This window comes from Gavia stellata, chromosome 19 (genome assembly GCF_030936135.1).
Source record: "Gavia stellata isolate bGavSte3 chromosome 19, bGavSte3.hap2, whole genome shotgun sequence".
Taxonomy (NCBI): domain Eukaryota; kingdom Metazoa; phylum Chordata; class Aves; order Gaviiformes; family Gaviidae; genus Gavia; species Gavia stellata.
The window spans coordinates 2,384,386-2,444,594 of NC_082612.1; the positions used below are offsets into that span (position 1 = coordinate 2,384,386).

Sequence of the window (60,209 nt, forward strand, 5' to 3'; positions counted from 1 at the left end):
TATTACAGTACCTAGGTAGGCAATCTCTGCTATTCTTATACAATTAGGAAAGGTGCTGAAATGATTCCTATTCATATAGCTGACTTGAAATTTGAAACAGTAAGACAGAAATCCTCATCTCAGATTGTCTAGAAGACAACAAAGTAGCTGGAAAAACCTGGTAGTGGAAGATGTACTTGGGCACGAGATCAGCCATCTGCTCGTTGATCTTAATAAGTGTTAATATATTTAATTATAGATTCTCGGCACTGTGGGACATGTTGCAGCTGTTTTGATTCTGACCAAATGGTCTTTCCTGCATCCCTTTTGTGGTTTTGGTGATACTGGGCCAGTCTGCAACGTTCTGGGAGCACTGGTTGGAGAACATGGGATCTGGTAGTTCTGTAAATGCCAACTACAAGTACTCTCTGCAGAAGTCTGAAAATGGTGAGTGATTCTTTGAAAAGTAATCTTTTCCTGTCTGGTCCTGCACATGCTGTTGGGAGATTGCAGTGGATGTATTTTTCTGAGACACCTGGTTTTCTTGATAGTATTGAGGTGAGGTTATGTCTTTCAGTGTTTGTGACAAGGAGTCTCAGCTGTCAGGCAGAAAACCAACAGGCTAGAGAAAATAACAGCTATTTAGACCAGGATTAGATTAAAATCAATCAAAACCTGACCAGAAATGAAGCAGCAAAAAGCAATTGTGTTAGAACTGACATCTGATAGATAAATCAATTGCTGGCTAATGCATGTGTTGTCATGTGGTGACAGCGAGATAGATGGTATTAGCCTGCTGTTTCTGGTGGACTCCCTTTTTAAAGGCTGTGTTAGTGGCGCGGGACTGATAAAGCAGAAGCATTAGCAAAGCCAGAATAAATCTGGTTCGAAAGAAGGTAAGATGGTGTGGCTAAGAAAAGCTGAAAAGCAAAAAGTGAGCTTTTTTCTAATTACGCAGTGCAATGCTCTTAATTTCTGGTAATAGTCTAGACTTGTTTATGGCTCTTGAAGCTGTAATGATTTATTTTTAAGAAACCCTCTGATAGTATCAATTTTCTGGGTGTGTGCTTAGGTCTGCTGTGGAAGAAAGGGAGTTTAGGAGTGAGACTTTACACATAAGGAAGTGTAAAAAAGTAAACAGAACACTTTATTCGTTGTTTGAATCATTCAGTCATCAGCATTGGCAGAACAGCAGTATGGTGCAAACTGTTTGCAAGTGCTTTGAAAAGAAAAATAGTGAAATGAAGAAAGTGGGGATACTGTTGTGACTCAATCTTTTTGTTTGTAGTTTTTCTTTGTTGAAAAACTCCACCTTTTATTTAAGGAAGTTAGACTTGTCTATTGCCTATAGCACCAGAGAACCATGGACTTTCCCCGCAAGTTCAGGGCTATTTTATGATAGTGGCTTGTCTATAACAAACAAAGTGTAACATAAAACTAGTTACTTATTTGAAACTCTGCATTAGATCTAATACCTCACCAACAATTTTCCATGGCAGTAAAACCTCTCTGAATTTCTTGCATCTGGTTCTCAAAATCCTTCACATCTGGTGATCTGCACATGTGGAGCTGCTTAGGACTTTCCACCCAAGAATAATGTGCCAGGTGTCATCCTGTCCCCCTTGTACAAGGCCCCAAGGCTGTTCCCATCGCAAGTGTAGCCAGCAGAGCTTTGTTAAACTGGCCCTGCACTTAAGTGAAGAAGGGGATGGGGAACCCGGAGAGGGTGCAGACTCCCTCCTCTAAGCTGATGTGTGAACTATACTGCTAGCATGAACAGGCATATTATAGTTTGAGTGCTGCCACGCTGGCATGTTTTCAGTAGCTTGTATGGTGATGTATGATTCAGTTTACTGCTTGGATCCTCATAAAATGTGGATAAATCTCTTTCTCTTCCTTTTTTATTATTTTTTTCTAAATTAGTACAAACATTGCCAGATGAAACTCCCCCAGGTAAGCTGGTAAAGTAGAACACCTGGCTTTTTCAGTTGCACAGCCAGTCTCTGTAAAAGTAGCCTAAAAACCCGATGCCTTGCCCATCTGGAGCTTAAAATGCTGTGGATGGTGGTATATATGCTCACTGTGCGCTTGGTAACGAGTCTTTAATAGATTTTATTTTTAATGTTTCAAAGGATCTAGTGTTTGTCGGTATATGTGGAGTCATAACTATGAATTTCTGCTCAGGACTCAGTCGAAATACATCTGACTCCTACCATGGCAATTGGGCATTTATCCACTGTTAGGGGAATGCAAGATATTTAGAAGTTGTTTATTTTAGAGAGTGATTGTGACTGTGATTCTGGTTACACGCCAGCCAAATTAATGTACAGGGAGTAAGGCAGCTAGTTTTGGGTCTGTTATAAAGGGGGCTTGAAGAGGTAACATAAGGAGCACCAAACTGCAGAAAACAAGTCAGCCTTTTTTTTTTTTTCTTCCATAGCCCAGCATATCAGTAAGCATTTTCTCAATAAGATATAAGGCTCAGACAAAGAATATATAAGTTATTCTTGAATTAAGGCTAGCCAGGTCTTACCTTCTTGCCCGTGACTTCATCGTGACTCAGTTCCACAGCTGCACAACAGCAATAGCTCTTCCCTTTTTGTGCTCTGTAGCTCCTAGTGCTGTAACAGTAACACAATTTAGAAGGTTTATTATTTTCAATACATAAGCCATCAGGATAGCTTATTTAGGTAAAGGTCATTGTTTCCTGCTGAAGTACGTGAAGGGTGTTTTATGTTATATAATTAATGCAAGCTAATTGAATTAATGTGATCTCTTTGTCTCTTGTCAGCACTTAGCAGCCTTTGGGGTAGGGGTGGAGGACTTCCTTCTTTTTATAAAGCTTTTCCACCCCACACACCCCATTGCTCTCCCTGTTTTGGTGAATGCAGCAGCGCTCTCTCACAAACCAGATGCCAAGAGAATACGGGTTTCTGCAGCAGGGCTAACTCTGTAACTCTGTCGTCTCCATTTGTTTTTGGGGCCAGCCTCTAGATAGAGCAGTCATCCCTCACTCCCTCAGCTAAAGATGACACAGAGAAGCGTTGTTAGAAAATGTTTTAAACGTAGGGCTCTAGGGTAGGGCTTCAGGAATGAAGAGGAAGGAATGAAGGGACACAGAGTAGTCAAAAGAGAGATGCCAAGTAGCAGAGCTGGTTGGCAAGGTGCTGTAAAGTAACCAGGCAGCCCGAGTGGGGTCAAGACCAGCTAAGGAGGATGGAAGAGTTTCTAGAGGTACATTAAGTTCTGTGGCAGAACTTGAAAAAGGAAACAGGAAATTGCACCAATATACTTAGCTTTAAATATGCACACACCCCATCTGAAGTAATCTTTTAATGAAAAACACTGGAATTGGGGAAATGCAGAGGAATAGTTAAGTTTTAAAGATCAGGGCAAATAGCCATCATTTGGAGGGAAGCGCTTGGTGCCAGTGCTGGCTGTGGACTGAACCACGACCAGGCACCTGGAAATTCCTGGTGTTTCGTTCCTTCTGTGTCATTAAGTGGCCAAAGATCTGTCTCCCTCTTTTCACTGTGGGTGTTAATTTTGTCTTTATTTTATTCCAAGATAATGGTATGTTAACATTTATGTTAGAATAGATCCCTTCTGAAGTTTGTCCAGAACTGCAAAAGCTGAGGGTATTTATTTGGCTTAAAGGAAGGTAAACAAACCCCATATTTTTAAGGCTCTGGAAGGGGACTTGGTGTCTTGTTTTTCCCCAACTCCTTGTGTGGCCTCAGTCAAATCTCTGGTTTTCTGAAGCCTCAGTACCTAGACTGTAAGATGCACATGAAAATGATCAAGGTAGGTAGAAAGGGAGGAAATTGTCTGTTAATACTAAAGAACATGTTTGGATCTTTAGGCACTAATAAGCTGTTGTTAATGCTGGTGCCGAGAAGCCAGCAGCGATGGTTAGAATTGTTTCAGAGGTCTCCAGTAAGGCAGGGTCAGATCAACCTCTTGCAATATGGTGAAAAGAAGTGGGTGTTTTGTTATCCTTAATATCCTGAAAACTCGCTCCTGAAAAAGAAAGGTCCCTCTTCAATTTTCAGGGTCAGGAAAGGAGGGGTAGCTGGGTACCTTGGCTGCAGCCACTGCAGCTCAGCAGGTTGGTTCTGGTTTTGTCCCCTAGCTTTCAAGGCAGCCGTCTTGATCCAACGCTGGTATCGGCGCTACGTTGCTCGGCTGGAAATGCGCCGGCGTTGCACTTGGAGAATCTTTCAATCCATTGAGTATGCTTGTGAGCAGGATCAGATCAAGGTACGGTGCCAAGGAAAAGAGTAGGTAGGAAAATACATAGGAGGGTGGTTTCTGTGCCACAGACTCACTCGTTTGTGGCTGCTGGCTGGTAACCCTGTAAGTGCTTCAGTGGGCCAAGGACTGGGTTTCCTGCCCCTTTTTAGCCTATTGATTTCCTGCCTGCTTACGTCTGATGAAACCTTAAGTAATGAGTCTTGAAAGAAAACCATAAGGACCATTTAACATCGTCTTTCCTGAGTCTGAACACAACAGGCAAGCCTAGCTGGTTTGATTAATATTCTGTTATATGGTTGCCTTGCTGGCAGGCAGGGAGAGGGAGGGCTTATAGGTGTACTTCTGTCTGTATGGCTGAAGATAAAGCTACTTTTTTGACTTCATCGCAAGATGTTCAAAACTAGAATTGGTATAGTATGATTTGTTGTGCATACCAGACAACACGAGAAGGGCATAGATAATACTTCCAGAAAGAAGATCATGTTAAGTTGCCACTGTGCAGAACTTCATCCGGGGTGAATGATGATGGGCTCACTCTCTTCTTGCAGCTTCACAACTTCTTCAGTTACCTCATGGACCACTTCACGCCAAGCAGCAGTAAAGAGAGTAAGTTACTATGAGCCATTCGTAGATGTGGCACCAACAGCTCAGAAGGTTGCACCCTGTATTGATTGGTTGCCCGATGCTGGCCCTTCAGGATGGCAAAGGGGGCCAGGAGAGTCTAAAGAGCGATGGCATCAGGAATTTGGATAGGGAGTGAATTGTCTGGAGATTCAGAGCTGTGCGAGGGATGTGGGGCAAGTCCTGCTCCTTAGGAGCTGGAAGGGGGAATAAAAGCTTGGTATGTTTTCTAAGAGCAGTATTAGAAATCTGCCTTTTTTCAGTGACCCCTGCTAACCAGGGCTTTGCATAGTGTATTTCTGAAGTAGGAGAATCCATCTTTAGGGACCTGCCCTCTAGGGTATCTACTTTATTGATATTTAGTCTCTTAGTTATAAATGGGGCAGGGGAGACGTGCTTTGGGAACCAATACAGTATCTTCCTGAATCTGCAGAAAGCATGTTATGTTATTTCTTACTACTGGGAACTTGCTAATGAGCTTAGCTCTGAAATCTGATGGTAGTAAGTCAAAATTAACTATTTACTTCGCTGACCATAACCTGCTGAAGTCCTCGCTCCTTCCGTTCAAACTGCCACCCTTTTTCTCACAACCGCCCCACATATTTTACAGCAAAGCTCTGTTGAGGAAGATTTTTTTCAGTGTCTGTATAAAAGAGGACAATAATGTCCTGTTCCTTGAGTTGGGCTCTGAGATGTTACAGCAATAAAAAAATGTGTATTTATAGAAATTTTGTGCAACACTGAGAATGTAGGTGCAAGCTTAGAAAAAACAGTGGGACGTAGCAGACAGTTCCTTATTATACAGTTTGCTTTTGCATGTCACTGAAAATAAGATTTCAATTAGCCTTGGCAATCGATGTCCATCTGGCTCTACCGGAGTTTTGCAGAAACTAGTGTAGCTGCCAGCACTGCCTGACACATAGCACGTGGAAACTTGTCCCTGCAGCCTTTTCCCCACTGCAAATTCTGTAGTAGTGTCAGACTAGGAGCTAGCCTCCGCCGCTGCCATTGCTTATGTGCTCTAGCCTAACCTAACAGCTTTGCTTTAGCAAATTACTAGAATGGTGTATTGAGGCAACTTACCTTTTTCTTATCTGTTTCTCTTTTTAAAAAAAAACATCAAACTGACCAATCTGCCATCCAGGGGATTTTATCAGTCGCATGTTCATAAGTGGGGAAAGCTTCAAAGAGGCAGAGCTGGAAAAATACTGTGACTATGAATCCGTGGAGGTGCCAGACTCCTACACTGGACCCCGTCTCTCTTTCCCACTCCTTCCTGATCATGCAACTGCCTTGCTGGAAGCTTTTAAACAGAAACAAGTAAGGATCCCAAAAGGAACCACGCTTTTCCCTTCTCTACGCAGGGGTGTAGGATAGATAATTTGGTTTTAGCCTTCCTAACAAGCTAAGCTGATAGGAGCATAACGAGCTGGCAGGCTGTTAAGCAAAGGGGTATGTAAATGATATGGTATTTCCCCCTGCCATAGGAACTTTTTTCCTTTCTGAAAATGCAGTTCTGACAAAACTGAAAACTTTTCATAGGTGTGCGCCGATATTAATCTAAATGTCATTTTAAAATGCAAAAACCCCACAACAGTCCATGTTGAAACATTCTGTCATTTTTTGTTGCAATTCCTCAATTTGTAAACAAGTATAGGATGGCCCAGATGGAAACAGCTGATTAAAATTATGTTTTGTGCCATGCAACTTTGACTCATATTTAAAAAGTAAAATGTGAGTTTTTTGATAAGGAAGTCCAGTACCAATTCAGCAGCACTAACAAGACAAGTCCTTGTACAATTGCAGTGTTCTGCTGCCATCCCTCAGTCAAGGTGCTGAACTGCAAAATAGGCCAAAACATCCCTTCTCCAAACAAAACAACTTCTAAAACAAAGGCCTCTAGTGGCTTGACTAATATTAAGTGCCTACACCCTGGCTTTGAGCGAATGTATTTCTGCAGGACACATGGCAATTTATGGCTTGGCTTAATGTGGAAAAGGGTAAGAAAGATCTAGAGGAGCAGCTTCATACCTGTGATATTGGGCTGGAATTTCTGCAGCTCTAAGAGGTGGTGTTGCCTAGCGGATATAGCCTTGACCACAGGGTGCTAAGGCTTTTGGGTTCTCTTGCCAGCCTTGCCAGTGCTGAGCTTGGGCTGCTTTGGGCGAGTCTCTTCCGTCCTACTGTTGTCCAGTATTTGTCTCGTCTTGTTTGTAAGCCCGTAGGTCAGCACTGAGTGTCGTCCCAGTGAGAGTTTCTGCCATCCAGGCTATCGTGGTGGGTCCCTGGGGCCTTTGCAGACAGAGCTGCGTTGCTGCTCAGAGGTCACTGATTTCCTGCTTTAATCCCTTCGATTTCTCCCAGTAGCAGCTCCACGCTCGCTATGTCTTAAATCTTCTGCATGAGACGAGGAAGCACCTCAAGCAGTTGCCAAACATCAGTCATGTCTCCACCTGCTATAGCGAGGAGGTCACCGTGTGTGGTACGTCTGGGTGGGAGGGCACTGCTCAGTCTCTGGGGCAGAACACTCACGTGGAAGGGTTGGGAAAGATATAAAATAGTAGTGTGAGCTACTAACAGGAAGTTATTTATTGGTGTCTTCTTAAGTTAAAGGTAAACATACCTTGACTTGTCTTTTTGTGCCTGTTAGGAGACTTGCACGGCCAGCTGGATGACTTGTTCCTCATATTTTATAAGGTAGGCACCGTATTTGGAGAAGGAGGCTGGCCAGCCATTGTGAGAGGTATCGCGTGGGTCATGCTGAGAAGTGTTTGTGAAACTGGGCCCTTCATGTGTGATTCTCCAGGTCAATTTCATCGGTTTTAAATGATCAGCTTATTCCCTTGCTGACTTTGAAATCTGACACACGTGTACATTTGGGAAGTACCAGTGGACATTTTTCTAAGTGCTGATACCAATGGCAACTCTTTCTGACTGCCAGTTTTCACTTTTCAATGCATTTGCCACCGGAAGCCTAAAGGATAAAAATAACAGTTAGGATCTATTGTATAAGGTAACCTGGGGCAGGAGTGAGACAATGCGCAGCTGAGGGGGGAGGTATGCGTAGATCATGGGGAGGCCTCTTTGATAACATCTGCCTGTTCCTTGCTTTTACAGAATGGCCTTCCTTCCCCTTCCAAGTCCTACGTGTTCAATGGGGACTTTGTAGACAGAGGCAAACAGTCTCTCGAGATCCTCATTGTCCTCTTTACCTTCCTCTTGATCTATCCAAAGGAGGTTCATCTCAACCGTGGGAATCATGAAGACCACATGGTCAACTTACGGTAGGGGTTCTGTGCGGGACTGATCGCAATGTCAGGGGTGTTGCTGCGAAATCCCACTGAACTTCTTTTCTCCTGTTTCTTCAGCTACGGTTTCACCAAGGAAGTAATGCAGAAATACAAGGTAGGCATACCCTTGTGTCTCCTTTACACCCTGAGACATGGACTTTGAAGGCTTGGTGCTTCATCTTTTATTTTCTGACCTGTCCTCCTAGGTGCATGGGAAGAAAATCTTGAAGATGATTCAGAATGTTTTCTGCTGGCTGCCCCTGGCCACCCTGATTGATCAGAAAGTCCTCGTTATACACGGGGGCATCTCTGACACCACTGACCTGGACATGCTTGAGAAAATTCAAAGGAATAAAGTAGGTTTTATTTCCTAGATATTGCAAGAGACAACAGTGTTGCTGAGTTGTGGCGAGGAGCTTATTTCTACATGTCAACTTGGCTGTTGACAAGACAAATCTAAAGGATGGTCTTCCTAGACAAACTGTGTTTAGGTACAGGCTTGGAGTGGATTGCTTTGGTTTAATAGTGTGTGTGTGCAGGAGGTGTGAAGGGAAGATGCGTTCTTGGCTTCTGGAAGATGTAAGGATTGTAGCCAGGAAAGTGGTAGGTAATGGCATGGGTAAATTAGATGTGCTGGTGCTGACTGTAAAAACACAGTGACGATGAGACTCTGTCCCACAGTTCCTTAGCCTGTTTTTCCCCCTAGATTTCTAGAAGGATTTTGAGAAGTCATTTAACTTGTCTCTGCCTAACTTTCTAGTTGAGAAAACTACTTCCCTTTTCCAAATGTAATCTAAACAGTTGCATTAGTCATTAGTCGTTCCCTCATTCTGCCATCTACTTCCCATTGCAGATTAAATCCATGTACTCTACCTTTTGTGAAAAGTCTGAGCAGCATAACGTCCATGAAAAAGTAATAGATCTGTAGTTAGGATGGATGTGGGGCCCCAGATGTAAACCAAGGCTGGCACATCCGAGAGGACGGCACTAGTAATCTCCCACAATTAATCAGCGTTCAATGGCAGCAAAGGGAATTGAGGCTTGGAGGCTTGGGTCACTTGACAGTCACTGCCAATGGAAGATGTTAGAGCTGGAGATGTAGGTTTCCAAGCGGTGTGACCATCTCTCTTTTCTCTCTTACCTCTTTCAGTTTATTTCTGTATTAAGAGGGAAGAAAAGAAAGGAGTCAAATATAAATGTGGAAATACAGGAAATAAACGGGGAGAACAAAGTAGAGGCTGACCCGGCAAGGAACGAGGTAGCCCCCAGTTTATCTCCACAGTCCCGGCCAGCCCAGGCTCCCAGCATGGCCAACAGGCTGGAGTTCTCCAGGTGGGTCCGGCAGACGGTGCAAGAGCAAATCGAGTGGTGCCGCCGGCTGGTGGACATCAGCGAGTCAGAGGAGGAGGAGCTCACCTATTCCAGCGTGGTCTCCTTGACGGATCTGGACGGGCCGTGCTGGACTCGCCAGGAGGAGTGGAAGCAGGTGAGTAGTCTAAGTGGGGCCCTGAGCTCAGTGGGCTGTGTGTGCCTCCTGCAGGTTTGCTCTCTGTTATGAGGAATCTCAGTACAAAGTGTGTGGGTCAGTGCACAGACCTCTCTGCAGAGAGATTTTTGCTGCTTCGTACAGTGGAGTTAAGGAGCAACTCGGTGTTGAAGTGCCAGCAGGCAGGCTAATGGGGTTTGTGCTATTTTGTACCTACTGCTCTGTTCCCTGAGACAGCCTGATCATTCAATGGTAAGTGGCCCGGAAGGGCTGTGCCGTGAGCATGTGATCTCTGCTGCTTGGAGATGTTTTGTCGGATACCTGCACCACATCCAGCCCATCCTGTGGCATGGTTCCCTAGCAATTGAAGAGCTGTGCACGAGAGTCACGCAGGAGAATGTAGGCTGAGTGCAAGACTGGTGCTAGCTGCTGTTCTGCTGGTGCCCTTCTCCTACCCTTGTGAGTCAGCCTCTTCACCGGGCTTTTGGCTTTCTGTGCTCAAGGCTCTGTCCCAGCGTTTGCCCCTAGCACAGCACTCATCCGTTGTTGCATAAATAAAACCGCTGCTCAGGCATAGAGTGAGGCAACAGGTTTTCTTGATTCACTGCAGGGGAGAGAAATAATAGCCAAGGCTGATTGTAGAGCCCGGTGGTTGTATTGCTTACTGTGTACATGGGGTATCTGAAGCCAGATCTGTAGTTAATTGTAGTTAATTGAACGAGCACGTCGCTGCTGATGAGTGAGTCGTGATCTTGGGTACTAAAAGCAGACTGAATTTGTGGTGTTAGCTGGGCTGCACTGCGAGTAGATTGTTAGGCAGGTCAGAGCCTGGGAACTTGGTTTCCCGTTTGTGTTAGACCAGTCTGTCCGTAAGCCCCTTCTGCATGCTCTGAAACCATCGCTACTTACTTCACGTTACAAATGACATCCTCGCATTGCACACCTTAGCAGCATAAAGCTATATATTGAGGTCAGGGTTAAAGAGACTAAACTTTAATCCAAATAGTGGTTACTGAGTCAGCACTTACTGGAAGCTGTGCAATGTCCTGGCTAGAGAGCAAAGGAGTTTAATACTAAGCCTGCTCATGGCCTCAGGATCTGCTGGGTGTTCTTGCCCTGGGACTTGTGTTTTGGGATGGAGGTGGACAGGCAAGGCTCTTTGAAATCTTAGAGGCAGCAAAGAGAAAGCTTGTATCATGCTTGATTTATGGACATCCCTCTTCCCCCAGGCACTTTGTGTGTGCCGGTAGCTCCAGGCCAACAATATTGTCACTTCTGTGCTGGATCAGATCTGTGACAGTCCTGCAGAGCAGTATGGTGGTTCAGCTGGGGTGCTGGAAACATCTGTTTCCCTGCCCTTTGGTAAAAGCAGCAGTCCAGGGAGGGATTCAGAGATAGAGCTGTATTTGCTTAGTAAATTTTGATGGGTGACATCTGCTGAGTACATGTTATTCAGCGAACTTTTCCAACCCTTTCAGATTTTAGACATTCTCTGGAGTGACCCTGTGCCCCAGGAGGGCTGCAGAGTAAACACGGTGCGAGGTGGTGGCTGCTACTTCGGGCCTGACGTGACAGGGAAGATCCTTGAGAAGTACAGCTTGCAGTTCCTCATCCGCTCCCACGAGTGCAAGCAAGAGGGCTACGAGTTCTGTCACAATCGGAAGGTCAGTGAGCGGGACAGCATGAAGGATGCTTGGGTTTCCATCCTGCCAGGGTGGGTTTTCTGTGGTGGCTCGTCTCAGCTCTGCATTTCTTCCAATGGGGCTTTGTTAAGTACATACAAAATCTTTGAACAGCCTTATTGGGAGTTACTGAAGTGTGTTCCCAGCTGAGGTCTTAAGTCAGGACAGTCTGGAGCCACCTACTCTGTTGGGGGCATCTGTTTTGCAGGCAAGGCACATCCTTGCGCATCGCAGCTGAGAAAAGGTCTGAACCCATTTGTGCCATTGCCCTCACTTAATGCAGCTGTTTCTGAAGATGATGTACAGAAGGGTGTTACTAAGCTGCTGCAGCGAAGTTTTGCTTTCAGAAGATTCAGGGTTACTTCAGTGACTTCAACAGGGGCACTTTTGACTCCACTCACTGCAGTAGAGAGTAGCAGTTTGTCGGGAGAGTACAGTGAAATTGCAGAAGCCCAGCGTGTGGCCAGATCCTCATGAGACCACTGCCGCCCTCGAGGAACTCACACCTGTAAGGCTTCCAGGCGAGCTGCCACCTTGCTCTTCCTTTTCCACAGAACACATGGTGCTTTCACAGCCTGTTGACTCCAGATGGGATCAGTTGTGTTGTTTTCATTGATACATGTATGTGTAATAGAGGATGTATGTACTGACTGTAAATGCCTCTCTTTTTGGGGGTTTAGGTGCTGACCATATTTTCAGCCTCAAACTACTATGAGATTGGCAGCAACAGGGGAGCCTATGTGAAGCTGGGGCCGGACCTCGTCCCCCATTTTGTTCAGTACCAAGCGAACAAGACAGCCCATACTCTCACTATGACCCAAAGGCAAGGCTTTCCGGTTGCTCTGTATTCACCAAGTCAAAATTCCAAAAGGGAAAACTTTGGGAGCTTTGAGAAAGTTTGACTCCAGAGCTGAACTTACACAGCTTGATTTACTTAATAATAGCGCTAGAGGAGGATTCAAGCTTTGTGCAGAAATTACTTGAGGGAGGCTCAAGGGTTGAGGAGGGAGCATTCCAAGGTCAGAAGGGGACTCTTTTTTACAGACTGCTGATTTTCGAGCTGCTCTTTTCAATGTCAAGTTTTAACTTTTGACCCTTCTGCTTTGTTACTTCACAAATTGATGCAGGGATTCACTGCATCAGCTGCACTGCGATGCAGCTGTAGCTGTGCAGAGCAGTTGTGCGAGGGTCTGGGCAATCCATGGACAGGCCTGAGGACTGGGAAGGTGCAGCTTCGCTTGCGCTTCGTGGCAAGTCCTTAATGTGCTTCTCTCTTTTCTGCATCCTGCAGAATCAGCAGAGTAGAGGAGTCGGCCTTTCGAGCCTTGCGGGAAAAGCTCTTTGCTCACACCTCAGCCCTCATCAGCGCGTTCAAGGCCTACGATATGGATAATACGGGTAAATCTGAGCCGAGGGACACTCAGGTTAATTCCCTGGTCGGAGAGGGATGAAGCGGCTAAGTTGAGCGTGTGGCTGGTTGGGAGGCTCTGCACTGATAGCTGTCAGCGATTCTCACAGGGGGAGGCTGCATCAGACCTTGCCAGACTGTTGATCCCATTTGCTGTTATTCAGTGTCTCTGTTGGGAACCTGTTAATGCCTCAGAGTGGCATTATAATGAGGGGATGTCGGAGAAGCAAGAGGTGATTAGCCTAATGTGTAGCAATTTAGGCTTGGTACTAGGAGAACCCTTTGGAACAGGAGTATCGATGAAGCATTGGAAAAGATGACCTGCAACATGTCTGTCATGTGTCACTTTGGAAGGGCTGGGTGGTCTCCAGAGCCCCTTCATCCCTGGAGTCTAAAACCACTGGGAAGAGGAAAGCGAGGGCTCTCTTCTGTGGCAGCTGCCTCTGTCAGAGGCTTCAGGAAGGAGCTGAGAGTTTGTAATTCTCTGGCTGCCAGGAGTGCTCTGCTGGTGCGACGACCGAGGCGTGTTGCTGAGATCTGTCCATTTGTGGGCCAAGAGAGAAAAGGGACACAGCGCGTTGGCAGTGTCTGTCTTGTGGGTAGAACTGCTTTCTTGCTCTCTTCCCTGGCATCAAAATTGTTCAGGGAAGTCCACTTCAGCTGTTACAGCATCTGCTAAACTAGAGGCTTTTCCATGTTCCTGAGTCACTGAGAAAGTGCTAGTGCAGTTGCGTAGGCCATGATCTGCAGGGTGGCCCTGTCTGTAGGCTACAAATTTATAATGAAATATCCAGAGTTAGTGCCTTCCTGTTGTGCAGATGTTTGCAGCCCCACAGCACTGATTAGTTGCAATGACCAAAAGCTTGCTGAGTCTGGGGAGGGAGCAGCGAGTGCACTTGTGCCTGCAGTGGCTGATGTCCTTACAGCCATGTAGGGTTTTTTCCTGTACCAAAGTGCTCGCGTGTGCCATGGAGAAATGACGCTGTTGCTGTCAGCAGTGCGGTAGTCTGGGTACGCGTACTGCTCTATGCTTTTTACTTTGCCTTCATGTGCTTTCAGCTGCCCGTCTCTCAGAGGTCTCCATGGCTCTCCCTTTTCCTTACAGGAAGGATCACACTGAGCAACTGGGCGACAGCAGTGGAGTCAGTCTTGCACCTGGGCTTGCCCTGGCGAATGCTGAGACCGCAGCTGGTGCGCAGCACGGTGGACGGCATGCTGGAGTACAAGTCCTGGCTCGATGACTTGGCCATGGAGCAGCGGAGCCAAGAGGTGAGGACTCACCCCCTTCCACCAAGGTATGATGCAAAGCAGCTCACAAGATCCCCAGCACGTGGAACCAAGTATGGTACGAAAGGAGAGTGGATGGTTCTGGTTCCTGTGTAATCCAAAATCACACTGAAGTCGATGGAAAAGATTACATGAATTCAAATAGTCCAGAGGCGTTCAGGCCATTGTAGAAATAGATGATGCATGTGCAGTCAAAACCTAGAGGTAGTTTTGGATGCAGGCTTTTAAGTAGGAGAACTATATTCCATTCTCTGAGTTGCAGTTTCTTAACTACACCCAGCAAAACCAACTCTGCAATGGTTAAAAAACGTAGCCCAAATCACTGTCTTCTCCGTTAGCTCGGGAAAGCTCGTTTGAAAGCTATAGGTTGCTGATGTGCTATGATGTAGACTTGCAGAGAGGGTCCAGTCATCACAAACCTGTTTCATAAGCCACACATGATGCAAAGTGCATTGCTGGCAAACTCGTGAGAGCAGTAAACATTTTTATTTATGGGAAGGTCTGCAGTAACTGCTCAGAGAAAGCAGAGAGCTGTCAGAAAGGTAGAAAGAGTGTGACCACGTTGTCTTTCAGCACATCCAGTCGAGCTTGCTGGAAGTCATTTATCGAAACAGATCCAATTTGGAGACCATATTCAGGATCATAGACAGAGATCATTCAGGTAAGCAGGTGTGCAGCGGGTGTTGGTCACTGCGTTGTATTCCATTCTACTTTTGTGTTCCCTTTAGTAGGTACGAAGGCATTTTTATTTAATGGTTGAAAGTTTGGGTCTTTCTCCTCCCTCAATTGGAGTTATTGCCTCAAGAGCTTCTGAAATGTCATTGCAAGTTTCCACAAACACGACGCATTTTGAAGGACTGTATGCAGGACAGGTAGAGTATTAATAATTGTTTCTTCTGGAGGAGGTCAGCAGAAAGAAAATTGTCATGAGAGCAATGACAGTAATGCAGCATACTTGGCATCTTGAGAGTTACCTGCTTTCAAGCAGCCATCTCCACGAAATTACTTTGGAAAAGAGAAAATATATCTCTGCTTTTTTTTGTTACCCCAATTTGTATTATGTCTCTGTACTGCTTTAAGCTGTATTTTAGCCAGTGTTCTGCACGCTAGGAAATTTAGTTGCAGCACATGAAATGTAGATTATGAGTGATTTCTTTCCTTCCCTCAGGGTATGCAGGCAGCAGAGGTGGGATGAGAGATCGCACGTGAGCAGGGGTCCCTCCTTGCATGCTGAGCGGGGACGGACTGGCAGCAGTGCCTGTGGTGACCTCTGCGCTGAGGTGGCCGTGCCTTCCTTTTCCACAGGTCTCATCTCATTTGAGGAATTCCACCAAACCTGGAAGCTGTTCAGCTCCCACATGAACATTGAACTCACGGATGACGGGATCAATGACTTAGTTCGTAGCATTGATTTCAATAAGGATGGAAACATCGACTTCAATGAGTTCCTAGAAGCCTTCCGCCTTGTCAAACAGTCACAGTAGTGAGAAACTGGTGAGGGTTGCCATGTCCAATGCCTTGACTCTGCGAAGCCAGGGGGACCGCTTCCTACCTAACCGCAGAGCGTGCCTGCAGATGCCAAGCAGGGAAGGGGAAGGCAGGTATCTGTAGCACTTACTGGTTGAGAACAGTGACCACCATAGCCAACAGATTTGGGGAAAGTAACAGGTAAAAAAGATAAGCTGCGTTTCAGTTCTGACCATTTTGAAAAAGGAGCTGTGTTTTAAGTAGAAATTCCTGCTCAAAGGGAAGAGGCAACTTAGTTTATCTTGGCAATGTATGTGATGAAAAGTTACAGGTCTATTCAAGTGTAGTAAAATGGAAGTAAAGGTATTTCTCATAGGCAGTGTTTTAAGCAGGTAGCAACTGCCAGAGCGCAGCTTTCCTTTTAATAGAGTTTTTTCTAGATTGCTACTTCTGAGCTGTTCATGCCTTCTCTAGTTTGTCAACTCTGTTAGCAGCAGTGCTGCTTCAGTGATAACACCTACTTCCCCTCTGTTGTTCCTTTGCTGTGATAAGTTTGTAGCTACTAAATATGTGCAGTGGAGCAACACTTTGACAAAACTATCATCTCCAACATGCAAAACTTTATCTAGCAGGGGCCTTTTTTAGGCAATCTATTGAGACTAGCTTTTTTTGAAAGGCCAGGGTAGCAGATCGAGTAGCCCCCTGCTACAGTGCCTATGCTGCATGTTCAAGATATTTTCAAAGCGTGGTACAATTGCAGTTTAAATAGGGGGGAGGGGGTTGAAGTGTTTGCAAAGAAAAACACACCTGAACAACAGGAAGGCACTAACTCTGGATATTTCATTATAAATTTGTGGCCTACAGACACGGCCCCCCTGCAGATCATGGGTGCTATGGTAGAAGTCTTCACTTAGACTGCGACCCTGGCCCTTGAAAAAGAGAATTCTAACCTCATTCCATGTCTTAGAAGAGCCCCTGCTAGAGCCTGTATTGCACATGTAAAATATTTTATGAATTGGAACTATGCTTCCTAAAATAAACTAATCCTTTTCCCCCTTTATTACAGTTCCACATATGCTTTTTTCCACAGAATCATTAAGGTTGGAAAAGACCTTTAAGATCGTGACGTCCAACCATCAACCCAACACCACCATGCCCTCTAAACCATGTCCTGCAGTGTCACCTTTTCAACTGTAATGGAACCATGCTTCCAAAAATCAGCTCTCTCAACTGCACAATACAGGCTCTAGCATACTGAGGCTGTATTTCTACTTCTCTATCTTTCAAATTTCATGAAAGGAATTTTTTTTTTCGTGGCTTATGAACAAAATTATTCTGTCTTTACCGTGTTTGAGTTGTTTCTGCTGTACAAACTCCTACTGCAGAGAATAATGTAATTTTGTTTCAGTTACTTTCAGTGACTTTTGTAATGCGTAAAAAAGGCAACTTGGGGAAATAAAAAAAAAAAAAAAGCTCTCTCTTCAATGCATGTAGTAGCCTCCTGCTCTGCAGTACTTGGTCCCAAGGAGGATTTAAGGGACATGACCTTGTATTTTAGTTTGGGGACTGAAATTGCTAAGCCGCTCTGTGGCATTGGGTTTGATAGCCTGTTACCTGCAATGCCTGGTGGAGAAGGAAGTGCCTTAACGTGGAGTTGTTAGCAGTTTCATGGCTTTGCTGATTTAACTGAGTAAGAGCCAACACCATGTGCAAGTTATTACAAAGTCAGACTCAATTTATTACTCTTCGGCAATTAAAAAAAGGCAGAAGACAACGTCTAGACATTCTGGTGTTATTTAAGGGACAGCAAAGCTTTGTATAGTTCACATACGTAAGGTGATAAGAACATAACCTTCAGATCGTTGCAGTCCAAAGGAAGGACAGGAACTGGAACATCAACTTTCTGCAGCTTGCGCCAGTAAACTACTGGTATTACAGAGACCGACACAGTTAGAGCAACATACATATCTGTAATGATTTAAATTAGGTGTTTACATAATGATGTTACTTGATTGTTTTAACAAAAGCATGGAAGTAGGCTAAGCTTTCCACAAACCAAGTCACAAGTGGAACAATTCCCTTGGCACTGCCTTTCTAGAACAATGCTGTTGTAAAAAAAGGGGGGAAAAAAAAGAAAAAATGTACAATAGTACATATAGTTTTATAGTAAAACAGTATCTGAACAGATTCAGTTTTCCTTCTTTTATTAAAGCATATACAGCTTTATAAAATATAAACCTTCCAAAGGTCAAGTTCAAAAGCTTAGGAGAGGCTTTGCTAATTCTAAATATAACAGCCAAAATACCATTGCTCCTATAAGATATGTGTTTTATTTTACCTCAACAGTTTTAGCCTTGGAAGGTGAACCATGAATTTGAGGAACATGTTCTGTGTAAGCCCAGCAACATTCACCACGTCAACTGAAGACTCCTCCTCTGATGGGAATGCTCTCGTTCAGCCCGTGTTCTATAAGTTTGATGTCCTCTAAATCATCCTTTATAATGCTAATTAGGTGACTCAGGCCTTCTTGCTGCTGCTTCAGATGCTGCAGGTAGTTTAAAAAACAACATGAGCATAGTTCAACTTCACAGATTTTAAGTAATATTTCTCAAAGGTGCCATGTCTGGTGGCCTTGGCACATGGAAAAGCCTGGCATAATTTCTTTGGAAGAAGGAAACCCAGCATTTTCTGCACTAATAGCCTAACCGCACGGAGTCGCTTTGTGCAACGCCTTGGTGCACTGTCACTCTTCATCAAACAATTACAAAAATGTGACATTCTAGACACATCTCCCAAGTTAATGCGTAGCTGGCTTAAATTACGAAGTTCAAAGAGTGGCCCAGGATTCCACCCAGTAATACTTACTTGCTTGATTTCCCTTAAGAGGTCTGCATCTATGTAATAGCGCTCTTCAGCCCGCACTGCTCCAAAGTGGTTTTGCATCCTGATTTGGGACATGAGCTCATTGAGTCTGCCCTAGGAAGACAAACAGGCTTAAATCAAACGCAACTCATTTACATCTGTCAGAGCTCCAGCACGTACCACTCCTCAGGTCACTGTCACCAGGGCAGGAACCATTGCCGCTTATTCCATTTTTAATTTTTTTTTTTTTTTTTTTTGCAAAGGGCAAGCAACTCCAATACTTCTAAGAAACCAAAACCAACTTAAATACATATCAGTCATGCAGCAAAGAGCTTAATGCTACAACCTAGTAACACTGCTGGACTTCTCTTCTGAAACATTTCCACAACAAATATATATGCAAGGTTTGGAAAACTTACATTCTTTTGTGAGGAAAAACAGAGTTGTTGGCAAAGTTCTATTAACTACTCACCTTGAACTGCGTAGGTGCGTTAAGTTCACACTGAATTGTATCTAACTGTACACGAAGCTGCTCTTCATCTGCTTGAATGGCATAACCACTTTTCCTTTGGATCTCCTGCTTTATTAACACCTACAAAAGAAGCCTTTGAGGTTCATTAGAGAAGACTTTGCACACCTCTTTCCCCACTAGCCCATCCACAAGTCTTTTTGCCCTTCCTCCAGCACATCTCTCATCAGATTTGTTCTGTCATTTAGTCTGCTGCTCTGAGTAAGCAGTGAGACACGCTGCGCACCTGAAGCTTTTCCTGACAGCTCCGCCTGTTACTTAAAGCAAAACCATTTAGATGAAGTCAGAATTTCATTTTCAACACTGGCCATGCACAAGACTGCACAGGTCATCCTACCCCCTCTCAGTTTGCATTCTGGCACTAGACTGTGTGTTAGAACGAGTTATTTAGCCTACCCATTTACCTGTAACGTTCTGTGAGAAAGCGCCATCAGTTTCCTTTTGTACTGTGCAATTTTTGCCATAGTTGTCGTTTGGTTTTTCTGCAGCTCACTGATATCTTCTGATATTATCTGCAGAAGAGATGGAGTCAGATGGAATTCATAAGAGCTTCTGATAACAGGACACATCATTAGTTCTGATTTGAAACCAGGAGTTTCAAAACAGTACTCAGACCAGCAACTTGGCGTCCTCACCAAAGATGCTTTCAGAAAGCTTTTTGGTAGACCTCTACTCTTCTGGTTTCTATTTATTTTCATATCCAACTGGGATTTTCAAAAGGCATCAGAAAACTGGGTGCCCAAATTAAAGAGTTCATGCCAGTGCAACTTAATTCAGCTGGTTTGAATTAGCCTATAACAACACAGCAGGCTTGAACCTGAAAAATACTAAAGCCAAAACGTACTGCTCAGTTTTTGGCCAAAAGGTAATTAAGGAATGTATTAAGAAATAGTAATAAAGAGTCACAGCCCCATGCACATGGTTCCAGTTTCAGTTTTCAACACACAGGAGGCTCATTTAATAGCGCATCCTTTGTCAACAGCCAGCAGTCATGATAAAGATGAGAAACCTTACATCTAATCGAGTTTGATGCTGTTTGGTCATCTGATCTTGGACCTTCAATCTTCTCAACAGTTCCTTGAAACCCACCATTGGCACAGGAATAAGCCTAAAAAATACAAATATTTCTTACAACACATTTTTATATTAGACACGTGGTATGGATTAATAATTATGACTATAATCTAAAGTTACAGATGATCTTGGCCTATTATAAATCAAGATAATGCATAATCATATCTTGTTTTACTAAGTTCTGCAGTCCTCAACTATTCCTAACAACCTGTTTCTTTTTCATAAAGAAATCAGCTTAAGTAAGTTATCTGTAACCACTGGAAGGTACAAGGGTACATTGCTTTCAGCTGCAGGAATAAAGAGAAAACACCATAATGGTTGCAAAAAAGTCACAATAACTAGTTCATGTAATGGAGGACACCACAACTTTAAGTAATGCAAGTAAGGCTCTTTTTATCCTGACAGCCCTTAAGCACCTAAATGGGTAAAGGGATTAGACAGGCATTTCTAGTAATCCTCACTGCTTCAGATGAGATCAGCACTTGACAAAGTTACTAGATAATAAGTTTCTTACAAGTTACCTGAAGGATACTACACAATATTATCTATTCCTCCCCATTCCAAGTCTTTTTGTAATACTCGGACAGACTATTAGACTTACTTGTCAGGATCAGGATTATCAACTTTGGCTTGTTCCCATATAATAGGATCAACACCTTAAAAAAACCCAAACAAACAAGTTTTTAGTATGGATAGATCTGAATAGATACCACATCTTACCGCTGTTAAGCAGGAAAAATACTAGGAAATACACAAACCCTATGAACTATGCTAACCTGAATGACTGTTATACAAATTAATGTTAACTAAACAAGGGTAGTTCTTAAAAGTCTCTGTCCTAGACTGTGGCAGTAAGTTCAGTCCAAAAGGCTGTCAAGCACTTCTACTGGTTTGAAAGGAACAACCCACAGGTGAACAAATCGGACAATCCGTACTTAAAGGGGAAAAATTCCTATCGTTTCCACTGTATGCTACACTTGGGTCATCTCTCCTCTTGAAGTTGCTTATTGTATTTAAAAAAAAAAAAAATCAGTAATTAAGTGATCAAGTACCAAACCAGTTGGCAAAACAATCCCAGTAGGAATTATCATGGTTCCTAACAAGATTTGTCTAAGGATTTTATCTGTTGACAGAACAGTTGCTTGTTTTGCCATGAACTGTTTCACCGGGTAAGTACGTAAAATAAAAGCAGCCTAATTGTACGTGTACATCAACATCATGTTGCAAGTTTTATTACATTCTCCAAACCTCACTGCAAATCAGATCAGTGTATAAAATGCACATACCTAGGTATGCTAGGAAAAAAACAAGACAACACTGATAGGAAAGCAATAGACTTTCTGACCAGAGAAAGACATGCAAAAAAGAAAAAAAAAAGAAAAGTGCTGGTATTTAACAATTTCAGGCCAGCTTAAAGAGGAGACCAGAACAGTCAGCTACCATAACATTCTTCACTGCACAACACTCCAGGTCATTCCTCATAAAACGTGTTATCTTTATACCAAAGCTCTCATCTCTCGAGGTCTGACTGCTTCTCTAGAGCTCAGCTCTAACACCTCTTCTTGCACATCTTACTGCTTGATTAGCCAGCCTACAAACTCAGCTTCGTTCTCAGTCATGGACTAACAAGCTGCACCCACCCATTGTGACACAGGCCTTATGATACACCTCCAATATTAAAGAAAGCCAATTTGCTTGTACACAGAGCAACTGCTTCTCCCTGACGCTGCAGCAGTTGGAAAACGCTGCTGCTTGTCCCTCATTTTTCTGCGAGAGTAGGCCAAGTTCTTTTTGCAATCCAGGTAGCATAACCTTTGCTGTGTTTCTAACACTGTGGTCTTACTGAACATGCTACATATTATCTGCTGGAAACCACAGACTGCTTTACTCGACCCACTGAAGGGGTTCACTGCAAGTACTACATGGGATACTACATAGACAGAGGGAATAAGCTACAATTATCCTATGAAATGACATGAGCAGCACTTAACTACTCTAAAACAAAACTGTATACATACTATCTGTGGCCACATACACAGGCTAAGCGACCCCCCACCTCCAAAACTATATAGGACATGATTATTCTGATATTTAACTTTTTTTTTTAATTGGATAAGTTGAAGTGATTTATGATGGCTAAATCATGTAGTATGGTGTTGTGTGGCATACTACTGACAAATCATAACTGTCTTGGTGGACTACATTGCACTTCAGAGGGAAAACTGGCTGTAATTAAAACCACTACATGAGTAAGTCAGAGTGCCTTGGAAACTCTTGTGGTTTTAAAAGGTGTTTTCCAGTGGGCTGACACCTGCATTTTTCCCAGAGACCCAAAGAAGCCCCAGCAGAGGCCCAACTGTGTCCCTGCGCAGCCCCAGACCGCATACCGGCAGGAGGGTTCTGCAGGAGCTGTTTGACTTGTGCCGGGGAGAGCTCCGTTCTGGCCATGGAGAGGCTGACCCCCAGCTGCTGCAGGGATGATTTTATGTTGGCTTGTTCAAAGTGGGCGTAGAGGGTCGTTGCGGGAACTCTCCGGGAAGTGCCATTGGGCGAGCGCTCAACAACGTAGATGATCACTTCTGTCCTGAGCAAGACAAAATGTGTACCATCAGAAAAAAGTCAGCAGTGTATAGAAACTAATAGAATAAAGAACAGCCCTAAACCAAAGTTATCGCTTCTCCCAGCTGACTGTTAACTTCTTTAGCTAACTGAGATATAAAGTAAATGCAGGGTTTAACACAGCAAGGCAGAAAGAGAAAAGCTGTAAATACCCTACAAAATTACATTCCACCTCCCAGATTTAACAACCATATTATATGGTGATACTAGTATGACATTAAGAATAACCTAAAACCTTCGGTCTTTAAAACAGAACGAACGAACTGTGGTAAAGTAAGAAGCAGAAATGTCAGTGTGCTGAAGTACTTCAGGCAGACTAGCCTAAGGCCCCCAAAAAAGTATAAAAAGATATAAAACACACAGAACGAGCCAGCTCAACTAGCCTTGGAACAGCTTTCCCACTGAAACAAAGGTCTGCGATACGAAACACTGCAAAGACCTTATTACTATACATCCCAATGCCCTTCCACTTTACGCATGACCAAGTGAAGACTACCTCACAGCTCCTAAAATACTAAGTATTTATCCCATCCTCATGGTTAGCATCCTTATCTGCAATTTTGGCTGCTGAGCAGTGTCTGGGGAAGCCTATTTCCTGAACGGAGCTGAGGTTCTCAGCTGTGCACTCCAGCAAAACCAAGTAATGTACACAGGAAGATACTGGACTTAACGCCTTAAGAAAAAGCAACACGAAGGAATGAGAGACACGAAATCAAACTCACAATTAACAGATCTAAAATCAAGGAGAAAGGGAGACAGAGCAGACTAAGTACCAACCCTGTATAACATGCAATACCGGATAAAACCACAAAACTGTGTCAAGTTCACATACTGGTCATCTGGCATCGTTTTAACACCTTCTACGTTGACAGTGAGGGTCTGGTTTCCTCCCAGAATTTTGTGTAGTGATTCTACAAGCTGCTGCTGCTGGCTTCGAATATCTACTTCCTTTCTGTTAAAGACCAAGACCACGAGGCCATCTTCATCTTTGTTGTTGGGCATTAAACTGTAACCCACAGCCTGCAAATGAACAAACAAAACCTGAGGATATATTTCATAGCAAAAGCATATCTATGTGACATGAACGGTCAGTGGCTGAACCCTTCAATTTTTAGAGCAATTGGTTCAAAATTTAAGCTACATGTTCAGAGATGAAGAAACATAACATCAAGCCCCTTTAAAATGTTCTCTCAGAAGGCCACCAGTAAGGTAGTTTTGAAACAGTCCAGATTTTTACAAAAAGTTTTTAAGTATCCATTCCCCATCGGGGGCGGGCAGGGGGGGGGGGGGGGGGGGGGGGGTGCGGAAAGCAGCAGCTATGGATTAGGAGATGCCCACTCAGCAGGGTATTTATGCTACTTCTGAGCTGATACCAATCAGGGACATTTTACAAATTTACACTTCTTCGAAGTTGCAAAAGGAACCAGAGGACCAGACTTTAATACAGAAAAATTACTAGAGTTCCAGAAGAGTTTTACAACATTACATTTCCAGACGTCTGAATGAAAAACAGTTACTGACAAAACCTAATTGAAAGGTAAGCCAACCACAAATCTTTATGGATTTCTTAGCATTTTCCTACTGTAGATCCAGACAGTTTGCCTGGCAGTACAAGTCAAAACATGGACACAGAGTATTTCTGCTAGATAAGACATGCATCACGTAAGGCTCTCACACAAGAATTTGGCACAGCCGATTTTCCTTGTGTTAGCAAGTATCATGGGTTTTCTGTACAATTGCTTATAAAGTTTAATGTTATCTTTATCCTTGCTGTGATAAAGCTGTAGTAAGGTTAGATGTTTAACTCAACATCATAATCTAATACAGGAACACTTGTTACCACCTGTGCTAAGTAACAGCACTCTTTCCCCGTTTCAGAAAAAAACCTGTTGGCTCCAGTGTAAACTCCACATGACTTGTAGGAAAGACCTAAACTGTTCACTCATTATAAGCAAAAGCAGAGTGGCAGTTTTCATCTCATCTTGCCTATGAACTGTCACACCAACATATCACTGGTGACATGTTGGACAGCGGGTGCTTTTTAAGGCCCTGACATGCATGTGGGTGGGTGACTTGCACCTTTCCCCTTCTGAAGTTCAGGTGCTGAAAGAAATCAGTTGGATAATGTGCCCAAGAGCCTGGTGTCTGTCAGCAGAGGGTAATTTCAAACTATAGCAGATTTTTTACTTCACATACCTTAGAAGCACACTTTTCTCAGTTCTGCGTGCTTCTCATTTGTTCTAGAGCTGGAATTGTGTACAAGTGCATTCCTTGAACACCTGTGAAACCCTTCAGGTAATGCTTCATTCTCATCAGATGTCTGAAGCTTACAGGGGCAATAAACCAAACTAGCTTATGACGCTTGACTCCGATACCTGTGCTACCAACTTCTCCACTATTTTTCTTAGGCATCCACCATTGCCAGCATACATCAAACTTTTCAGTATTTCACTTAAGGTACATGAATTCATAATGGCATTAGTAATACTCAAGTCATAGGGACAAAAATAAACCTCGTACGTGACACTGTCTAACTTGAGAGGAAAACTTCTCCTTTTGGGAAATGAAACTCTAAAATAACTTATTTTAAATCACACAACTTAGACTTAGCAATTTTTCAAAGCCCATAAAACTCTAAAGCCACTTCAGGCAACAACTTACAAGAAAGTAAGCTTTCAGGTGCATTATCAACAGAATATTCAAGGTAATGCCTAAAAAGGCAATGCAACAGAAGCCAAACATTTGTTACGCAGGCACACAGTTGCTGCAAAGATCTTATAAAAGTGTCATGACGTGCATAATCAAAACTAGTCTTAATTAGATATTAACCTACATTCAGGTTAGAAAGTTTGCACTTCAAAGAATCAGCTTGGGAAAGGAGGGTATCACCATGCCTGACCCAAATCCACTTTCATGTCTGAAGCTTAGCAAGAAAGTCAGCGGGCGTGAGATTTGCAGAGGATGAAGAGCTACGTATTCTTTGTTGACATGAGAAGCATGGTCTGGAACTGTTGACAATATGATACAAGGCATAGAGTCAGCTTTAGCATTGGCAAGGATAAGGACACAAGAAAGCTGAAAGCTCGTGTATTTAAAATGGTATGCACGCGCCAGGTTCATAGAGGGTTTTTCTAATGTAGGCAAAGCAATGAAGAAAGACCCTGAAGTTCTTATTCCAGATGTTAACAGTTTCTTTCAGATGTGAAGGTTATTTTAAATAGTTTCTCTAATATTGTAACCTAAACAAATACACATTAAAATTCATTTCCAGAGATCTGCTCCAACCACACATGCACTAATCCAAACACTATCATAGCAAAAGGTTAGTTTCATGATCCGTATGTGCACTCATTATCTAGTACCTCAACAACACCCAGATTTCCAGCATCTATCCATCTTCAAAACTTTAAATTAGCATGCATCAGAATTGTGTACATTACCTGGAAAAATCCTGTTTCAGAATACTCTTAACAGTAACAAAATCTGATTTAATAGTCACGAGACACTCAGCAAGCAGACTAACTGCTTCAGAACCGTTTGTGGGCAGCTGAACAATTCCATACCTTAAACCTGCAAAAGGGGTTTTCCTGCGTGAACTCCACCGGAGCGATGTTATTGTTGAAGTACCCTTTGCCTGTTCCCCAGAAGGCCTGAAGCTGGTTCCATTTTGCCAAGATAGCATCTCTCTCATCTCCTAAGAGTGTCGGAGCCGAGAGGGCACTGGCTGTATTGATGAGCTGGTTCGACTGGGCAGGTGTCTGAGCAGGCTGGCTGAACAAGCCGCTTCCTAATGCTGTGTTGGATGAAGAAAAACAAATGAACTCCTTTACCAACCAAGACAGACTCACTTGCTAACACATACCATCTGCGTATCATTGGTATCACTTCTTTTCACATTTTGAGAAGCAAAATAAATGCACAGAATAAATAAATAAATCAAAATCAGATAATGTTTTTAAGTGCCTTTTTACACCCAATCTTCATCAGCAACAGAAGTTCCTGAATGCTGAGTTAGAAGAAAAGATTTATTCTTTTTTCTTTAAGTGAGATGTCTATATTCGCCCATGACATCATCTGGCACCTTTGATATCTAAATGTGAAGGGTAGATTTGTTATTATAAATTCAGCGGACTCAGAGCCTGCAGCTGGTCATTATCCAACTCACATTTAAACTGAACTCAACACTGTTTTTCTCCCCTTTCTCGTAATGCCACGACTGCCAACAACAATTCTGTAACTATTCTTTCTACCACTGCCAAACCGAAGGGGTGAATATTGTTTTCAGAAACTCAGGGCTGAAACTCAGAAACTGGCTTGAGCTCTAGTTTAAGAAAAAGGCAAGGACTGCAAATACAGGCATTTCAAAAGCCAAATCTCTGAGCAGTCTCCATCAATCAAGAGATTACGTGTAACAACCTCCTTTTATGATACACTTCTGTCCCACTACTTGTGCGCCTATTGCAGCCTCATGCTTTCGTTGCTAAGGAAGGGGTAAATCAAGAGAAGGCCGTACTTACTGGTCTGTTGCTGCTGGGTACCGAAGCCTCCAAAGCCTAGCCCAGTTCCCAACCCACTACCCAAGCCAGTTCCAGTTCCTGTGCCAAAACTAGTACCAAATCCAAAGCCTTTGTTCTGGGTAGCACCAAAGAGTCCTGGGGAAATAAGCAAAGAATTATGGAGAAAAACAGGAGAACAGTACCTGTGAAATGAAAAACATTACTGCGAAGGGCTGATGCCCTACTGTGCATTCTAAAGCAAATACTTTCAGACTTGCGCTCTCTTACCGCTGGTGCCTGTATTGGTGGGAGCAGAAAAACTAAATGCTGGTCCTGCAGTGGTGGTAGTTGTCCCAAATCCTCCAAACGCACCTAACAGACAAAGTTTGCAAGTAAGGCAGACGTCACATTGTGAGCGGCAGCTTTGCATAACGTGACAATAAACCGCACACTTCAAGGGGTGTTATGAGAAGAGATGCTGACAGATGGATGTATTGTGTTATAAGCATGTAGTTCACATGGATCATGGGTATCGAGTTCCTTGTCCGAGGAAATGGAGGAGAAAATATGAACCAGAAAGCCAATACATCTATGGTGCGTCAAGAAAGCAAATGAAAAAGCTGCAGTTAATTAACATCCTGTTCCTTTACCAGCAGGATGTGCTTTCCTTAGTGGCAGACACAAGTAGTAAGAGTATTTCTTAGATTCATTCTCAGGAATGCTTCTAGTCAATGTTGCTGCCAAGTGTTTAATAAACAATCTGATGTTTTGTCAGCTTTTTAAACATTCCTAACCTCTTCAGAGCAAAAATAAAAACAAATCAAGTAAAGCCTGAGGCTAGGGTGCACATAATTGCTGTGCTTACATGGGAATGCTGTCACTGCAACGATTTCTCTCTACATGCACATAAAATTCTACAAGGTCTTTTTTTTTTTTTTTTTTTTAAAAGCCTAGTTGCCCTATCATCCTCCCCACTAAATCTCATTTTGAGGTTCAACCACTATCAGAGGAAGATGGATGCAAAAGCAATCAGCCTTCCACAGATTTTCAGGAAAACCAGTCACTGGCTAGCAGGAAGAGACCTAAGTGAGGGCCTGAGCTCCACCATCCCAGAGAAAGCCCCCAGAAACTCATCTTGCCGTTTGCCCCCTTAGAAGAGGTGCCCCGACACCGGGCGGCTGTGCCAAGACAGGTGTCAGTGGCCCGGAGAGCCTCCCAGCGCATGCGGCTGTGCAGGTGCTGGATGCCAGCACACCATCCCTTTGCTCATGGTGGTGTCAATGCACCGTTGGCCCAAGGTGCAGCCTATAGACATCTGACTAGCTCTGGAGAACCCCGTCTCTCCACTTCAAACTGTTTTTAGATGTATTCAAATGAAGAAAGACAGTCTGCTACCAAGAATTTGTCAAAAAGATGCTGCCACTGCTAACTCACATCTCAATAGCGCAAAAAAAAAAAAAAAAAGTCTCTTTAGACCTACTACGCTTATAGTCTTCTTGTATACATACAAAATAAAAAGCTTAAACCAAAGATGACATGCAATTGCATTTTATTTTCATTCGGCAAACATCTTAATGTGAGGGGATATAAGAAGTTGTTCCCTGTAACGTTCAAGTTTCAGCCCTACCAGTGAGTAAGAAACCCTAGCGGCAGTACCATTAGATGACACAATTTTTAGGTAGTTTTGTACTCACAGCAAATTCAGTCATCCTTTCTTGAAAAAGGATCTAAGAATGCAAATTGCTAAACAAAATTAAGTACCCAAGTTCTTTTCTGGAGTAGTTTGAATTCAGCTAAAGAAATACAGTCCAATAGCATTCATACCAAATAAAAACAAAATCAGATCCCTCAAGTGCACAAAACAGGTAAGAGTATGCTAACACAGGGAGCAATGACACTGTGGAATGAATATAATTCCTATACGAGCAGCGGCAACGACACCCCACGGGCTAATTCTACACAAGTAAAAGAATCAGAAATCCATACAGTTAAGCATTTTTATATGAAATGGAAAAGATTTAACTTGAAATTATATCAGCTGATTGCTCAGAACTGATGGATCTACATGGGGCCATGAATGGTTTTCTTAATCAGTACCCAGCACACACATCACGCGTAAGACCCTCCCAGAAGTGTAGAGAATCTCTTAACGAGCGCCTGGGATGCGTGCTATTGCAGGGTGCAGAACTGCGTTTAGGAAACAGATCACAGCAAAGGCTGTTCATTTTGTGCTGATCGTATAAAATTTGTTTCTCCACAGAAACTATTGAGGTGTAGTGTGTTCATGACAGCCAACGGAAGGCCAATGAGGAGACACAGGGGAAGATGAAAAACATGACTGCAGTAGTCCAAGAATCTCATGTCAGGAAACGTGGCGTTAGGGACCAGCTCTGCAATTGTTCATAATTCCCTGGATCTGAATGGAGAATTGACGTTGCCATTTTGCTAGGTAATTGAGGCTTAATTTTGGACTGGGTCAGACTGGTACGTTACCACCATTCATTTCCATTTCAGAGACTGAGTATTTGGTACACGGTTATTTTTTCTCAACAGCTATCTCTTGAGAATTTAATAGGCAAAAAACCCTATAAGCCGATGGCTCTCAAACCCATTCCACTTTCAACGCTTTTATCTCCAGTCTTCACTGGATATGAAGATTAGTACTAAATACAGATTCTCAGGTAGGAATGTAATTCTTGGACCCCTGCTATTAACATTTATTACAGAACAAGTATTTACGCATTATCTACCTGCACTTGCCAGACTGTTACCAAAATTGAATGGTGGAGTTGAGGTAGTGGAAACACCGAAATTCCCAATATTAAAATTCACTGCAGGATTAGCAGTTAATCCGAAACCCCCAAAATTAAACCCACTGGCAGTGGAGTTTGTAGTTTCAAGCCCACCAAATCCTGACAAGCGGGAAGCAGAAAGAGAGCAAGGTAACATTAGTTCTAAGTAAAAGGCAGGTTCGGGAAAGAAAAGCTAAAATATTTTTCCATCACCACGGACACGACAGGCATAGTTAAAAACAAGAGTAAGACATTAACTGGCATTAAACATTGTTTATTGAACACAAGGAGAACAGTTAAAAGCTTTCTGTTTAACCCACTCTCCCTACACCACTGCTGTAAGCATGTTATTTTTCAACTATACTGCATAAAAAGCAGTTAACATTTTGCCATCTTATTTCAAAGCTATACATGAAAATATCAATGTGATTCCACATTCCCGTTAAGAATAATTTTTAACCGCCTAAGATTGCTCGATACTGCTACATCTGTACTAGTGTATCTGACAGTAGCATACTTATTTCATAAGCTATCAGGAAGACAAGAATAAACCATCTTCATGCTAATACCATACCCACATATGAGCAGCGATAGCCGAATAACCGCAAAATACAACTCCAGCTGAGGCACCATGCGTGCCTCAAATACACCAGGGCGGACTTATTCAAGTTATATTCACAAAATCTGTCCACTTCAGCGCTTGCTGGTGACTTACCTGATGCACCCAGGTTTTTCAGCGCTAAGAAAAATGGGCTAATTACAGTGGCTTCCCAATTCCCTCCCCAGGAGTAGCTGAGAAAAAGTTCATGCTAGACAGACAGACAGACAACAGGAAGTCCTGGGGTGTGATCCCAAAATTCCCTCTAATATTGGCTTGCGAGCACAATAAACCCTGTTAACAGTGTACAAGCAGTACAAGATTATCTTTTACTTTAAGACGGGGCCAGAAAGTCTGTGTCTAAAACAGCCAGAGTCAGAGTGAAAGCTCACACAGTACAGCCCAGGCTAACTGCAGTGGAGATGAGCCCTCTCCAAAGGACAAATTCAGACTGCCTAGTCTAAAGGCCAACACAAAATTGTTTTACTAAGTGAGAGTAAGGAAGGCTCTAGTTTACATCTCACCAAGAATGACAGTCAACTGACAGCAGCAAAACAGTAAAAGGGAAAAGGTCTGTCTTCCTTCAGAAGTTAAGCACTGTCTTTTACATTGCTCAAAAATTAACTTCCAAGAGCACATCATCCAAACAGGATCACTACTGCAATCAAAAGTGATGATCCGAGTGACCCGGCAACATTAACCTAGTGCCACCGTGCATCACCACATGACAAGTGCCCGAAGAACAACCGACTCCTCTTTCGGCAGGATCAAGCCCTGGACGCCTCCCGACACGGACCCGCCGCCGCAGAGCAGGAGCTGTTCAGGCGGGAAGAAGAAAAAAACCAAACAAAACCCGGCCGGTACGGTGGGGACAGTGTTTGACCGAAGGCGGGCGGGAGAAAGCAGCAGAGGAGCTCGCACCTCACCGACTCCGCCGAGAAGAGACGACAGGAAACGGCCACACCCGGCCCTGCCAAAGGCCCGCCGAGGGCAGCTCCGCACGGCCGTGCCCACCGCGCTCCGGACTCAACGAGGACCTGCGGGGACCGGGCGTCCCGCCGCCGCTGAGGGGCTGCGGATGGCACTGAGGCGGGGCACGCGCGTCCCGCCGCCGCTGAGGGGGCTGCGGTTCTCATTGGTGGGGGGGCACGCGCGCCCCGCGACCGTTGAGGGGGCTGCGGTTCTCATTGGTGGGGGGGCACGCGCGCCCCGCGACCGTTGAGGGGGCTGCGGTTCTCATTGGTGGGGGGGCACGCGCGCCCCGCGACCGTTGAGGGGGCTGCGGTTCTCATTGGTGGGGGGGCACGCGCGCCCCGCGACCGTTGAGGGGCTGCAGTTCTCACTGGGGGGGGGGGGGGGGCACGCGCGCCCCGCCACTGCTGAGGGGGCTGCGGTTCTCATTGGTGGGGGGGCACGCGCGCCCCGCGACCGTTGAGGGGCTGCGGTTCTCATTGGCGGGGGGGCACGCGCGCCCCGCCACCGCTGGGGCTCGGCTACCACGCCGGGCGCGTCGCAGAGAGAGAAAAAGGCTCCTCCCCTCTCCCCCGCCCGGCCCGGCCCGGCCCGGCCCCTGCCGCCGCCCGGGACCCTCCGCGCTCACCGGTCGGGTTGGCGGCACCGGCGCCCGCCGTCGCCCCGAAGTTGAAGGCCATGAGCTGCTCGTTGGCGGGGCCGCGGGAGGCGCGTGCAGCCCTGGCGCGTCCGGCCAGAAACAAACCACCGCCGCTTCCGGCCGCTGCGGCCAAGCGCTTCCGGGTGGCGCGGCCTCCCGCCGCCAGGCGAGCGCCGCCTAGTGACGCAACCGGCGAGCGCCGGAGGGCTGTACCACTACGCGAGGCGGGGGGGTGGGGGGGAGAGAGGGGACGCCCAGCAGCGGGTCCCCACCCCGGGGGACAGTTAAGCAGAGGGACAAGAAGCCTGAAGAGATCTTCGCCTTGTATGGGGAGAAGAAAATGTCCTGCTTTTGGTTTAACAGAGATTTAAGAAAATCTCGCGGGGAAAACATTCTCAGAAACAGGTCGCAGAAGGGATCGCAGCCATTTAGCAAGGAAAAAGCGCAGCTTAAAGTGCTGCATCATGTTAGAGGGACATAAACAGCAACAGGGATTCAGAAAGCCAAAAAGCTTCAGAATAAGAACAGCTCCGAAGGGCCGAGTCCCAGGTAGGGGTAAGGGGGCCCAGGCCCCCATTCCCAGGGAGCCGCGGCCGGCAGACAGCAGAGCGAGCTCCCTCAGGAGAGCGACGCAGCTCCTTTAGCTCGGGGCACAAGGGAGACTCATCAGCCCCCAGCAGAAGTCAGCGTATATTGATTCAAGAAAGAGATCCACAGGGCCGTACGGTGCTGAGTGCGGTGCCCACGCGGCCTGGGGTCTCTCCATGCCTGCAGCGTCCCTGGCTGAGAAAGACCCCTCTCTTACTGGGGATCTGCCTTACGATGGAAGCAGCAGTTTACCCTTGACCCCTCCCTGACACCACTAATTTGGGGTCAGGCTTTCCCCGCTGTAGGACTTGGCAGGCAGCTAGGAAAGAAAATCCACCAGACTTTCCCGACATGACAGGTTCTTTCCAGCAATTGGCCAGGGAAGGACATGAATAGCACAAAAGTGCTGAGGTGGCTGCAACTCCAACAATGCGTCTGGCACCCAGAACATGGCAAGAAGAGCAGCATCTGGGTGAAAGCAGAGCAAAGCAAGTTCCCAAGGTGTTTTCACAGAGTGTTACTTTCAGCCTGGCCACCCAGAAAGCAACATTTTTGGGGGGGCGCGGGAAGAGGTGACTGTTTCAGCCTACGATGTCGAATAGAGAGGTGGCTCCAGAACAGCTCCTTTGAGACTGACTGGCTGGAGAAAGCTGTGATGAGTTTCTGGTTCCCTGGGCGTACACTTGCAGTTCTCAAGGCAACAGGCAGGCGAATGTCTGACCGGAGTCCTGAGGTTTAGGATACCAGCTCCGGCCTTCTGCCGAGGCAGACGCACAGAAGAGGCAAAGCTGCAACTGCAGTACTGTGAGGACCCTGGGCTGTGCCAGGTGCTTTTAGCTAATGCAGATAATAAACAATTGCATGAAACTTCCTGGTTGAAACTGGCTCCAGATGAACAAAACCGTTGAACAAATCACCAGCTAGGAAAAACCCCCAAACCAAAACAATGCAAAAACCAATGCCTCTATTAGAAGACAGTAATACATTTTTAAAATCTGTTTCACTCTCTAGATCTAATGGAAATAGTTCTCAATGAGAATACCCTTTTAACTGGGGAAAAAATAATTTTGTAATTTTTAAAACAAGTTTCCACTTGACAAGTAAAAAAAGTGTTATGCCTTCTCAAGGCCCTATACATACCTTAATATGGCGGTGTGCTTTTATCCTAAACAGTAAATGTAACTGTCAAGTCTGCATTTCACATTAAACCATGCAGCTGATAACTGTGACACAAATACCAGAGCAAAAAGAATACCATTTTTGCACCCTCCATCAAGAACAATGTTGTGTTGTGTTTTGTTTTTTAAGTTGAAGAAAAAACCCCCAAACCTTTAAGGATAAATGCATCGCTAACATGCAGTGGGATCCTGTGCAGAGTTAGAACAGTTAAGAGGTCTGTATGGAAAAGCATTTCAAATCATCGGCTTCTTTTTACCTGATAACTACAGATACTTAACAAAGTTTCACTCGGTGTTTTGGATTAGTTGTACAGATCAGTTTTGTGAAAGGACCAATGGCATTAATAATAAACAGTCAGTGCATACTGGTAATAAGTAGCGCGCAACACTTTACAGAAAAGATAATACTAGGCCTACAGCAAAATTGTCCGTTGTTCCTGGGCGATACAGGAGCCTGCTCTGTTTCGAGAAGGGTACTTCGCAGCCCACACTCCTAAGGCCATTTTCAAATTTTACCCGTGTCGTTCCTGTAATGAATCAGGCCATTTTATTTTCGCTGATACAGTGGTTATGATCATCTATGGCTGTCAGTGCAGGTACAAAGAGAGTGCGGGGCTGAAAAACGCAGGATCTCAAGCAGTTTTAAAATGTAGTTTTAGAGTTGTAACTTAGCCGGTAAGAAAAGTCTCCTCCCTTGATGACAGTGCAGATTCTCTTCCATCTCTATACCACAAAAAGTTATACTTGACACAACCGTTTCTCCACAGTGGACAACGCTGGGTAGTGGTAGTTGGCATTAGGTCAGCTCTAATAGTTTATTCTCCAAGCTCACACGTTAAAGAAAACCTACTAAGATGTCCTGATGAGTGGGGACCTTTCATCTTCAGTACTCTGAAAGAAAAAAATCGCAACACGGCAAAGTTAAATGTGGCACGTTAAAGAGCTTCCACAGTGGGGAGGCTGGATTGCCGAGACTCCAAACAGGAAAGGAAAAAGCTCTTGGCTCCTACTTCTAAGTACCATTTCCTGTAAAAGAACCAGCACTGCACTAAAAAAGCGCCAGAGGGTGGATGGCAGCTTGGGCAGGAACCCCGGGGCTCACTATAGCACCTTACAGATGATGGCAGGCCACAACCACCCTGGTGGGAGGGGGATCACAAGGAGAGCTATAACTAGCTGAATTACTTATGTTTGCAGGAAAAGCAACAAAAGCGATGTGGAAAAAACATGGAATTTAGGTGTCCCTTTGCCATTTTAGTCCCTGGGCAGTCTTCAGGAACATCCAAGAGAGCTGCTATGAAGCTATACAGGCAGGGTGGGGCAGGAATGCCTGTGACAGGGCCCTCAGGCAATGGGACAGTTTCGACTCTCCAGCTGAGCCTGCCAATACCACAGGCAGGCTTGAAAGCTCAAAGAAAAAAGTACCAGGCTGTCTTGTAAAGGAACCTGAAGTACTGTCCTGAGAGCATCTGCTTGTGAAAGGCTTCCTGGGTACCCAGAGAGAAAAATCAAGAATGAAGCCAAGAGAGCCAAAGATCAGCTGCTAAAAGTCACTCCTCGAGGAACGGAGGCTGCAGACCTCACCGCCAAAGTGCCGCCGCTACCATCACACCCCTAGTGCCACTGGAGATGTCATGGTAGTGGGACCCACTGACACAGATGGGTCCCACTGACTAAGACAAAGCATACGCAGCGTGTGGCTGGGTGCTCTGAAAGTAGGCGTGAGGGCGCTTTCTCACACCGATAGAAAGTATCTAGGAAATACCATACAAGCAAGACCACACTAAGACCACAGCAACTACAAGGAGAAAACAGCCTACTAGAGTACCCAGTCTATTTCTCTAACCAAAGGATCCATAGTTTGTCTCGTCTGAACCCAACTGCCTTGGCTATTAGGGTGAAATTTTGGCATCAGCTTTCAATGTGACTGGGAACCTTAATGCCAGCATGCCATTTTGTGACAGTACTTCTCATAAATAGACATAGAAACTAGTACTTTCTGGATAAAACTTCTGCATGCTGTCGTCTGTAAAATGCATCTGTTCTTTGGTCATAAATTTGCATCATTATTCTGAAAAATAATCAACTGGCACAACGCAATTGTTTCTACGGAGAACACTGTCAGATTGTCACTGACTAAATCTGTCCATCAAATATGGTGGACGTTTGCATCTTATCTTTCAGGGTCCTCTAGACAGGCTGATTTTTTTTTAACTACTGTTGGCAAGGGAATTAGGCACAGAAGACATGACCTGCCTTACCATGTTTCTTATATTAGCTCCATTCCTTTGTTTTGGTGCATTTATTCTGAGTCTATTAAAACTTCCCTTCCCTAGAAAGGTCATTTTAAACAAAAACAACATATAAAAATGTTTGTGTGCAGAAAGACACTGAACAGGTAAAATCAATGAAAAGAAAATCATATACAGGCACATGAACAGTGAGCAAGGTCAAATTCAAATGCTACTTACCTCTTCACTTATTCCCCGGGACCTGCACACGAGCACAATAAAAACAATCCCAAAAACAATTCCTAGAGCCATGATTACGAAAGGGATTCCAGTTACAACACTGGCTTCCAGCAGGACGTGCTTGAGTTTGCTGGCAGATTCTTCATCAATCAGAACACTCTGAAGCAGAGAGATTTGAAGAGGAAAAAAAAGATTTATTTCTGTTCTTCCTTTATATTAGACTGCTTTACGTTTGTGAAGGGTAGGGAAACAACACTCCCACAACTCTGCACCTCTGCTTCATTGCTTCTTGATATACTTTCCCTCTACTCTCCCTTAGCTCCCCTCGCATGGCCAGAGGGATCACTTAGCCTAACTTTCCAAAGAAAGTAGTGATTTTTAACTCTCAGTTTAGGAATGGAATAATATAGGCCTGGAATAATGGCGTACATCATCGAAATTAGTCCCCTGGAGTCCTCCCTGAATCCAGTTAATTCAGTGATCCAACTACAGCACAGGAATATTCACAAAAGACGACTCGAAAAAAGATGTGATCTTGTGAACTCCCGCCTCTTCATCTAAGCGTCCCTTTCCCTCATGGCTAATGCCTTTGAAATTAAAAGGACTGTCTGATTGAGAGTGTTTTGCAGGGCTGAACTTAATGCTATGGTCAACAAGCAGCAGGAGGATGTTAGTTAAGAAACAGCAACAGCTTCCTACCTATCACTGTACAAAACACCAAGAAAAACAGCATTTTCTTTTCTGGTTAGCTCAAAGACAGTGTTTTTGCAAGCATAAACATACCACGATGCTACAAAGAAATAACAAAAATATTTACCTCGTTTATATACATCACTGGGAAAATTAGCGTTCGGATGTTGCCTGTTTCACTGTGTAAAAAAAAAAAAAAAAGAAAAAAATGGGTTTGCAACTTTTCAACTTGAGGCTTCTGAAGACAGATTATAATAGAACAATGAACGAGGAAACTGTCCCTAAAAAACCTCTGGACTGTTCCTCTTTAGTGTTGATTTTCACCTCCCTACTGGAGTAGAACAATCTCAATCTCCACGTTGAATAATAAATTCTGTTTTGGGAGCAATGGCATATTCTGGGACTTGGTGGGGAGAGAGAGAGAGGGATCCATAAGAGTCCCATTAATAACTGACTGAATGACAGATTTGTGCCAGTCAGCAGGAATGCTAAGCTAAACTGATGTTGAAGGTTACTCATATTTGTAAAACACAGAAACTATTGTTCTATCAACATGCGCGCAGCAGCAAAAAACCCCCAACATTTGGCAGACATGAAATAATAGCTTACACCTAAGTTGGGTTAATGTAACAGCTCCTGGGCGCTAGAAAACAAGGTGGTGCTATTCTGAAGAAACATCGCCGACTCTCCCAAAAGGATCGAGCAGATAAGATACTTCTTTTTTAACTATAATATATAGCAAAGCTGTGCCAATAAACACCAGCTCAGAAGCTGAGTAGGAAGAACAGCTATCACACAGCATTGGTGATGAGTAAATCAGCATGTCAGAAAGACACAAGATGAACGGTATTTCTGCACAACTGAGCTGCAGTTTGGGGACATCCCCCTCATACTGGAACATCCAGAAAACCAGGCAGTATCCACTTGCAACAAAGAAGAAATGGGGCATTTTACTCACAGGTTACTTGAGATTCTGTTCCCATTTGCAGGGTTGTACTGACTGCCAAAGTTGCAGTACAAAGATTTCTCTTTATCATACCAATGCAGTTACAGGCCAGGTACTTCCCTCCAGCTGATCAGACGAGCCCTCCCTCCTGAGTTTTAGACAGGACTTGCCTGCTGTTGTGAGACATGCCACTTGGTCTACTTTTTGTGCTTGTTGGGAAAAGGCACGGGCAGCCCTGTCTGGGGTCATGCCTTCTCATTCAGTTTTCATGTGACCACTGCTGAGAAATGATGGTAACTGCAATATTTTTGTCTCCTAGAAGTGTGAAGAGTAGGATGGCATGTCCTTGCTGCAGTGAGTAGCCACTCTCTGACTTCTAGCTGCACTCCACTGTGGCAGACCTTCTGTCTGAGCAAGCAAACCAGTGTGATATGACTGATGCCATCACAAGCACCATGTGGAACCTGTCCATAACATCTTGCTTTTCTTGAATACTGTCTTTACTCTGCAGATGGAACTGCAAAATCTACTTGATCTGTGAGAAGAGAGGAAACTGCCACTTGTAGTTGAGATTTGACTGGATTTCTCTCTCTCTTGCTTGCTCTCTCCAACTAGCATTCCATCTAAACACTGCAGACAAATTAATTTTGAATATCAAATCAGATCTGAGATATCCACCTGGCAGCAGAGAACACTTACAAAAATTCAGGTAATTTTCTGACGTGAACATTGATTTGCATCCGCTTGGCTGCTTGCAGGACAAGCCCTGTCAGCTAGGGAATAAAAGAAATCAGTGTCAAAAAAAAGAAAAAAAAAGAGTAAACGTGAAATAATAGGAACTGGGAGAATACCACCTAATATTTACACTGGTGCGGACCTGACAAGGCAAGACAAGACCAACTTAGTGTTATTACTTATTTTCCTTTACCAAGATACTCTTGTAACTCACATGCCTACATTCCAGCCTGCCTCTTAATTAAGGAGATGTGAAGAGGCTGCAACAGAGATAAGGGTGCCATCGTGCTGTGCTGTGCAAATTTAAGCTTGGGCTCCAGAGAGATTGATCCCCTTTCTTTCAGATCCAGCTGTAGTTTTGGAAAAGGCCACCACCTACAGCTTTTTTTTCTGCTTTCTGAGTACTGTTGCAGAGACTGCAACCTCAGCCACAAGGCAAACCTTTCTTTCTAAAGGGTGAAAAACTGATACTGATCACAGCCAATGGGAGTGTACAGCCACAGAGATAATGAGCGTGAAACACTTCTCACAGTAATGCCACCGCTACAGTAAGAGTTGTACTTAGATGCACAGGACTGTTCTCATCATTCAAGCAGCAAAATTTAGTCTGGAGAGTGGGTGGGAGGGTGGCAGTGCAGAGCTCATTTTATGGCAGTACAAAATAGCTGGATAAGTAGGAGCAGGGTAGCAACTGGAAGAACCTGGCACCAAACCAGATACCAAGCAGCATTTGCACTAGACCTTAAGAGACAAACTATGCAATTTCCTCCTGCTTTAGCTACACATAACAGTTTGATGAGTCAGAGTACTCTGTTTCTGCAAACCAGGCAGGTCATGATTTTGCTCTTTCCCTCGACTTACATTCGTATGTGTGGATGTAGAGATCAGTGTTGTACTGGTTTTAGCTGGGATAGAATTAATTTTCTTCATAGTAGCTGGTATCAGGCTATGTTTTGGAATTGTGATGAAAACAGTGTTGATAACACACGGATGTTTTAGTCATTGCTGAACAGAGCTGACGCAGCCTTAAGGCCTTTTCTGTTTCTCACATTGCCCTGCCAGTGAGCAGGCTGGGGGTGGGCAAGAAGCTGGGAGGGGACACAGACAGGACAGCTGACCCAAACCAGCCAAAGGGATAGCCCATACCATATGACATCATGCTCAGCGACAAAAAACCGGGGGGGAAGTTTGCCAGGGCTGCAAGGGTTGCTTGAGGACTGGATGGTGGTGACCAACCAGGATTTTTTCACATCACTTGTTTTTCTTGTTTTTGTTTCTCTTTGTTTCTGAGGCCGCACCTGAAATACTGTGTTTTGTTTTGGGCCCCTCACTACAAGAAGGACATTGAGGTGCTGGAGCGTGTCCAGAGAAGGGCGACGGAGCTGGTGAGGGGTCTGGAGCACAAGTCTGATGAAGAGCGGCTGAGGGAGCTGGGGGTGTTCAGTCTGGAGAAGAGGAGGCTGAGGGGAGACCTCATCACTCTCTACAACTGCCTGAAAGGGGGTTGTGGGGAGGGGGGTGTTGGTCTCTTCTCCCAAGTGACGAGTGACAGGACAAGAGGAAATGGCCTCAGGTTGCGCCAGGGGAGGTTCAGGCTGGATATTAGGAAAAATTTCTTTCCTGAGAGAGTGGTGAAGCATTGGAATAGGCTGCCCAGGGAGGTGGTGGAGTCACCCTCACTGGAGGTGTTCAAAAAACGTGTAGATATGGCATCTCTAATTGCACAGGCACAATGGAAAAATATTTTAATTCCTGCTATCCAGCAAAGTTTGCTCTATACAAGCAAATACAAACGTATCAGTTCCACATAAACTAGTACTGAGGTCAATGGGACTATGTCGATACTCACCATCTAAGAAAGTGACCTAAACCCATGTGCTTGGATTCACTTATATCACCCTTTAAAAAAGGCTGCACTTACAGGATTGATGTCCAGAAACGTCTCATGATCTTCCTTTTTTGGATGCATCCCCTCTATGTCCTCTATAAACTTTTGATCTGCTTGGTAAAAATGTGGAGCTGATAGAAATATTGGAGCACCTGGAATGTGAGAACATGGAAAGTCACCACCTAAAAAAGGCAGAGCAGGATTCGAGGAAGTCTTTGAGGACCTCAAAACTCTTCCCACTGTGCCATTTATAGTGAAAGGAAAAGTCCATTCTGGAGCTACAGAATCAACACCCTGACTCCGTCTTCAGAACAAGCCAAATTTTCCCTTGTGCAGCATCAGCACAGCTTCATGTCTCAAGCCTGCATGCTGGTCTTTTGCACTGTTTTCATTCAACTACTCAGGTGTGACAGCTACCTGGATAAGAGCAGAGGGCAAATGCCCAAGCTGCTCATTATGGATCGTGGTACTTCCTTCTGATTCCTTGATTTAAATAATCGCTGGAGCAGACAGCATCTGCCAGGAACATCCCCTCGGATCACTACTGCATTTTACAACCAAATGATCACGTGTTGGTGGCCAATTTCACTTAGCACAGTCATAACCCTACAGTCTTCACCAAACTGTCCTCATATATTTCAGATAGAAAGGAGAAATATGTTCCCCACTGATGTCGTTCCAGTCTGCTTCCACCACCTGGTAACATACCTTGCTTGCAGACGCTGACGTTGAGGACACCAGTGCCAGGGCAGTTTCCTGGCGGCACACAGAATCCAGCGTTGTCTGGGTTAACTGTCGTGTTGGCAAATACCATAGCAGAGGGCACAAAGCGGTAGGTTGGGATGCCTGCAACAGTTCCTGAGCTGTCGTACACCAGATAAAAAGATCTGCAAGGAAGAGAAGCCAGACCCAGATTTGTTAGTCTCGAGCACACACTGACACCTGCTGCAGATATCTCTTTGCCTGTGTATCAACTTAAGTTTACAGTAAGCTAGAGGTTTGGTTTAAGCCCCTTCCAACGATCTTCTGTATTAAATTTAATAGGCTTTTGATCAGCAAATACACATCTCGTCATTCTGCTGCTGCACAAAATGGACGATCCTGTGCCAAGTGTGTTGCTGCAGGGACACTGATGCCTGCCTTCAGCATTTCAGGGTCTCACTATGGTCCCCATGTTGCTATTGCGTGTTATGTGAGACAGTGCTGGTACATGCTACTGAGAGGGACAAGGAAAGGAACACAGTCGCGGAACACAGAAGTCCTGAATTTAGCGTGACACACATTTGTATTGATTTAAACAGCAAATTTCAGATCGGTTTTGTTCTTCACAGACAGCGAAATGGGCAAGGGAGGAGACAAGGTGGAACATGAGGAAAGAAACACCAAGATTTTCTGCACCTTGTTGCATTTCAAACAGCATTATGTCAAGTCATGAATCTCTGAAGAGGGCAACTGGGTTCTCTAAAAAAACAGGGCACAGAGGAAGATTTTGGAGGAAATAAGCTTTGGTCAAGATTCATACAAATCCTTCCATTCCCCTCATTACTAGCCTTACAAGGCAGTCCAGGCTGTCTTTCCAGTCATCTTCCAAATTTTCACTTTACCTTTATTTTGAAATAGCACATCCTTACCTTGATGCAGATTGGGGTTTTTTTGGTATAACTTTGTCATCCTTCATATCATAAATAAATGCAGAACACTCACGCTGTTAAACAAAATCACGGGAGGAAAAACACCAGCCTAACATGAAACCTCAAGAGGAATAGATGTAAATGCTCTGCTTTAAAGTCTGAGTGACATTTTCTTCTCCTTACCTGCAGAAATCAGAAGAAAAGATATAAATGTTCTCATCTTTGCTAATCAGTGGGTGAAAGGATGTCCCATCTGTTCCATTGATCATGTTACATGTCTCTGTTGTCCACCAGCTCAATGACCTGAAGAAAACGAAGCAAAGAGAGTAAGGGCTAAAAGATCTGTGAGCGGTGGTCAGGTGATGCCAGCTCACGGTCTAAGCAAACGAGTATCAGACCTGTACAGTGCTAAGTCCTCTTGCCTCAGCTCTCCGCTAACAAAAAAGGGGATTAAAACGGGTTTAAATTACATCTATAGACTCTTTAAACTGGCGCCAGGCAAGCAAGAATACGTCTGCAAGAGTTCCTCCCATATATGTAATTGCTGGCAGATGTTTTGTTTAATGGGAGAGGGATGCTTTAGGTGGTTCATCTTTGGCTTCTTTGTAACACTTGCTGCCTGCTGAAGTGGTGTTAGATGCCCAGGCACAAGATGTCCCAGCCTTGGCTCTGGGTACAGAGCAGCAAGGAAGAGTGGTGTCTGGGAACACTGGCTGTGTAGATGCAGGAATACTGTCCCCACAGATGGCTGGGATGGCAGTCCTAGAGGAGGGAGTAGAAGGACGGTCACCTCTGCCAAGGGGCAGTCAGGGATTCAGAAGCAAGTATTCACAGCAGTCTGCTCTCTAAGGGCCAGGGCTGTCTTCCTTTCATAGTTATATGACACATATGAAAATACCAGGGGCGGCTGGTCTGACGCTTCAGCTGCTAAAAGCTACCGCCACCCTCACAATAAAAGGGCCCTTTTTTTTTTGTAAACATTGCTTATGTTCATCCAAAATGTGAAAAGGGGCAGATTTTGACAGAGGCCACACCACACTGAAAAACTTACTCTTTTCCTTTCCATTCCACAATCCTTGAGAAGTTAAGGTAGTTTGTTTCCCCACTTAGGAAAACATATTCTCCATCATCGGTTCCATTCATCTGCAAACAGATACATGAATTTTTAATCACTCCACTCATTCTTTAACACCTGACTGGTAATTACAACGAGGTGGCAGGAGTTTAAGCTGTCATCACTTCAAATCCACCCCAGGAGTGATGGACTCCCCCTGAGGTAAGTGCAATTCATTAAACTCCACCTTGAATATAAATGGGGTGGAAGTGACTGGGCTAGATTCTTACACCTCCCAAGTGAAGGAAATAAAACATTATATTAGCCTTTTTTTCCTTTGAAATTTGCCACTGAAAAAACAGCCCTTAGCAAAAAAATAAACCCACAGAAAAAAACCTGAGCACTGCAGATGATCTCCAAGAAAGGAGGCCCCACAGCCCAAAATGACGTGCAATCAGAAACGCTATGGAATCCAGTAATGGCTCTGGCATAGAAATAACACGCAGTTTCAATCAATTACTACGGAAATTGGTCAGGAAACTTTTCTAGTGGTTTGCACAACCAGCCCCACAAAGCCCATGTTTTTCAAGCGAGCACAGGCAATAGTGGAGCGATTTACATCCACCCTTGGAAAGCTTATCCATACCTGATAAAGGGAAGTCAGATAAAACACTCAGAGCTGTGCTACCAGCCAGTGCCTAGATACAGCCAAACTGAAGAGGGAACATCCTTTTGCTATCCCTGCAGCCTACCTCCTGGCCTCAGTCCAAGCACATCCTTCTCAGCTGGCTGGTGATGACAGTCCAAACTCTGTAGCAATGACATCATTCCCCATCTAAAGCATCAGAAAGTCTTGCATACCAGTTACCTTATTAAAGAAACCAAATACTGGATCGATCTCAGGATGCAAAAGATGAATGGTTGACAGGAGCCTGTCTTTGTAGCCCCACAGTAATTCATGAACAGTGCGAACTGTAAACAGGGATTCTTGGTAAAGAAGCAGCAGCACCTCTGTGGCAAACTGAAGAGGGGTTGACCTGGTCCACTCCATCGCAGTCTGCCAGGGGATTGGAATAAGGGAGGAATGGTCAGATTTACTGTAGAATAAATAATACTACTACATACAAACACAGACACACAGACACATTTCAGCATTGCACAAGTTTCAACTGTATTTTCAGTTTCATTACTTCCACTTGTGGCAAGTAATGTGCTGGCTAACAGGTTCTTCAGCTTTTCTCCCACAGGGATGAGCTCTTGCAGATTCCAGTTCAGCCTGGCACTGGCACACAAACAGCTCAGTTCCATGTCATTAACTGCCATAGTCTTAAGAACAGATTTTAAGCAAAATGTGCAAAACCGCTTTCTAAACAGCCTGAATTTCACAAGTATATTACAGCTGGAGACGTGCTTTGAATTTCACCCTTAGGAAGTTACGGTTTACATTTTTAAAAGCCGTTTTAAAAAGATAGCAATTTCTCCAAAATGCAAACAATACCAAAATTTATTTCCTTTCTAGCTGACTAGTGGTTTTACAACATGTCTTTAAAAAAGCAAAAACAAAAGAAGGAAATATTCCTTGGGTGAACCAACCTGCAGTTCTTCTAGTACTGCCTGTTACAGTACATCACAGTCAAAAATCTGAACAAGAGATAATACTTACCACCACTCAAATGCCTGGGAGGAATTGTAAATACAGTGACTGTATTGTCTGCAACTTTTAGTAAGCTGAGACCTATCTACTACGATATACAGTGCATTTATGTATTCATTCATAAAATCAGACATGACATTTTCGGAAATGCTGGAGAAAAAGTAGAAATGAATGTACCCTGTAATTGAAGTCAATTAAACTAGTACAGGGAGTAAAGGCTTAGTTACACAATCAAGAAGTATTTTAGTATAGTCTCATTTCCTTTGGAAGGTATGACAGCTTTAGATCTGCTTGTTCTCATACTGTCCCTGTATGAGACCAAAAATAATGGTCTGCCTCTGATCACCAAAATGAGACTTCATTCAGCTGTATCTGAAACTCCTCTGCTATAATTTTTTTTTTTTTCAGTTTGAGAGGCAGACTTGGAGGCAATTTTTGCAATTTTGACAAAAACAACCCCAAGCATTCCAAACTTTCTCATTCAAAAGTCAGAGTTCCTCCTATGTATTTGACATCACTAATTCTCTAGTTTCATTTACTCATGGAAACCCAACAAGCCTGATTTCTGCTCGTCTCTGAAGTGTGTGTCAGCTCTCAGCGCAAGAGTGAGGCACTAACACTACAGAGGCATATGGCAAGGGAGGAACATAATAAAAAAGCCCCACAACAGTCCAAACCAAAACTGAATGCAGTATCTGCCCCGGACATAAGCAGCCTCTCTCGTTCTTCAATCATGTTTATCTACCACAAAGGGAGAGACGGTATGACGCAACAAGCTGCTAGTTATAAAGTGTGTTAGGATGATTTCCAAGCAGAAATTAAAGAGAACTCACCACTGCAGGAATATTAACTGTTCTAATCAGGTCCACTTCAGGGTCTCCGACTGACTTCTGAGGTTCAAATACATACGTCTTTGGATTCAGAGCAGATACTTTGGTACCATTGTCCAAAAACTGAACATGTACTCTTGGCCTGTATTCTCTGAAAAACAAGAAAGTTTGTTCTCTAATCAAGTTAAACAAGTCCATATAACATTAACGGCAATTAACTTATGGCTATTCTACTGCTTTAAGCACATAAAGGGCGGGTTTTTCAGTTCATTAGGAGTAGATTCATCTTTGCTACTGCTGCTGTCAGCAACAGATCTGTGTCAGCGTAAGCTGAATTAGACCTCACAGGGTGCTTCCAAAAATGCCACCCCACATATGTTAATTGCACTTCATATTTTTGCCTCATCTTTAAAAACCTTCAAGGAAAGAGAACAATTTCAGACAGTACAGAAGGATTGAGAGGCACTATATATGGGACTGCCCTTGAAGTACAATTTGAAAATGAAACTTTTGCCTCTCTGCTGCAGGCAAAATTCACTCCCAGGCAGAACAAGATGTAGGCTTCATGTAAGTCTCATTAACCTGACCTAAGAACCTACCAGAATCTTTCTGCTGGCTTCAAAGTACTTTGCACTAGGACTTCTGGGCTTACTTACTACACGACCACAGAACAAGCCTCATTTTAGCTCTTCTCCTTTAATTCGCAGGCAGGAATCCTGGACACAACAGAAATTCAACTGAATTTTTGCTGTGAACTACTCATGGCCTGGGAGGTTGCTTCTGTTGCTGCCTAAGCACTCAGACAAGCAGCATAAAACTCAGGATTGCTGACAAACAAGTGCGATTGGCAAGAAACATCAAATGCTACCTGTTGGCCTGATGAGGAAGTCAGATCTTAATGACCCTGAAACACATGTCATAACTGTAATTCAGTCCATTGCCATTGCCATTTTACAAACAAGAAACACAGAATTCTGCAGAACTGGCTGTCTCAGGCTCAAAACGAGCTATACATGTGTCTTCAGCAAACCCAAAAAGGGAAATGGCAGGCTCTCTGCTCATGGCATGATCCTTTTGGCATACCCATGAAGCGAAACGCACTGTATTTCCTAAGTCTACATTCACTCAAGAGTTTGTTGACTTTTACATTGCTTTGCTTCCTGTGTAAATTTTAAGTCCCAAGATGTGAAGGTGAATTATTCCGCAAGACCCTGGGCTATGATGTTTTTCATTCATTTTGGATCCTAGATCCTATCCTGGCTGCACCAGATCCATCAATGCAGCTTCATGACAGGCTGTATTACTTTGGTTCAGTCCTTCAAATTTAAAGCAAACTGGAAAGGCCCATGAAACTATTCTTGTTACAAACCAACCATTTCCCATCTTCCTTACACAAACAGCGTATCTACCACTCTACAGCATCCCTACCACCTAGGAACATTTTGGTCTCGCAACACTTCCAGCTTGATCTGACAAGAGCCTATTGTACAGCAATCTACTTTATACCCTAGGGCTTGAACTAAGGGGATGGAAACGGACAGTTGGGAAGTGCCTTCCCTAAAATAGGCCAGAGTTAACCTGAGAAGCCTCTCCAACTCTAAAAGGGCCAAAGAGGAAAATAATACTCCCTGATTAGGGATATGAGTAGGAGGATCTCAGATTTTAAAGACAAAAAGCTGTAAATGTGTGCAAGACCAGACAATATTCAAGTGTTCTTTGTGACTCAGCAGGCTTGGGCAGATAAGCAGCTTGCACTTTATAATTAATTATTTTATATGCTGCAAATTCAACTTCCAGGATTTAAAAACACAAGCACTACTACATTTTTGTTACAGAATCTACCCCTGCGCTAACTGGGTTTACAACGTATGTCAGTCAAAACTATGAATTGCAGGAAGAATATGCCGGAAGAGATTCTATTTAGCTGCTCTACCTCCTCCCTGTCGCTCATTAGATTTTTTTCCCTCTGATTGTCCGGGCCAGTTCACTTCCAGCTTTTCTCCCCAATACCCTGTTTTATAAAAACACTGAGCCATGCACCTCATGTTAGGGCATTTTAGGTCTTCTGCCACATGCTAAACCTAAATGAGTCTTTAATGCTTTGCTACGCGGGGCCTGTGAGACAAACGTGGTATTTATTCTCTGGCTCGAGCATGCAGTATGTCTGCAACATCCCTCCCTTCTCCCTCTCCTCCCACATGCCTCCTCTCTTCCCCCACCCACCGCTGACAGTCTGGTACAGTCGGCAGTGACAGCTAGGCAAGGATTAAAGAATCTGCTGGAAAAGAGCGCTCCACTTTCTAACTTTCCTCTTCTATCAGACAGAGCACAGCACAATCGAATCCTGTTCAGACATGTCAAAATCAGGCTAACCAACCAAGCCAGAAGCAACCAAAACACGCAGCGCTGGAACGCGCAGCCTCCCTCCCTCCCACCGCAATAAACAAATCCGGGAGAGCCAGTGTCGTCTGACCCGCTCACAGCCAGCCTGTTGCGTGGGGAAGGCTCTCCCAGCCAGCCACAAACCAGCAGCTCAGGCTGGGCCTCCCCTCCAGCACAGACCAACCCAGCCAGCAACACCACCAGCCCTGTCCATCCCACTGAACTCTTTCATGGATAAGGTGCAGCTTCACAAACTGGGCTGTGTGTGACACCCAGAAGACACTTGGAGCTAAGGAAAGAGAAAAAAAGAAGCTAGCAAAGGGGACTGTGTACCAGGGTGCAGAAGAGCACAGGTCTATGTGGTTTCATGTAGCTCTATTACACCTAGAGCTGGCCCTATTTATCCTCCTGACAAAGAATGCACTGCTGACTAATTATCAGCATTGTACTACGGAGAACTAAAGAAAAGCTTCGGAATTCGAAAGCTTATGTATCTTTTCTCCAGCTCTACTGGTTTATCTTATACAAGGTATTTTGCCGAAGTACCACATGTAGTTTGCAAGGCTAAACGGACACAGTACTGAAATACAGAGGAGACAGGGGAAAAGATTGATGGCAGAGGGTGAAGCAAAGCTGAGGTGTGGGAGGAAAGAAACAGAAAGGCAAGACATACTGCAGAGACAAAGGCTACCACAAAGGCTCTCCCTTTTATTCTATAGTATTTTTTTCAAATACTAACAACTAGGTTCTGATCATTTTGCAGCTTAGGTAAAGACAACTCCTTCTGACACTGAGCCAGTGCCCGGTGTGATTGAGTGTGTGTGACCAGAAGTGAGACTGACAATGAGAAATCAACTTTTTGCCGTGGTTCTCATACCTCCATGACTTCAAAGACCGTAACACTTCCTGCCACAGGACTGCTCCTGGTTTACACTGCTGCATGCAGCAGAGCAGAATGAAGCTCTAAAGGCAAATTCATTTGTAAGGTGACTTTAAAATCTCTCCAGGTGCAGCAGACTCAGGCAGTTCAGGGTGTAGCCATACCACGCAGAAGGACAGTTCAAGAGGCTGGATAAGCTCCAACACTGCACGTGCCCTTAGTAAATCCGGCTGTCTGTAAAAATGGTAAATATGTCTGAATCTAAGTAGGTTTTATAGTGAGGGTTGGCTGAGGAAGATGCCTGTATTACCACTCTCTAAGTGGTTTTCTGGCCACATTTTTACCAATGTGAATTGTGCAACTTCAGCTAGGAACTAATTTCTGAGTGAACACATGAATCACACTTTTATGCAACACTCCTCTCCCCAGACTCTAAAACATCACCCAACCAGTCACTGTTTTTTCTCTCATAAGACAGTAGGCCAGGATGCAAACACTTCCTCTGTGTTCAGCAGCTGAGGAACTGCAGCACACAAGCAAAATCTTGCTCAAAACCTGACAGAAGTCACTGGCTTAATCTGAAACTGATTGCAGGTTCTCCAAGTGTCAGTCTAGTTGTACTGTCTGGGTGGTGTATGACCATGCTCCCTTGAATAAACTTTTACTCACACGTTAACAGCTAGGTTCTCTCCCAGAATGGGATGACAAGCATTCTGGATCCCACTTTTGGCTTCCTCACACACAACAGGTTTAGTCAAATGTGAAAATAGTGAAATGGTCCTACCGGTAGGTGTACGGCCCTATTTCCTCTACAAGAGGCGTATCGCCTTGAAGCACTTCCAAAGGATTTGTCACATTAAAAAAGTAGAACTGCATATAGACTGGTGGGGGAGGATCCTCCCAGGCTTCAAAGGTTTCCGTGCCATTTTTCAGTACTGTTCCCTGAAACAAGAGAAAGACAGATTAGCTGTTAATGATAGACACTGTATGATATTTATAGGAAAGAGAGGAATTCTATGCCCTCGGAACAAGCACAGGCAATACAATTCGAGACCCCAGTTCTACAAATGTTTATGGATATGTTTTACTTTGAAGCATCTCACTAAACATCAACAAGATCAGACACATGCTACAATGGCTCACAGGCTAGGGGCATATGTTTGTTGGGTCTGTTGTTCCACTTCTTCCCAGAAACACTTCTGCCTGACATTTTTCAGAATGAAGACTTATCAGCTATTACACAGAGATCCCGTTGCATTTCCTGTGTCAGCAAAAACCTAACCTGGTGTAAGATACCATAGAACATGCCAACATTAGAGATAAAAGTGGAACTCAATAGCGGGAGGCCAAGAGGTCCTAAGAGAGACCTCTTGGGAGTAACAAGGCCAGAAAAGAAGCTTAGATTCCTTGTGTTTATGATTTCTTTGCCTAAGAATGTCAGATTCCAGTACAGCTGTGAGATTCTGTCTCCAAAGCAATTAGACTTTGTTTTTCAGTGGCCTGTGAGGAAAACCTGCAAGTGATAGAAATTTCCTCCATGTAAGCATACTGGGATTCGTGCCTTTCCGAGTTCTCTGAACAGGGCAAAGATTCTTTACCCTCTGTCTTTAACTACTTTCCTATAGCAACGAGAGCGCATGCATTCCAGACCCATGGACTGTCAGTCTATTTTGTAACCAATAAAACGTGGACCTACAAAAGAAAAGCTATAAATCATTATTGTATGACAGAAGCACTTAAGTAATGAATCAGTAATTCCTTTACCTACCAGCATACACGTTATAAGGAAAGTCACAACCGTACCTATATGTAGCTCCACGAGAAACACATAATACAGGTCTCAACCGCCCATTTTATTACCATTCCACTTCAGATGAAATTAACCCCAAATATAAAAGCATCACCACCAACACCACCAAAATCAAGGCTTTTCATACAGTTGTAACACTGGTACTGCTACTGTGGTAGTAAAGAGAAATTTGGCTTGCAGAGTGGAATTTTCAGGAATAAGCACAAAGAAAACTGTATATTTGAAAACCGTATCACCTGTAGGTGGAAGAAGGGGAGGGGGGGAATAATTTGCAATTAAATGGGTCTCATCAACACTCGCTCTTTTTATTCTTCTGAGAAAACAAGTCAAACATTATAAGTGCAAGCTCAAAAGCAGAGCAGACTGGACAGCTGCCATTTCTTGGTTACTGTTTATGGGGTCTTAACTTTATCAGCCACAGTTGCCTCAGGACTCATTCTTGGTCTTCCCACTTAAGGAGCTGTTTTCTCCCCATGTAGACTTTAATTTTGAATGATTAGATAAACAGAAGACTGTTTCAAAGAAAAACTTATTGGCAGGAGCTTGGAATGGCAGCAGCATTGCTGAATAGCGATGAAAGCCAACCCAGCTGGTAGCACTTCGCAGTTGCAAACTGCTTTCCTCTAAGAATATCAAACCACGTATTCTGTGCACACCGTAAAAAATAATATATTTTAGACATGCCTCAGGAGCTTTGTGCATTTCTTTGGAACTACCACCACCTCATATGTACCATTTCCTACACAGACCAATGCTTTTGATCCTGTTTTATTGTGATCTATGCCAAGGAGGCTCATCCCTCTATTCAGACAGAGCCATCCTGAAGTTGGTTTGGAGGATCAGGAACAGAAAATCTCCCCAGATCAGGCATACCGTTTCCGTGACGCCACCATAAAGGGCTGGGAGTGAGACAGCAATGTATTTAAGACACCTACAGATGACTGTGATAGCTTTTCTCCATATGCAAATAACCACACTACAAAGTCAATTATTTCAGAGGTGGTGGTCTAGTGAACTACTGATGTCTGCTCGCTTCCTAAGTTGTATAAATCTCACATGTCTCACGTGCATGACACACAGTGAGTATAAGCTTGACACTGATAAACAGAGTAACTATTGCCTGTCTTGACCTTAACCATCCATATCTAGGAATTCGAACTGTTCCCTAACAACTACCAAGCATATTCAGGGCACCTATCTATTGCTCAAATGTCTCTCATAGGAGGCAGCTAAAATGAGAGATTATTACTCAGTCTAAATGTACAATGTTTAAAAAAACAAGTGTACCCTGGTCATATTCATTCCAGTTTTAGGCTCCAGTCTATCCTTTATGACAGCGGGATCACACGTACGATGTGCAGGGAGGCCACATCCCCTGCCCCCCTCCCCTGAGCTAGACTGAAAACAAGAAGCTCCCCATCTTGATGTAGCACCGCAAAATGTGCCACGGGGTTCTACCACGTGCCCTCTCTGTATACACATATGCACCAGATTACATGCAAAGAGCATTAATAAGAGGGAAATGAAGGAGCTTTTCTCTGGCAGGTTGGTTTAAATACAGGCTCTTGAAGTTTTGAAATCCTGTCACCCCCTGGGAGATGGGCTACAGAGCAAAAGTGTAGCGAAACAAAGTAATCTGGTGATTTTTTTGCTGGATCCGCGTGACACCGTTTGGATCTCCCACAGAAACGACGTGTCTGTTTACAGCTCTGTACAGTGACATCCCCAGTTGTAAATCCAGATTCATAAACTTCTGAGTTGGATTCAGATAGACTCCCATGGAACTCTCAAATAATAAAATAGGGTAAGCTCTCTTCTTTTATTTCTCTCCAAATATTATCAGGGGTCTTTGTGTGTAATGTGATTTACACAGCCTGGACCTGAGAGAAAAATATGAGCACATGTTTTTGAGCAAAACACATGTCCACGTCCCTCAGCTGAGGGCATTCAAGTTTAGCTCTGCTGACTTTCCTCCACACCAGAGGAGGATCTGATGTTACATTACTGGGACTGCTTGGTTTTCTGTCAGAGCTTGTGTTCACTACTAGGCTGGGCAGGCTGTGAGATACTAGATCACAGGACTGCTCTTTAATCCAAAATATGTGAAAGAGACAGCTCCACTGTAGTTATTGCTGCTGCTTCATACATTTATATGCAAGAACAAGAGACACAACTTAAAGTATTCAGAAACCTCAAATCAGACACTAGTCCTGCAGGCAATAGCCTAGAGAGGCCTCAGACTGAGAGATGCTGCCTCAGAGAGATGCAAGGGTGTACCTACTGCAAGATCACAACCTAAAACCAGCAGACAACATGGTCTCCTGTCTTCACTCAGAAGCACAGCAGGGGTTCTCCTTCCCAAGTGGAGTCTACACTCATTTCAAGCTTACCAAAGCATCCTTCCCACTGACTTTATTTATCATGCCAGTCCTGAATTTGCAGCTGTCTCATTCTTTGGTGTTTCCCTGTCTTGACCATGCTTCACACAAAGGAAATAGAAAGTGAGCTTCCCCTTCCAAATGTAACTGTTACTGGCAGTGACAGTGGGGGTGGGAAATGGTACTGAACATTTTTGGAACCTACACAGAAAATAAAATTTCTTTTTTTTCCCCCTGGAACTGCAAAATGTTCCAATTCCAAGACACAGTTTTATGCGTTCATCTATGACAGAATTTAAATGCAACTTTTAAGACAAGTGATAGGGTAAGCTTTCAGAGCAACATGAGCAGACTTCTCTGACCCTACACCTTGGGAATGGTCTGCTCTAAAGGAGCATCTCAACTGCTCCTTCATCTAAGCCTCCACACCAAACTATGCTGAGAGCTCTAGTATTTCACATTAAACAAACAACGATACATAAACTAAATCAAGGGACAAAATATCTTCCCTGTCCTTTTGGGTCTTAAACACTGCAGACAATCCAGCTCTAGAAATGGCTGGCAACAAAAGTCCAGTGAAATTTCAAGGGGTTAGAACAGTAAGCGTTTTCTAGAATTATCAGTGTAAGGTATGGGGCATAAAGAAAACACTTTAGGTAAAGGACTGATTGCCCAAGTTTGGAATTAGGTGCATAGATCAAAGGTTGCTATATTCATAAACTCAATGCTTATGGCAATAAAGTACATAACGGTATAACTGACATGTAGCGTAAGGCAAACGCTGCTAGCAGCTAGGAAGACCTTTCTCCTGTGGGCAGCTAATTTATTCTTGTTCATTACAGTTGTATTCGACAGAGTTTCAGGTGCTAGCCCCTGACAACGAACAGACACTGGACAAGTTAGACATCTGATCTGGCATGGCACTCTAATTCACAAAAAGCCAGTAAGACTGGCAAATAAGACAGAGAATAAGTTGACAAGATTTGAATGCCTTCCAGGAAAGGTGCTTCCACTGTCTTTGTCACTACACATCTGCCTGCTGATTATCAAGGGGATGTGAAGCCTGATGCCAGGTTGGATTCCCCACTCTTCCCACACCCCCTCTGTATCCGAGAACCCTGCCTTTGGCTTGAAAGGATGCAGCACGCAACCCCCCTACTGAAAGCCAACCTATCCTCAGTGGTTCACAGGTCCTGGGTTTGGGGACACGGCTGCTTCAGCTGCTCCAAAATGCTCCAGCTGTAGTTGAGACTGCAAAGACAGCTCTTTGCTGCAAGTCAGCTCTCTTTGAGGACTGCTGGAAAGCCCTCAAAGGAACATGAACTACCTGTCATAAGAGCAACCTCTTGCCCCTTCTGCAACGCCTCCAATGACAGAGGGGTTGAGGAGGTTAAGAAGGGCCAGAGCGCAGAGATAGTATTTCATGTCCAATGTCCTGGACCGCAGAGAGCTGGAAAAGCTCAAGCCTTGCCACATTTCAAAGGCAAATTGAGATTTGTCTATTTGCACAAGATTTTCTAAGCTGCATACATGGTTACACAAGAGACAGCAACTTTCTAGACTACACACAAATGAGAAAAAGCTCACATGGGATAAAGCACGTGTGGAAAGCAGCCGAATCAGCAGAGGGATTGGGAGCACACTGCTTTGGGGCTGAAAGCTGTACTTCCACAGTTTATGTGTGTGGTGGCTCCTGGAGAAGGCCAGGAGTGAGTCAGTGGCTAGCACAGGGAGCAGAACGCTTGATTCTGTGCAATTCAGATGTATGCTAGCACGAGCTGAAGAGCGGTAAGCAGGAAAAGACTGAGCTCTGGAAACTTTATCCTGCATTGCTGAAAGCCCTGCTGAGTGAATACCAACTTACTCTTACATAATCAACCATTCAGGGTAAGGAGCGTGTAGCTAAGAGATAATACGTGTAAGGAGGATCACGCCTAATTCCTGACAGTCCTGCACTCTCCCGCCAAACCATTTTTTTTACCCCACTGCTCTTTTCATGAGCATGAAATACACTTGAAACTAGAACTTCTGCTGTGATGCAGAGGATGACAGACTCCTTTCCAAAGAGACCGGAAGATCTGGGAGGTGGAACTGCACATGCCTATGCAAAGCTGTACTGATTTGGCTTGGTTTGCGTACAACTTTGCATACATTAACACATCACTTCGCACCTGGCTTTCAGACTGCCTAGAAAAGGTATGGGCTGACGATCAAATGACTTCAGGATAAACCATCCATTACCCATGTTACTCTCCAGCACGGCAGAGGCACGTATCTGAGAACAAACACCGTAGGAGTAGCTGTATGAGCAGTTCCTGAAGAGCAGCTGACACAATGGCAGGCTGCACAACAGCTTACCCTATAGTTGCCTTTTTTTTTTTTTTTTGGCTATCCCCTGAAGTTTACAGGTACGCTTCAAAGTGCCACAACTTGCTTTAAGCTGACTGCCAACCTAAAATTGCCCTTGCTAAACCAAACTGATTTAAGACAATACAGCTTCTACGTTAGGAAATGCTCCCCATCAATACCCCAAAGAAAAGAACAGTACATTGGTTAGGACATCACAGGGGATCAGCAGACTTCAGTCACCAGTTAGACAATAGCACTGGTCAAATCCCTTCATTTGTTAGCACTCTTGGTTTCTCTGTCAGAATAACAGAGAGGATGATATTCCTCAGACTAGGCAGATAAATAATAGTTCATTTACACGCGTCACAGGTGTTTTAAGGGAGTTACTAACACAAACACAGTTGACCCTTCCCACTGGACCACCGGATAAATGCAAAGAGCCAATATGAGAGAGGAACAAAAGCTTAGGCAGACCACGAATGGCCAAGGGCTCTGCATTCATAACAATGCCAGGATGGGTGTCCCCGAAGTGTGCTGCAAGCAGCCTTTAACAACAGGATGAAGCGCCTCACTGTCATCACCCAGCCTAGGAAACTACCACGTGTTTCAGCCCATAGCACCTCTGGCAGTGCTCCAGAGGCAGCAGTAAATGGAGCAGCAGAACAAGCTACTGTATGAAAGCTGCAAGAAGTCCATGATAGGGATGGCAAAACAGGAGGGGTGCTTTGGGTGTCCCCTGCTCACCTCATGTGCTGCTGCTCTGGAGCGGGCTCCTCACTACAGCTGCTGCCCCACAGCCAGTAAAGCTGCCTCAAGAGAACTGATCTTTACTGCTATTTACTCGGTTTTTACCCAGCCCAGGCCCAGCGCAGCCTGAGCTCCACCCCGAGCCCCAGCCTAGCCGGGTGGTGCAGGGCAGGGGGGATTCACTGCTCAGGGATGCTCCTGCCCTCGCCCAACCACAGCTGGTGCAAGGAGGGAGCCAGACAATGCCAGCTGCCAGCCCCCTCCCTCCCTCCCTCTCCTCCCAGGGTTATTCTGAGAGGGAATAAACCGGTCAGGAGGGATTGGGGTGGGAATCGGGCCGTGCTCTCACCTGCTTCACCTGCAGGTCCACCACCGTCTGGAAGACGTGTGCTACCAGCAAGGAGATGCTGGCGATGAGCAGCGTCATGGCCAGGAGCCCCACGGTGACGAGGCACAGCGACTTCATGGCCGCTGCCGAGGAGGGACACACAGCCGCCGCCGCCACAGCCGCCGCCAGGCTCCGGGCCGGGCGCAGGGGGCGGGCGGCCGCCTCGCCCCGCCTGCCGACGGGCCGGGAGGAGCCGCCGCCGCCGCGGTGCCTGCCCGCAGGGCGAGGAGGGTCCCGGCGCTGGGGAGCGGCTTCGCCGCGGCCGGTGGCGGGGTGGGAGCGAGGGGAGGGAGCGTACCTCTGCCAGGGGGGAGGTTCTCTGACCCGGGTCCGGCAGGCCCTAGCTCAAGGCAGCAGGTTGGTCGCCGTAGCCTGCTTGGCAGGAGAGAGGAAAATGTGTCCGAAAATAATGTGGGTTTGTTCCTGCTTGCAAGACGAGCTCCCGCTGGCACGGCCGAAGTCTTCCTGTCTGCCGTGGACGGATCTGCTAGTGCGCGTCTCTCGATGCAGCAGGCATCTTTAAAAGGTTTTCTGGAAAACAAGCAGAAAAACAGCTATTCTTCAGCAAGATGATTAGGGAAGAACTTGCAGGGTACACGAACTGCCTCTAGACTGACTTAAGCTTCATAGGGATCAGATTCCACCATAATTCAATACAGTTCAGCTTCCGCTAACACAGTTAAGCCACTCCTAAGAAATAAATTGATGTACACATTTCTCCTTTAAAAGACAGTGGGCACTATCGCTCCATCTGGTGCACTGCTAGCAGGAGGGGGAGATGGCTGCAACAGGGGCTTTCCCAGCAATGGATGGTGTGCTGATCGCTTTCCATCACGGCCTTCAGATTGCACAGAAGGAAGGAAAGCCTCTGCAATACAGGGCTCCTGTCCCATAACCATAATCAAGCTGTCAGCAGCACTAGCGTTTCGAAAGTCATGAGTCGGTTCCCTCTCCTCTTGCACTTCCAAATCATGAGGCTGGCAGCTTGCCATCATCAGCCTGATCCAAATAATGCCTTCCCTAGAAGAGAGCAAGTAGACCGTCAGGTGGATTTCCTGCTTGGATGGACTGAAGCATTTTCCTTTATAAATACTACTCCCTGTAATTGCAATTGCAGTGACAGTATTATGTTACTATGCGCATTTTTCTTTTGCTTATGAAAGGTTATGAGGTCACATTTCACAGTTGTTTGGAAAACTAGAATTTTTGTGGTTCTACCCATGCAGTGAAAAAAAAAAAGAAGATTGTTCTGGCAGCTTGTTTTCATTTAGATTCCCACTCCAAAGTAGTGTTCTTAGCTCTGTTTCATCATCATCTCTCCAAAAAACAAGCAACAGAGTAAATGATTAGAATCTGTTTTTGAAGGATCATTTAACGACAGCAATAGAATTCTCCCCCTGGAAGAAATCTTCCATGGGAATTCTCTCTCTGAAACCACAAACCTTCCCTTACACATCGGCCTTTGGTTGGGACCAGCTGTAGTGACAATTTTTACAAGCAGATGCCTCCTCCTGCAGCACATTAAACATATTCTCCGTGGCTGCTGAAGCAGTGGAATGGAGACCTCTTTCTCATCTCACCTAAAGTAGTTTAACTGCTCTGTGACTTCTGCTTTTAGTGAGGACATCCCGATGCATGCACTGCAATGTAAGTAAGAAACCGACCAGGTCTGTTGTCTCTAAATCAGAGATAATAACAGAAGAACAAGAACAGACCGCAATTCTCTAGTTATGCAAAGCCATTTTTATCATAACTACTTTTCACAGCCATGAAGCATTTTTTATTAATGATGTTAAAGAACATGCTGTTTTATCTGAGCACTGAAACCCTGGAAAATCAAAAGAAAGGCTGGAATATTTAAGGAATTCCAGCGATATGAGGTATCTTAAATGGAAGATACAATTTTTTTTTCAAAGGCTAAATTTGTTTGCTACCACAAGGGATAAAGGATTCTTGCAGCCCACAGGACCACTGAAATTCTTTTAGCTGAACCCTGACATGAATAATTATAGATCAAGCAATGTTTTCTGCAGAATTTTGGTTTTCCTTAATTTAGTGGTTTGGTTTATTTTTTCATAAAAATCTACCCACGTGATGCACAGAACCACATCGTTCCTCCGTACAGATTTTCTAGATTCTCAGTGTGAATTATTTTCTTTTTTGGCAAATTATTTTACCTTTGGAAATCAAGAAACTGTTTACTAGCAATGATATATTTAAAACATTCCCCTGAAGAGTGACTCCACCTCTGAACTGCAGCATGGGAATACAGTAGGTACACTGCTGGCTCAAGGCACTACTGTGTCATAATTACACATCCCTGAAACAAGCAGAGGCATATCTTCCTATTCCAAAATCATGACGATATTACAAGATAAGGCCCACATTCAGGACAACATGGAAATGTGCTTACCCAAAGAAGACTTCACATCCTCATTCTTTTTCCTTTCTTACCCCCTTCCATTAATCTTCTCTCTCGCCACTCCTTTCACTTTTTTACTATTTAATTTGCCGTTCCCAAGAATCTCCGCCACTTAAAATGAAAGTTTTTACAGAAGTTCATGACAGTTACTCTGCTCATGTGCTACACCGTTGTCTTATCTCCATTGTAAACTCTTGGGGCAGTTTTTTCTCTTTTTCTGTTATTGTACAGAAGCCATCACAACTGGGAACCCAGCCGTGCTGGGCGCCTTGCACTAACACCATAAATACGGTGAAAATAATAAGCAAATCCTACTCTGTAAAACATACCAGGTGCCAGCTCCCATGCTGGGGCCTCACTGACAATCATTTAGCGAAAAAACAAAAGGCAAATTGATACCTGGGACAGATTGTCCCTTCCCTCTTCAGTGCCCTTCCTCACACTCGAGGGCAGATGCAACAGGCCTGCTGCATGCATGATGTTGGGATCTGTAGGACAGAAGCACATCAAAATGGATGCATGTTGCCAGCAGGATCCCTTTGGAAATGTAAAGTTGCAAGGGGTGTGGAGGGCAGGTAAATCAGAGAACGTTGAGTTGTTAGAATCTGGAGAAACTCAACTGTAGGACAACACACCAAGCAGGCCAGTCATTGAGTCTGCCACAGAAAGCTGCTGTCTCTTGTTCTGCCCCCATCACCCCCATATACTGTTGGGTTACCCTAGATTTTCTAGTGTCTTGTAACGAAAAGAGCAAGCTTCACGCTTCCAGGGGAATAGTTCAGGGCCTCTCCTGATGATTTCTGTGTGGTAAAATGATTTGAGAACCCTTTTTTAAAAACTAAACCATGAATGAAATAGTCCTGTCCCATGCACTGGGAAAATCTTTAAGAAATATAAGAAGTCATTACTTCACCTAGGTTGTCAACGTGGCTTCTTCAGTTTGTGTAACACCAGTTACTCGGCTTCTTGGGGTCTACATAAGGAAGGAAAAGGCTTGTTAAGGAAGGAATTGGGAAATCATACAGCACAGTTACAGCCAAATCAGAACAGATCCCAGAAACCCTTAATCCTACTCCTGTACTTCAGTAACTATTAGACCTTTCTTTAGCGAATGTTTTATGATGGCCACAAC

The 60,209-nt window shown here is 44.4% G+C and overlaps 3 protein-coding genes across 5 annotated transcripts; 1 reads left to right on the forward strand and 2 right to left on the reverse strand.

Moving 5' to 3' along the window:
* The first annotated feature begins 365 nt into the window (after positions 1–365).
* On the forward strand, positions 366–15,491 carry PPEF2 (protein phosphatase with EF-hand domain 2). The gene is given in 15 exon segments (XM_059826893.1): positions 366–426; positions 4,112–4,239; positions 4,782–4,839; positions 5,999–6,174; positions 7,222–7,336; positions 7,505–7,551; positions 7,972–8,259; positions 8,351–8,500; positions 9,295–9,630; positions 11,109–11,294; positions 11,993–12,135; positions 12,604–12,710; positions 13,826–13,989; positions 14,581–14,668; positions 15,313–15,491. Coding segments are annotated over 15 exon segments (2,226 nt in total).
* Positions 15,492–17,266: 1,775 nt separating this feature from the next.
* On the reverse strand, positions 17,267–32,109 carry NUP54 (nucleoporin 54). Of its 2 annotated transcripts, XM_059826861.1 has the most exons (13): positions 32,045–32,109; positions 27,705–27,716; positions 27,343–27,426; positions 27,076–27,210; positions 26,122–26,351; positions 23,391–23,578; positions 22,327–22,523; positions 20,541–20,595; positions 19,880–19,973; positions 19,270–19,377; positions 18,809–18,928; positions 18,340–18,450; positions 17,267–18,019 (listed from the first exon to the last, which is right to left on the reverse strand). In XM_059826861.1, the coding sequence occupies exons 1-13, from the start codon at positions 32,094–32,096 to the stop codon at positions 17,891–17,893; spliced, it is 1,515 nt and encodes a 504-aa protein (XP_059682844.1). In that variant the 5' UTR covers positions 32,097–32,109; the 3' UTR covers positions 17,267–17,890. The 2 variants fall into 2 exon arrangements, with proteins under 2 accessions (XP_059682844.1, XP_059682845.1); XM_059826862.1 differs by lacking the exon at positions 27,076–27,210.
* A 1,533-nt stretch (positions 32,110–33,642) lies between these two features.
* On the reverse strand, positions 33,643–56,756 carry SCARB2 (scavenger receptor class B member 2). 2 transcript variants are annotated; one of them, XM_059826837.1, is made up of 12 exons: positions 56,617–56,756; positions 49,768–49,925; positions 45,725–45,872; positions 44,106–44,294; positions 43,235–43,326; positions 42,367–42,486; positions 41,261–41,439; positions 40,586–40,704; positions 38,629–38,702; positions 37,111–37,162; positions 36,294–36,452; positions 33,643–34,713 (listed from the first exon to the last, which is right to left on the reverse strand). In XM_059826837.1, exons 1-12 carry the CDS (start codon positions 56,731–56,733, stop codon positions 34,672–34,674), a joined length of 1,449 nt encoding a protein of 482 aa, XP_059682820.1. In that variant the 5' UTR covers positions 56,734–56,756; the 3' UTR covers positions 33,643–34,671. The 2 variants fall into 2 exon arrangements, with proteins under 2 accessions (XP_059682820.1, XP_059682821.1); XM_059826838.1 differs by lacking the exons at positions 43,235–43,326; positions 44,106–44,294; positions 45,725–45,872.
* Positions 56,757–60,209: the final 3,453 nt, after the last annotated feature.

Coding starts and splice junctions, on each gene's coding strand:
- NUP54 (XM_059826861.1), bottom strand. CDS start 32,096: ATGGCCTTCAACTTCGGGGCGACGGCGGGCGCCGGTGCCGCCAACCCG. Junction 19,378..19,879: donor AGCATCAAACTCGATTAGAT/GTAAGGTTTCTC, acceptor TCTCTTCTGCAG/ATAATATCAGAAGATATCAG. Junction 18,451..18,808: donor ACGCACCTACGCAGTTCAAG/GTGAGTAGTTAA, acceptor TTGTCTTCCTAG/GGCAGACTCAATGAGCTCAT.
- SCARB2 (XM_059826837.1), bottom strand. CDS start 56,733: ATGAAGTCGCTGTGCCTCGTCACCGTGGGGCTCCTGGCCATGACGCTG. Junction 41,440..42,366: donor TTTTCTTCTGATTTCTGCAG/GTAAGGAGAAGA, acceptor TCTTCCTTGCAG/ATCTTTTTATCTGGTGTACG. Junction 34,714..36,293: donor CCCGGGGAATAAGTGAAGAG/GTAAGTAGCATT, acceptor TTTTTCTTTCAG/AGTACTGAAGATGAAAGGTC.